The 72089-nt window shown below is 47.2% G+C and overlaps 1 long non-coding RNA gene across 1 annotated transcript; it reads left to right on the forward strand.

The window, feature by feature from the left end:
• The first annotated feature begins 3568 nt into the window (after positions 1-3568).
• Positions 3569-44279, forward strand: LOC119373799 (uncharacterized). The gene is made up of 4 exons (XR_007414325.1): positions 3569-3711; positions 15103-15147; positions 22249-22287; positions 44111-44279. It is a non-coding gene; the product is annotated as an uncharacterized LOC119373799 (long non-coding RNA).
• The last annotated feature ends 27810 nt before the right edge of the window (positions 44280-72089 follow it).

Here is a 72089-nt window from a genome sequence, read left to right on the forward strand (position 1 = left end):
ACATGCGCGGGCTGCCACGCCAGCAGACGCTACACAGAGCAAACGTGAAACTCCCGAAACTCAGCCCGTCGGAGAGCGTGTTTCGCGTCTTTTCTAGCCTGGACATTTTCGCTGATTTTATTGGAACATCAAGAACATGTTGCTCATGCAAGCCCGCAATGTATACAGTACGTGCTGAGTGGGCTGCGGAAGCAACCTCGTCAGATACGTACGCTGTTACATTTGTAAAAAAAACGTTCTCGCTGTAATACGCGTGAATCCTAATTGCCGTGCAGCTCGCGAAAGAGTGAAACGATGTTTTGTTGCGCCATATTACAAGCCATATTACACCATATTTCAGCATTCATCGCGTAATAATTAGAGTACGCTTTACGGGTACAGCTTTGTGGAACGTAATTTTTGTTTCATGAGCGTTCTTACAATAATGCGTCTTGCTCACAAAAGCGTGCTATCAGAGAGTATAACCTGCAGTATCGTTCAGCGTTTTTTTTGGAAGCTACCTGCGCGATTTTATTCTTGTAACGATGGTGCTTTACAAGCGAAACTGTGCTACTCTTAGTTAAGCCGGTTAGCTACGCCTGCGACGTAAAGGACACTGGCGCGAGTACTGTTTACTTACGTGCCAATACATGTATTATGTGGAGCTGGATGCCTCGTGTCCAAATAAATTTGGGGACGTCAAACACTGCATTGAAAGCACGAAATTCTGACCAGCTGTTGAGGAGCACCGTGCCATTTATTACCTTTTGAAGAGGAAATCTCGAAGGCGTGGATGCCATCAAATCACTAAAGCTTAATACTACGTTGAAAGTGGCAAAGCATGCTGATTGCTTGTGCTTGAAAGCACTACCTTGCACTAGACTTTCGTCAAAAGAAACGCTCAAAGGTATGAAGTGCACCCCCACACAAAGCTCGCGCCTGCCTTCAACCCAGCTGCGTGTCACGCAAATTAGGTTCGTAAAATGAAATAGGTGGGCATCACACTGCAGAATACACGCAGTTAGTGTACTTACTCGCGCATTTTCACTCGGCTCCTAGTTTTTTTGCTTGAATCACAGTTATCCACTCGCGGCGAAGCTGAGAACACCACACCGGCACTATTTCCGTGGCGCGTCGTAATCGTCGCAGACAACGCTAATATCCTCTTGTTGCGCAGCTTGTTTTGGCATCCAAAGACGACGCAGTAGTGCCCAGACGAGCTCTTACACGCTGAAGTGGCGTGAACGGGCACTTTTCCGCACTTTAAAGCCTCAGAACTGCAGCTTGCCCTGTTTACTTGGTGCAGTCCGCACGCGTCTCGGCAGCCCGGTCAGCCCGGCGTTTGGGTGCGAGAGTATCCGCTCGGCTCGCCAGAAGCCTGGGTGCGAGACAGGCGTGCTCTGGTGTATAGCCGGTCTCACTTGCCGTGCGCGATGTTTGTCGTTCAGCGCTGTGTGCGTCCCCTTCCTGTGTGTCCTGTGGTTTTGCGCTGTTTTTTCTGATCATGTACAACCAACAAGCCCAGCTCTCCGCACTTTCGGAATTCATTTCTAGTACAACGGGCCCTTTTGTGTGTTCGCCTACGAATCCGTGTGCCATCGTGAGCGCTATAGCCGGTCTCACTTGCCGTGCGCGATGTTTGTCGTTCAGCGCTGTGTGCGTCCCCTTCCTGTGTGTCCTGTGGATTTGCGCTGTTTTTTCTAATCACGTACAACCAACAAGCCCAGCTCTCCGCACTTTTGGAATTCATTTCTAGTACAACGGGCCCTTTTGTGTGCTCGCCTACGAATCCGTGTGCCATCGTGAGCGCTATAGCCGGTCTCACTTGCCGTGCGCGATGTTTGTCGTTCAGCGCTGCGTGCGTCCCCTTCCTGTGTGTCCTGTGGTTTTGCGCTGTTTTTTCTAATCAGGTACAACCAACAAGCCCAGCTCTCCGCACTTTCGGAATTCATTTCTAGTACAACGGGCCCTTTTGTGTGTTTGCCTACGAATCCGTGTGCCATCGTGAGCGCTATAGCCGGTCTCACTTGCCGTGCGCGATGTTTGTCGTTCAGCGCTGTGTGCGTCCCCTTCCTGTGTGTCCTGTGGATTTGCGCTGTTTTTTCTAATCATGTACAACCAACAAGCCCAGCTCTCCGCACTTTTGGAATTCATTTCTAGTACATTGGGCTCTTTTGTGTGTTCGCCTACGAATCCGTGTGCCATCGTGAGCGCTATAGCCGGTCTCACTTGCCGTGCGCGATGTTTGTCGTTCAGCGATGTGTGCGTCCCCTTCCTGTGTGTCCTGTGGATTTGCGCTGTTTTTTCTAATCATGTACAACCAACAAGCCCAGCTCTCCGCACTTTTGGAATTCATTTCTAGTACAACGGGTCCTTTTGTGTGTTCGCCTACGAATCCGTGTGCCACCGTGAGCGCTATAGCCGGTCTCACTTGCCGTGCGCGATGTTTGTCGTTCAGCGCTGTGTGCGTCCCCTTCCTGTGTGTCCTGTTTTTTCTGATCATGTACAACCAACAAGCCCAGCTCTCCGCACTTTTGGAATTCATTTCTAGTACAACGGGCCCTTTTGTGTGTTCGCCTACGAATCCGTGTGCCATCTTGAGCGCTATAGCCGGTCTCACTTGCCGGGCGCGATGTTTGTCGTTCAGCGCTGTGTTCGTCCCCTTCCTGTGTGTCATGTGGTTCTGCGCTGTTTTTTCCACTCCCCTCCTTCTATCCGTCCTCCTCACCCTCGCTTGCCTTTCCCACCGCATTGATATACTGTGCTGTAAAAGGCTTTGCTCTGATCTGCTAGCCTGTCTGGATAGCCAGGTAGTCAAGACGCTCGCCTTCGGGTCGTGGGTACGCAGGTTCGAATGCCGCCTCGCCAAGAATTTCTATATTTCCCTCTCTTTCTCTCTATTTCGTTCTCTTTCTCTATGTGCTCGTTATCTCAACCGTCAGAGGCATTCCATCCCGCACCGGCGAAATCGGCGTGCGTGTTTTGGGAGCAAAGCAGCAGATGAAAAAGAGCAGAGACGGTAAGAATGCGACGAAGATAGCGCGTGCCGATTCATGATGATGTGAGTTTCTGTTCACACTACCCGGTCAAACGAAAAGCCTGACGAGCTGAGCTCCTAATAAACAACTTCACTTCTGCTCTTGACTCGATTGGTCTTGTACGGATCACTGGTGCTGGTTGTTGTTGGTTGATGTTGATCGCGGATGTTGGTTGATGTTAGTTGATGTTGAACAATGCGGTTCAACAACAAGCAAAACATAATTTGAATGCCTTCGCTCTTGCAGTGCATTCCGCGAGGCATATTCGTCAGCCCTCGGAATATTAAGTGGTGTATGACAGTGCATGTGACACATCCACCGCAGTGTGACGACTAAAGCTAGTTTATATGCCGGCGTTTCGATCAAACATAACGGACGTGCATACACAATGAGACTTCGCTATTTCTCCATCCGTCACAGCCTCACCTTGAGATAATTACACTATGTGCTGATGTATCAAAGGACATGAAAAAAAAAGCCTCTGATCGGAATGTTACATTTTTAGAAGAGTATCTACGAATTGAGGCGCTAATAAGCCGCGGTGCCTCTGCTGCTGCCCATGTTCTGTAGGAGCACTTCTGCGTAGTAATGACATTTGCTCCGACACTGCTGATGATCTTGCTGCCCGTTATCTTTCCATTTCGACCAGCAGCATATGCATCAAAAGACATTGAAGAAAGAAGATATCATTTAGGTATGAACACTTTTCTGTTCTCTTACGATGGAAATTTTATTCGCATCGAAACTCGGCGAGCGATGTCGCAACAGATGCTCTGCCGGTACGTACGTTGCGGAAGTGGCGAAGGTCCGGAGGTCACTCACGTCACTACAGCAGATCTGATGTGACGTCACTACAACTTTCTTTGCCCCTCCTATAGATCTACGTCAGTGTTGGCGCGCTAGCGATCGGTCTCGATCGGGAGAATGGGCATTTAGGTACACTTTGGAAGCGAATAAAATATATTGCCACGCCCGCTTCTTCTTTTATTTTGATGTGTTCGAGTTTGACCAGCAAGGACGGTTATCAACGCTCGACGCTGGCCCCGAAGCAGTGTTCGAGAAGCTTCACGATTTTGGTAGATCGTTTTGTTAAGATTGCGCGCCGCACGCGAATGTTCCAGCTTTCTCGAGAGATAACGCCGCCATCAGCGATATTGCTGGAAAGTTCCATAGCGCCTGTATAAAAGCCGACGCGCTTGACCACTTGTCAGTTGATCGACGGACGACGCCCTGTTCGCCGCTATCATTGTACAGCGTGTATTGCTGTAGTTCTAGTTCTCATTTTCCGGCCACAAGTTCGGCCAAATAAACAGTTTCATCCTGCAAACGCCGACTGCTGTCTTCGTTGACGTCACGACCACGTGACATCTGGTGGAGGTGCTGCTTCTTCCATGATCCGGACGCCCCCGCGAAGCGCTGACCCAAGCCCAAGCCGCGACGAGGACGACGGCAAGGAGAACCCGGATCGTCGAACAAGCCGCAGGCAGAAGGGACTGCCGCCAGAGCACGGGCTCCTTCCCGAAAAAGACAGACAGCCGCAGATCCCAAGATCGACCGCAGCGACGATGACCGACCCCGTGCGGCCTGCGCCGATCCTTCTTCGGCATCCCAAGGAGCCGCCAACCTTCCGCGGGTCGTCGTTTGAAGACCCGGAGACCTGGCTTGAAACATACGACCGTGTCGCCGCCTTTAACAACTGGACCAATGAAGACAAGCTGCGTCACGTGTACTTTTACCTCGAAGACGCGGCCACAACCTGGTTTGAGAATCGGGAGTCCTCAATGCAGACCTGGGATCTTTTCCGCAGCGCATTCCTGCACACGTTCACAAGCGTCGTCCGCAGAGAAAGAGCCGCTTCTTTGCTGGAGACCCGGGTGCAGCTGCCAAACGAAAACGTCACCATCTTCACGGAAGAGATGACTCGACTTTTCCGTCAGGCCGACGCTGCGATGGCGGAAGACAAAAAAGTTCGCCTGCTCATGCGGGGTGTCAAACAAGAACTTTTCGCGGGACTTGTCCGCAACCCGCCCACGACGGTCGCCGAATTCCTCACCGAGGCTACGACTACTGAGAAGACACTGGACATGCGGACGAAACAATACAACCGCTCGACGCTGTCTGCAACCAATTCCGAAGTGCACTCAGTAGCCACCGACGACTTGCGCGAAACCATCCGAGCGATCGTGCGGGAGGAGTTGCGCAAGCTGTTACCTTCGCCGCAGCCTCAAGTGAATTCGATCACAGACATTGTCCGCGAGGAAATCAAAGAGTCACTGGGTGTTCCTCAGCCGGCACCGCCGCAGCTTCAAGCAATGAGCTATGCTGCTGCAGCCCGACGCAACGCCCCCCCTCCTCGCCCACGTCAAGACGTCGCGCCGCCCCAGCAGTTCCGCCGCCAGGCACCACCGCCGCCACCACCGACGTCATACCGCCCGCCAGCCGGTTAGCGATACACACCGAGGAAGACCGACGTTTGGCGCGCCCCCGACCATCGTCCACTCTGCTACCACTGCGGAGAAGCCGGCCACACCTACCGCCGCTGCCATTATCGACAGATGGGATTGCGTGGGTTCGCCGTCGACGCGCCACGTCCACAGCAGAGGGAACGACCACGTGACATCGCCGACTACCTGGCAGGAACGCAGCGGACCTCCCGAGGACCTTCCCGATCGCCGTCGCCAGGCCGCTACGCCTCTCCCCAACGCCGACCATACACTGGCCCAACCCGGGGCCGGTCACCTAGCCCGCATCCGGAAAACTAAGGGCAGCAACCGATGGAGGTGCGGTTGCTGTACGACGAAATACCGAAGACCCTCCGCCGCCGACGCCACCGCCACGACGAAGGCTTCAGGACACGACGCGAACCCCTGACGACGAAACCTCGCGGACCGAAGTAGACCTGACGACGCAACGTGGAAGCAGCGGAACAAACCGACGTAGCCGTGACCCGACGCCACGACCTAACTGCAACGCAAGACGACGAACTAGCGACCTCGACGTTCTTATCGACGGCCACAGCGTCACAGCCCTCGTCGACACCGGAGCCGACTATTCTGTCATCAGTGGACCGTTCGCCACGAAGCTGAAGAAAGTTAGGACAGCCTGGGAAGGCCCCGAAATCCGGACAGCTGGAGGTCACCTCGTAACCCCGGAGGGAATCTGCACAGCGAGACTCACCATTAACGACCGGATTTATCCCGCGAACTTCGTAATCCTGCCGCGTTGCTCGAGAGATGTCATCCTTGGTATGGACTTCTTAGGCCTTCATGGTGCAATCATTGACCTGAGGTCTAAGTCAATAACACTGGCCACGGAAAAGGCACTACCGCCGCACACTCCGCCAAGAAAGCACGCCTTGAATGTGCTGGAAGACCAGGTCACCATTCCCCCTCGCTCCAGCGTCATCATTTCCGTCGGCACTCAAAAATCAGCGGACCTGCAAGGCGTTGTTGAAGGCGACCAGCACCACTTGATGAACCGCAAGATTTGCATCGCAAGAGGAGTAGCAGAGCTGCGGGCTGGGAAAGCAACAGTTATGCTCACGAATTTCAGCAACGAGTACAAGCACGTGAGCAAAGGCACGACGGTCGCCTACATCGAAGAAATCGTAGAAGACAGCAATGCTTTCGGCCTCACCGATTCTCCCGAGCCTACTCCGACGAATAAAGCGCCGCAACCAGCTTTCGACATCAATCCCAGCCTTCAGAAGCACAAACAAGAACAGCTCAAAACCCTGCTCTTGCAATACAAGGACTGCTTTTCGTCGTCGTCAAGAATTCGGCAGACTCCCGTGGCAAAATATCGCATCATAACAGAGGAAAGCGCCAGACCACTCCGTCAGAGCCCGTACAGAGTTTCGACGCGAGAACGCGAGGCCGTGAAGAAACAGGTCGACGAAATTCTACGCGACGACATCATTCAGCCGTCGAAGAGTCCGTGGGCATCCCCGGTGGTGCTAGTGAAGAAGAAGGATGGGACTCTACGTTTTTGCGTCGATTATCGTCGCCTGAACAAAGTCACGAAGAAGGACGTGTATCCCCTTCCCCGGATAGACGACACCCTGGATCGATTACACAACGCAAAGTACTTTTCGTCGATGGACCTCAAGACCGGTTACTGGCAAATAGAAGTCGACAAGAGAGACCGAGAAAAAACTGCTTTCATAACACCAGACGGCCTGTTCGAGTTCAAGGTCATGCCCTTTGGTCTTTGCTCGGCACCTGCGACTTTTCAACGGGTTATGGATACAGTACTGGCCGGCTTAAAGTGGCAGACGTGTCTCGTGTACTTGGACGACGTCGTTGTGTTTTCCTCAAACTTCGACGAACACCTTCGGCGCCTTGAAGTTGTACTTCAAGCAATCAAGACCTCCGGACTCACCTTGAAGCCTGAAAAGTGCCGCTTCGCATACGAGGAGCTCTTGTTCTTGGGTCACGTGATCAGCAAGGATGGTGTTCGCCCGGACCCGCGGAAAACAGCTGCCATCGCTGACTTCCCGACGCCCACCGACAAGAAGGCCGTACGCCGTTTTCTCGGCTTGTGCGCCTATTACAGACGTTTCGTCAAGGAATTTTCACGGATCGCCGAGCCACTGACGCAACTAACGAAGGCCGACGTCGAATTCAGGTGGGAAAGGTCGCAGGTTCAAGCATTTCAAGAACTGAAACGACGCCTGCAGACGCCTCCCATACTTGCGCATTTCGACGAATACGCCGATACGGAAATCCACACCGACGCAAGCAGCGTAGGACTCGGCGCCGTCCTTGTGCAAAAGACCGACGGATTCGAAAGGGTCATCAGTTATGCTAGCCGGTCGCTATCAAAGGCAGAAATCAACTACTCCACAACAGAAAAGGAGTGCCTGGCCATCATCTGGACAACATCGAAGTTTCGCCCCTACCTCTACGGCCGGCCCTTCAAAGTTGTGAGCGACCACCACGCCTTGTGTTGGCTAGCTAACTTGAAGGACCCTTCAGGTCGCCTCGCACGGTGGAGCCTACGACTTCAAGAATTTGACATAACCGTCGTTTACAAGTCCGGAAGAAAACACTCCGACGCTGACTGCCTGTCCCGCGCCCCTGTCGACCCACCGCCGCAGGACGACATGGAGGATGACTGCTTCTTGGGAACCATAAGTGCCGAAGACTTCGCCGAACGACAGCGAGCGGACCCAGAACTCAGAGGCCTTGTGGAATACCTCGAGGGCAGGACCACCGTCGTTCTCAAGGTATTCACGCGAGGACTGACGTCGTTTTTCTTGCGCAACGGTGTTCTCCTTAAGAAGAACTTTTCGTCGCTTCGAGCCGATTCCCTTCTCGTAGTGCCCTCGACATTGCGACCAGAGGTCCTCCAGGCTCTGCATGACGACCCGACGTCTGGACACCTGGGTGTTTCTCGGACGCTCGCAAGAATACAGGAAAAGTACTACTGGCCGCGCCTTGTCGCCGACGTAACTCGCTACGTCAAGACCTGCCGGGACTGTCAGCGACGCAAGACACCGCCGACTAGGCCAGCCGGACTTCTGCAGCCTATCGAGCCACCTCGACGGCCGTTCCAGCAAATTGGGATGGACTTACTGGGGCCGTTCCCGACGTCCAATACCGGAAACAAATGGATCGTGTTAGCTACCGACTACCTCACCCGTTACGCCGAGACAAGGGCCCTACCCAGAGGCAGTGCCGCCGAGGTAGCGAAGTTCTTCGTTGAGAACATCCTCCTGCGTCATGGCGCCCCAGGGGTCCTCATCACCGACAGAGGTACGGCGTTTACGGCTGACCTAACTCAGGCAATACTGAGATACAGCCAAACAAGCCACCGCCGGACCACAGCGTACCACCCACAGACCAATGGCCTCACCGAGCGGCTAAACAAGACCATCGCCGACATGCTGGCCATGTATGTCGACGTTGACCACAAGACGTGGGATGCCATCCTTCCGTATGTGACCTTCGCATACAACACGGCCATGCAAGAAACGACGCAAATGACGCCGTACACGCTGGTCTACGGAAGGAGCCCGGCAACGACGCTCGACGCAATGCTACCAACCGCCACCGACGAAGACGACCTCGACGTTGCCACCTATTTGCAACGCGCCGAAGAAGCTCGACAGCTCGCCCGCCTGCGCATCAAGAACCAGCAGAGGGTCGACAGCCGTCACTATAATCTTCGACGACGCCACATGGAGTACCAACCCGGTGACCGTGTGTGGGTCTGGACGCCGATACGCCGACGTGGGCTCAGTGAAAAACTTCTTCGGCGATACTTCGGGCCATACAAGGTGCTTCGACGTCACGGCGCTCTTGACTACGAGGTCGTCCCGGACGGAATTACGAACTCCCAGCGACGCCGCGCACGACCTGAAGTCGTCCATGTCGTGCGCCTTAAGCCGTTTTTTTGCGCGTTAGCGAACCTGGGGACTCTACTTTTTCCTTTGTTATTGTAATTTATTTGTGTATGCACTTGTTTTTTTCCTTTCCATGTTGCAAGCATCGGGACGATGTTTTTTCAGAGGGGGGCAATGCCACGCCCGCTTCTTCTTTTATTTTGATGTGTTCGAGTTTGACCAGCAAGGACGGTTATCAACGCTCGACGCTGGCCCCGAAGCAGTGTTCGAGAAGCTTCACGATTTTGGTAGATCGTTTTGTTAAGATTGCGCGCCGCACGCGAATGTTCCAGCTTTCTCGAGAGATAACGCCGCCATCAGCGATATTGCTGGAAAGTTCCATAGCGCCTGTATAAAAGCCGACGCGCTTGACCGCTTGTCAGTTGATCGACGGACGACGCCCTGTTCGCCGCTATCATTGTACAGCGTGTATTGCTGTAGTTCTAGTTCTCATTTTCCGGCCACAAGTTCGGCCAAATAAACAGTTTCATCCTGCAAACGCCGACTGCTGTCTTCGTTGACGTCACGACCACGTGACAATATTCTAAGCGTTTGCTGTGTCCGACCCCTCGTGTGGAGTGCCCTTGCATGCAGAGGAAACCCACAACAGGCTTGTTACAGCCTCGAAGTTTGCGAAGTCTTCGTACTGAGTCGGCAAAAAAGGCTGTAAGATACATCAGGATACGATTGTGAGTGTGTGAGGTGAGCTGACAACTACGCACTATTTTTGCCAGATGGACATAAAGACATGTGACGTCCTTTTAAAACATACATGCTATCTGAGAAAGGGCTATCCAATGTCTCAATTTGTGGTGACACCCAAACAGTCATAATCAAACACTGTTTCACATTTCTTCCTACATAAATTTCTAGAAATTCGCTAAAATTCGTGAGAAATTACCATACGAGTCGATAGTTATGCTTCGCTCAGGAAATATTTTCTGTAATAGTTAGTAGTCAATAGTTATATGAATGAACATTCTCCGAAATTTGCAAAGTACGTTGTCAAAGTGTATTTTCCTTGCGCGAACGAAGTAGTTCTTATGCGTAAATAGCCGCTAATAGGCCTGTCACACGGGCGCCTTCAACATTCTTTGAACGAAGGGTCCTTTGACCAAAGCAGGAGGTGCGCTCTCATGAGGGCGTGACACATAGTAGAATGCAGCTTACAGCCGAAGTAGTACGCGGTTCTTTTTCAAATTTTACTAAATCGCCCTGCTCCAATAGAGTAGATATTTTGTTTATTTCGAACTCATAATACTCGCATTTTGTTCATTGAAAGCCGAGTTTCACCATATTTTACAACACATGAACTCTGACCTTCGCGCTCTTATCCAAATGATCGATGATATCCGCGCCGCAAATGTCGCCCAGCCCTTGAAATGCGCACAGGAACGGCAGCAAATCGACGCATTCTCCCGATTTGTCATTGGATGATGCATGTGGAGGTATTGTTACCACTCGCTCGAGTCATCTCTGTCAAGTGTCTTTCTGAGAGCTGGAACGAGCCAGCGGTGACACGTTGTTCGCATGGCACCGCTTCGCAAACATTTGTTATGTGCCGTTTCATGGCTGTCTAGCAAGAATAAGTGAAGTGATGGAATGTTCTCTTCGATACAAAAAGCGACAGCGGAAATTTCCGATTTCTGATAATACATCCGGAGTTCCCTAACTAAACTTTATTTTGGGAATAAGAGAAGAGGTTGCGCTGATGCGGCGGCCCCCATAAAGAGAGAGCCCATACTTGCTGCCGACGGTCGAGGCCAACGCGTCGTCGCGTTTGTAAATGGGAACAACAGCGCGAAGGGAGACAAAGCGCGAGCGAATGGAGACACAGGACCACCCCTTGTGCTTCGTTCCTTCCGCACTGTTTTCGCGATTTGCAAATGTGTGGCCAACTAGCCCAACGAACCACAGTTCGCGATTGCGACACTCTTTTACTTTAAATATGCATGCTCATCAACGAAGAGCTATACTCTGCTTCCCTGCTGTCTGGAGGCTTCGCGTTCTTCACCTTCGTGCCCCCTTCAACAACACTGGCATGCAGTTCGCTAACCGTTGCTTTACTGTCCCTATCTGCAACATCTGAGCCCTTTGTCTTCTGCTCAGTCCTTAAAAGACTGATCTCATTTCCTCAACTAGCGTGCTCCCTGCCCTTTTGCTCAGTGGAGACAGAATTCTGAAAACTAGGCACATTGACATCTCCCAAAGAAACCTCTATAGGCCTTCTCTCATCCGGTCCAATGCACCTTTTGGCTTGTTTGGCTTGTGCCAATCGAAGTTGAAGCTTGAGGTCCCGCTTCTCTCGAGCACAAGCTTCTAACACTGCGGCGTGTTTTGCCTCTAGGTCGGCGCGTCTTGCGGCATGACTTGGCTCGAGATCGGCTTCACGCTCCCCTCTCTTATTCTCCCACTCTTTTCGAACACGTTCCTTGTCGTCCTCAATAAACTTTAGAGCTTGCTTCTCATTGAGCTTTCTCTCCCGAATGACTCTTAATACCTTCTCCCAATCCATCCTTGCAACCCCCGACGACACGTGACTGGGCCAAACGCTGGAAAAATCCTCGCACAGGCTCGCCACTTATGTCACGCATCTCGGGAGCGCTTGCAATGCGGAGTGGAGTTGGGAGAGAGAGAAAGATTTGGGAGACACCGTGTTGGCAAGGCAAACACACCTTATGTCACACACCACGGCAAACAAAATTCACACACTCGAAATCTACAACAAAAAGTAACAAGTGTGAAAATAATAAGTTAGTGTGCAATCACTAACATCACAAGGTATTATAGCTCTGCCTAGCTCCTCCTCACTCGAAAGTCTGGCCACTATGGCCTCTCAGCCAGTCGTGATACCAATGGAACGTTCTTACGGTTCCTGGTGTCCGCTGACACGGTTTGTTTCCAAAGTCGACGCCCAGTCCCATCGTCGAAGCTCCTGTCGACGGCTCAGGGCCACCGTCGTTGATCAGACGCCTCGCTGATCATCTTCATCGCCGATGCTTCGTTCTCAGTCGAGAACACCGGTCTTTTCTAGTTAGGCCTAAATGTCGGCCTTTCCTCAGTGCCACGGGATCCAACTACCTACGTGGCTCTGTGATTGTCGGTGGGTTGCCATCTTCTTGTCAAGCTGGGGCAGTGCCGCATGTGCCTCGAGAGCTGCTGCGATGAGGCTGCCGTAAGCCCGGGAAGCCTCGCTCGGTAGACACCAAGGTCGACGTCCAACTCCCGAACCTCTCGCAACGCTGCCTCTAGAACTGGGCCCTGCTGCTCCCTTCACGGGCGCGACGCTGGCTTGCACAACCTTGCTCTTCCACAACTCCACCAAACAATGACTGCTTGTTCTCCTGGAGTCTCTCACCTCAGTTCGGGTCGCGTGGCACGCGCCTTTCCCCGGCCAATGGCGTGCGCGGACGTGGCGGGCATGCAAACCATCGGGTATTTTTTTTCATTTTCCGCTCGCCATCGACGCATTCCGCCGACCGGCACGCGCCCAGTGCCCCTTTACTCATGACACTCAGCTACCGGGATGATACTCGCGAATCACGTCGAGCATTTCACCGCGCTGATTGTGCGAGAATGCCCGACAACTTCGATGGCCAGTACTCACGTGCAACGTCGCTGGCTAGCACATTTTTTCGTGAGTTTCCTATAGCATGTGCACTTATTGGCACTAGAGCCTCGAGAAGCACCGAAACAGCTCCATCTGTTGAGTCGTCTAAGGATGTGAGTAGCGAGTTCTGGTGCAAAAATTATCGTAATGACTGCAGCATTTCGAGTGTATATGACAGTTAACGTGCCTGAAGACAGAGAGGGCCCGGTTTTTTTTTTCGATAAAGCAAAAAAAAAAACGGCCTAGGCCTTAAATAAAAATATCGCATAATAGAGATGCTGGAGTTAAGCATTATCCCTAATGCTGCGCATTGTCCTCATGAACATGTTGGCTAGGTGATGCTAAAAGCATACAGTTGGCGAGTACGAAACGGCTACGCACTTTCAACCACGTAAACAATAGATGTAAAGCGAGAGATGGTACATATTACCTTAAATGTCATAAATACTTTGAATAATACAGCAGAAACCTTTCCACATGCTGTTACAATAAAAGATCGTGACAGATGATCGGTTATATAGACGGCTCGGGTTAAAGTTTTGGTTTATACTGCTAAAAAAAAAAACTGAAGAAAGATCCAGAATGATGCATTTTTGGTGCTCTACATACGCACCTTACAAGTAAGCCTCAATAGTATTTAATGTTTACATGTTCATCATTTTTATAACACCCCGTTTCCAAGGACAACACGCACTTGTACAGCATTTGAAATCTACAGCGTGCCTGGATAGCCCTGTGGCTAGGACGCTAGCATTCGGATCGTGCGTACGCGGATTCGAAAGCCACGTCGCCAAAATATTTTTCGTTAGCAATTTCTCTCTTTCGCTTTTTTCTCTATTCTGTATTTGTTCCATCGCTCAACAGAGTTATTTTTACATGAATTTCTTTCTTTGTCTCTCCTTCTGTGTACTCACTCTCTTGCCCATCAAACTTATTGCATCCCACGCCGGGCAAATGGGCGTGAGTGCTCCGGGAGCGAAGAAGACAATGAAGAAGAGGACGAACACAGCGCGTGCCGATTTATGATGACGATAACTTTTGTGCACAGCCGGCGGCCTTTCTCAGAGTACAAACAGGTCTGCCGGTAGCATTTCATTAGTTCATTTCATGGTAGTTAGTCATTTCTATAATACTACCGTGCCAAAGTGTTTTCGTCAGGGCTTAACATTTTTTTCCAAAGGCGACATATTTGTAGTATTTCTCATAGTATTTTTAGCAAAACAGCCGTTCTGGATAGATTGTCTCTAGCCCACATGACTAGTTATCACCAAACTACTCTCAATTAGCCCAACTAGCCAAACACCAAAATACTATCAACTAGCCTATTGGGCTAGTTAGGCTAGTTGTTAGTATGTAGGGACATATGTAATGTTGTACACCTTGCTTTCGCTCGGGCTACAGTTAGAGTTGGTACGTTCTAACAAGAAAAAAATAGAAAATGTACGCACGAAATGAACATTGTTTCTGGGAAGTTCGTTTTGAGTTCTGGGGACGTTGATACGGCACGCGAAGCCATGCTTGAAATAAGCAGGAATATAGATAGTACGAGTCGTGCACCTGGAAACCCCAAGGACATTACTTCCCTTGGTTGTGTGGTAGATTTCGGTTGCCATTTCAGTTGCCATAAACGTCTTTAAGCTTACGTATCCAAGGAGGCAACGCAAGCATTATTAATTAAAACATCAAAGGAGATATGTCATGTTGATGTAAAGGTGCAGTTAGCATTATTTGTTTTGCGCTAAAGACAAAATATTGGTTGTTGATATGCGTGCGTATATAAATAGATTTCAGCATCACTTCATGGATAATTGCTGTCGAAGCAAAGCTGGTATAAGCAATTATTATTGCTGGTGTTTGAATTTGAACTACAATAATCAAGGTGCGTATTGTACTCGCCAGTTTAACGCCACGTTAAACTCCTTCACTTGTATAATGCATTTTGTTGTATAATATATAAATATTCTGGCTTATATGCAGGCAACTTGCTTCAGCTTGCTCGCAGATAACGCAGAACAAGATCTACAAAATTATGGCTTCTACTCAGGCAGCCATTTTCAGCTTGCTGTTCATTGTTTCGATTTTCCTAACAGGATCAAATGGTTTGAACGATGTGGAGTCTCGAAGAGATACCTTAGGTAGTTATGTTTACTCGTTTTTTATCGCTCTAGGGTTAAACGTTTTAGTGTTTGCGGGCACTGATGTATAGGCTTAGTATGAGCCACAGTGATATCAATTGTTTGTGAGACATTTTGTGCGGAATCTGGTCATCAGCATAACCTACAAGGGTGGCACTCAAGAATAGCGCAGAGTTTTGCGTAGTTTCTATTGTTCAGTGTAAATAAGAAAAATTATGACAGAATAGCAATTTTTAGTGTCTGAGCTAGATATTGTTCAAAACACGTGTGCGATGCCAGGTTTAAAATGTTTGTATGCTAAACTGAGGATTCTGAAATTTTCTGGCCTTGGGGAACCTCTACGGCTTTTCCACAGTACCGCAGAACCCCTATCATTTAGAGCACATCTCTTAGGCATCCGTTCCCACGTTGAGCGTCGTCTTCGTTGGCCTCGGCGTAACAGATAGACATGTAAAATAAAATCAGAAAAAAAATCCGGGTCCGAATGAGATTTGAACCGGATTCTCGCGTGGCGGTCGAGTATTCTAACACAGAGCGACGCTGGTGCTTGAAACTCATTTGCAAAAAGACCCTATACAAGGTTCATGTCAGATAAAGAATCGCGTTAACCTAGGTAATATAGTGTGGCAAAGAGTGAAACAAGAAATGGGCCTCACACAATACTATTTGAGCAACGTGTGTGTAGTTAAAAGCATCTCGATACAACGCGCTGAGAGGCTTGATAACGCCTCTGGACGTGCTCAACCACCGCAATAACACTGCCAGCGTTGGCCTGTTCTCTTATTTTTAATATCGAAGGCCATCACCGTTGATGTTGAACTTCCGATATTACAAAGACTTGCGATTCCCCCCACACCGCTCCGCGAGTCGCCTAAAGCGCCCGACAACTATGCAGTGCATGCTTCAGGCACCCCGCAGCGTGAACGATGTGGTCACGCAAACGAGGCGCCGGACCTACTGAGGCCTGTTCTTTTTGCACAACAAAAATGCAGGTATGTCGGCAGTACAGCTAAACAGCCTTAGACCAATCGTAAACCTAAGACAAAATGCCCGTGTAGCCAACAGCCGGCACGACGCGACGCCTCTTATTCGTATCAAAGCGCTCGCTGCAAGTTTTGATTACCAAAGCGACATACAACATGGGAAAATCACCGTGAATGAGAACTGAGCCACGTGATTGCCGACGCACCATGAGCCACGAATAAAGCTCCGAGGTACCGTTAATGTCTTTTAAACTGTTTGAACGCTCACGAGCATGAATTACGACCGCTCCGCGAATTCTGTCAGCACGGGTCACCACAAGTTTGATGGCGCGCACTAGACGACGAGTATTCAGTTACCACATGGGTCTCTCGTTACCCTCACACATCCGATCTGCGGTGACTTCGCTAAATGCGAAAATGTATCCGAATTTACTTATCTAAATAATTAAGTTATTATATATTGAGGTAAACCACCAGCGGGTCGCATTCATTCTGGCCGCTCGTGGAACTCCAAGATGTCTCTTAAGGAACCACTGGTTTTCGTTGAAAACCAGTTTAAGTAAACATGCCTTAAGCAATCTTAAATTGCAAAAGTTTAGATAGCTGGGCCGGTTGGTATGGATCCATGGAAGTAAGCAGCGCGAAAATCAAGACGACGCACACAGGAAGGAATGACACGAACAAGCGCCGACTTTCAACTAAGCTTTATTTTCATAAACTTCATTTTATCCCAAGATCCGAAATTTCCTTATCATGTAATGTCACCGACGCTTGACTGGCACATGCTTGCGTCAGTTTGGAAATGTGTGCGGCCTAAGCAAGTTCACGTGCTTTTTGGCTTCTGTGTAAATACAAAATAGATGTAGAACCGAAAACAGGAGTGCATTCGCACTAGTGGCAATGCAGTGGTAAATGTGAACTTGCCGGGCATTTCAACGAATTCCACTGCTCCCGTAATGCCACAGAAAGACACCGCCTTCTCTGCCCACACATATGCACGGTTACATGCCAACGAACTGAAGAAACAACGATGGCGCAGGAAGATACGTAGCTATCGACATGCTTTACAGTGCAACCCAACCTTGTTTCAACCTCTTGATACTTTACGCGGCGGTCCACTTTGGCGCCCAGTCTGCTCAACTTGTTTTGCGCCGATATTAAAACGTGCACATTAGAATGGTAGGCCACTCTCTTGAGTCGGTGAGTGAAAGCATGAATGCATGGTAGTAAAGCAAATTGTTTGCGTGTTTTGTAGTTGGCTTCTGTTGATTAGTGCTGCCTTTTTATTTTTAAGTAGCTTCTCGCAAGGAGCTGGGTTTCCGCAAGAGATGCTCTCTGCTACTCTTAGTTAGGCCCTCGTTAAATTCTGGCTATATCCAGGAAACTAGACGAAAAATGTCGGGTTTGCTGCGTATATATAGCACTTTAAGCGGGACCTGAATAATACTGTACTTAAGAGAAGCTAATTAAAGAGTTGGTAACCAGCCCCATGTAGAAAAATTGTAATGAAGAGAAATATGCCCACTTCTGCCATGTGAACATGCGGCCGCAATAATTTTACGAGTACGTGCTATAAAAAGGAAGTTAAAGAGGTTAGAACATCCGTTTCAGCTGGTTTCAAATTTTCGCGCGGCCTCTTCACCCTTCTCCGCCACAGGGAAGGGAAGGCGTAGCCTGTCATCCTGACTCCGCCCACTTCGGCAACGTGACACGACATCAGCAATTGACGTCATCGGCGAGCTCGATGAGTCACAATGCATTTCCGCTCGCTGTGGCTCCTGGTTGTCTATTGTGTACATTGTCGCACGTGCTCCGTAACTTGACGGGCAGTTTTCGGCTCTTCGGTATTTTTAAACCTTTCTGATAGTTCACAATGCAGCGGCAATGCGTGCTTGCTTTCCAAGATGACTAGTGGGCGCGAAAGAAAAGCGTCGAGAACCCCACTTACCGCGCGTGCATTGGGAAAACCAAGCAAGCGCGACCCAACTGCGCTATTCCCCCTCTCCCTGCTCGATTTTCAGCCGACATCTGAAGAACGCTTCCTCCAGGTGTTACTCATGTCGAAGGCGAAATGCGTGCAGGTGCTACGCAGTGAAGGAATATATGCGCGACAACCCGACAACTGCGTGGCCGAAACCGCATCACCGCAGGGCCAATAAGCAAGATGCAGTTTCGTAGTGGTGGGCGGACACAGAAACCGACGTCAACTTTGTGAGACGTGGTTTAGACCAATCGACGAGCTCAGTGGTACGTCAAGTTGCCGATGGACAAGTTTGCGTCACTGGGCGTACTAGGGGGATTGGTCAGGCGAAGGAAAGAGGCGCGGGAAGTGTTTTTTCTCTAAACAGAGGGTCTGGGCGGCGCGCAGCGCTGTAATATTCGGAAAATGTGATTGCCGTGGTCTACTTTACTAATTGATGAGCTTGCTTTGTTGGTGTAAAAAAAGCCAGAGTCTGTTTACTGGACTATTAAGAAAATAAATAAAGGCAGCATAATGAACCTAAGCCCGCTAAAGAAACGCACAAGAAATTGCTGTTCTACTAAGCATCAGCGACCAAGGCTGGCAGGAGAATCCTTGACGAGATTGGAATGGCCCCTACAAATATGGATAACGAGGAACAACACTGATTCTGGAAACGAGGGCGACCTACATAGTGGGGCCCTTCCCCCGAAACGTACATTCACAGTGCAACGAGGGTAGACGTAAAAGCAGTGCACTAGCCATCTTGAGGAGAGTTTTAAAGATTACATGGACTCCGCCATCTTTGTGAATGCACCGGGGTGGGCGCCTCGGTAAGGGCGGCCATGCCGGTTGTCACGCAGCAAACTGCGGTAGCGTGTTTGACCCAGAGCATTCCCACAGTTACACCCAATCGAGGGAGGCAATCAGAGCTCCCGAATCGGGCAACCTCGCTCGAGAGTATCCCTCTATTCAAGAAGAGATGCCTAGTCCCAATTCACATGTTATCACTTGGTTCGCCGCACACATGGGGCAGAGCGTCTTCGTAGGCTTCCAAAGCCTCAACAAGTTAGCCCACGATGGTGCGCGAGAACTCACGCGCCGGGACGGTGTGGAGCCTTCGGAGGGACAGGAAGGAACTCCGCAGAACGATACACTTCTCACATTTAATGAAATCACCTAACATTACCAACCAGACGGGAGAGTCTACCCTATTCCTCACCCGAAGCTCAGCAGAGTTCAGCCAGCTACTCTGATAATGTCGCAGACAGGGTCTTCCCCGTCGCGGGGCTTCCTCAGTAAGCTATAATCGGACGTCCACCGTGTCTGCCCTGACTGCAGTGAATCAATTCGTTGCATGGCTTACGTGCTCTGGACTAACAACCTTCTCTCCATTGAAGCCGAATGGCAGGAGGCAGTCAGAAGCACGGCACTGTGAAAACATGCTCACGCTATCCAGAAGGCCCAGGAAAGGGCAGACTGTGACGGAGTTCTGTCCTCTACGTGGGCGCGGCCACCGGTTACAATGACCTCCCATTAGGGGGTCCTGTCTGTAACTTCCCAGGATTAAAAAAAAGTTCGCTGTCTGTCTGTCTACCATACATCCATGGTTTCACTCATGACTCAAGACGCTGGCATACCACTATGATGTAGACGTTTTAATCTCGGTGTGAAACAAGTTGAGGAGACCGAGCGTCAAGGTGGACCGCCACGTAAAGAATAATGAGTTTGATTTAAGGTTGGCTTGCACTGTAAAGCATGTCCATAGCTACGTATCTAGCTGCGCCAGCGTTGTTTATTCAATTTCTTTGTCATGTAACCGCGTATATGAGGGGAAGATAAGGCGGTGCCTTAATGTGCGATTAAGGGAGCATTACAGTTCATTGAAAGGCCGGCAAGTTCACGTTTATCGCTGACTTACCGCCACTGTGGTTGTACCCCTCTTTTCGGTTCTACATGCATTTCGTAGAAAGAGAGATGCAAAAAATCAGCTGAATTTCTTGATGCCGCACACATCTCCAAACTGACGCAAGCATGTGTCAGCCAGGCGTCGGTGACACTACCTGATAAGGAAATTTCGTATCTTGGGATAACATGAAGTTTGTGCCATCGGTGTGCTTCGGTTTTTGAGCGAAAAACGACCTGAATTTTTTTTCTTTGCGCATGTACCGCTCGGCTCGGGGATGCATGCATTTAAGTTTTACTTCTCGTTAAAAAAGCTTAGCTAAATGTCAGCGCTTGTTCTTGTCATTCCTTCCTGTGTGCGTCGTGTTGCTTTTCGCTCTGCTTACTTTCATGAAACAATCTTGAAGATGTTACTAACAGCGCAAAAAAGGACGAAGGACCAGGAAGAAACACAGACAAGCGCTGACTTACAACTGAAGTTTATTTCCGAAACGAGACAGAATATAAGGAAGCGGCACGTGGACAAAAAAGATTGCAAAGCACTTATTTGCAAAAAACACAAAACAGTGTTATCAGCCCACATCACTTGCGGTGGTCATGCGCACGGGACATGTATCGAACTTCTTTTTCCATCAAGGCAATGGACGGGACACTCACGCACTTATTGCCAAGTTTCGCCATTTCTGCAGCCTCAATTATTTCCCGCGTTAATTGAGAAGCAGATCGCCCCACCACACAGCACCTCTCGAATAGGGGTTTACACTCAACAGAGTCACACGTGCTGCAATGAAGGGCTAAGTGTCCACTGTTCATTTGCCGAACATTGTTGCTATGTTCGCGCAACCGGTCGTTCACACATCGGCCAGTTTGACCAACACTGCTTTCCGCACGTTAGCGGGATGCTATAGATCACGCCCTCTACACATTCCGTGTAACGGTTCCGATGCTTCACCTGGCAACCAGGTTCCTTCTTTTCTAGAGAAGTGGTTTTTGCAGCCAACCTGGAAAGCGTCTGGGGGGCACTAAATGCCACGCGAACATTAACGCGTTTGGCTATCTTTTTTAGACCGTGGGAAACACCGTGGACATAAGGCATAACGGCCGTCTTCATTTTGGTACAGTAAGGAGTACCAGATCCCCGCTCACCGAGGTTATGGTGAGACTTGATACTTTTTAGTATAGTCTCAGCCACCGAAACGACCACATGCCTTGAATAACCCGCATGACCACCGCAAGTGATGTGGGCTGATAACACTGTTTTGTGTTTTTTTGCAAATAAGTGCTTTGCAATCTTTTTTGTCCATGTGCCGTTTCCTTATATTCTGTCTCGTTTCGGAAATAAACTTCAGTTGTAAGTCAGCGCTTGTCTGTGTTTCTTCCTAGTCCTTCGTCCTTTTTTGCGCTGTTAGTAACATTACGGATCACCAACTTGCCCAACGAATCGCTCTCTTAAATCTTGAAGAGTGGGGATGCCCCTACAGCGAATTAGTTGTCAAGAGAGGTTAACTTTCAATGTGAGCTTTTCCTGAGCATTTGATTAACGTTTGTAGGGTCGCGTCAGCCAAATTTCTTATTCCAATGTCACGGGTTCTCTCATTTCTTACCCGCTACAATATTACTTCCTAAATGTTTTTTTTTTTGTTTTTGTGGGTTTCAATTATATCGTAGCGATCTTCGTAAGCGCCACTAATGGTTTATGTAGAAAGCGCTAATAACGGCCTTCTTAACAGAACAGTTTAGGAAAATTATTTTAAAGTTTAGGGGAAACATGGAAGCTAAAATATCAACAACGTGAATTCACGTTGATTTGACCTGCGCCCATTTTGTCTACACCATGAACTTGGTAACATGAAGAACGTGAAAGAAATTCCCGGCGCACAACGTAAAGCTATAAAAGTCCATTATCTTGGCTAGGTGTTTCTTCCCGGAGTTTCTCTTTGCTTGCTACTTTCAACACATACCGGCAACTAACCCATAAGTGTGTGCTTGACTCGTTTGAAGGATAGACTTCTTTGTTATACGTTCTAATGTGAGAGGTCCCAAAACATCTGTGAAGCATAACCTTGTCAACCTACGCCCGTTTAAGCGCTTCGACAGCTGAAGCTATTCGTTCACAGTACCCAAAAAACATGAGACACATACCTATCAGTTGCACATAGGCACATGTGTGTGGACAGAATGCACATACCTGTCAGTTTTCGCTGTACATCTGGTACCTAAGAGCAATGAATGTTTCACTCATTATTTTTCCAGGTTGCAACAAGCGAATGGATCGTTGCCGATACTCGGAAAGTAAGAGTTTTCTCATCATTATACGCACTGCGTTTTTGGTAGTCCATATTTGTAGCTAAGCAGCCACAGTGACCTCAGTGTAGTGTGTCTATTAGTCTACAAGTAGCAGCGTAGCACGCCATCCTCCAAGACTTTTCCCGGTTTGAAGCGCCCCTGCGGGTTGCCACGCAATGTGCAGCGCACCAATATGCACAACATATGGACCCCTGCAGGCCCGCCGCATTTCTGCCGCGCCCGTCACCTCACACCGAACAACATGCGCGTAGCCAAAGCAGAGCTGCGCAGAAGCCACGTCCCGCGAATGAACCACCCGCCGCACCGACGGGTCATGGGCTTCACAATTTTACCTGCTCCCGAGGAAGACCAAAGGTTGGCGACCCTATGGAGGTTACAGTGCGCTCAACGCCCGTACCATCCCGGGCAAGTACCCCGTCCACCACATATAGGACTTCACCCATCGCGTTGACGGCTGTCATCTCTTCCGCGTGCTCGGGTGCTATGAAGGATGGCCCGACTTTGGCGGGCTAACCACCTTTTGAACGAGCTAACAGCACGCAAATATCAAATCTATTCCTCAGCGCGCTGCGTTCGTTTGGTTACGACGGAATGCCGCGTCACGTCAAGGGCGGTCAACAATGTTGGGCCGTGTCTTCAAACCAGATGCATATTCATTTGTTTGTCGTTCCATTGAGTGCAGAAGTGCACCCATGCTAGCAAAGTGTCACAAAGTTTTAATAACGATATTTTAAATGCGAAGCATTTTTAGCGAACCTTAGAGCACTTTGAGCGTTCCTGTTTATCTATCTATCTATCTATCTATCTATCTATCTATCTATCTATCTATCTATCTATCTATCTATCTATCTATCTATCTATCTATCTATCTATCTATCTATCTATCTATCTATCTATCTATCTATCTATCTATCTATCTATCTAGCCGCCTACGTCTGGGTTCGCTCGTGATCACCTCTTCAGCTTTGTGTAGACCATAATTAGTATGGGAGGGTAAGAGTCTTTGCCGAATATGTCTGGCTGGTCATGACATGAATAACGTGAAAATCTTCTCGCATACGTCGCCAAGCCCTTTCCTCCACACACGTGTGGCACATACCCGTATACCACGGGCCGCGGTATGCAGGTATGCGCCACAGGTGATTGACAGTCTATATCTGCCCACGGACGGTGAGAACACACATTAGTTATTTAAATGCGAGAGCGTAAAAAATGAGACCGGTAGCGTTGACCCGACGAATGCAAAGAATAAATATCAGGGTCCCAGCACGAATCGAACCCAAGGATTTCGCGTGGCAATCAAGTGTTCTACCATAGAGCCAAGCCAGGTTTCGTAACTGCTTTGCAAAATGACCCTTCGCAGGCGTAATGTTGGTGAGACGTCAGTTGTGGTTGCACTGCTGGCTATCTAATTTTATAAACATTGCATACGGACTCTTATCATGCAGGCGTCAGGCCGGCTTAACGTCAATTGTAGTTAAGCGCCTTTCACTGAACTTGCTCTGCGGAGCATTATCCAAGGCAGATCCTTGCAAGCACAAGCGCTACATATCAGCTTACCGCTTCTGGTGTTGGTAGTACCTATGTTGCTGTTGGCATCGTTACATATCTGTAAACAAGCGATTATATAAAACCTATGCGGATGTTCAGTATGTATGTGCGTAAACATTTGCACGTATCTTTATCGTTATTTCGTAAGGTTTCGCTCATAAAAAAGCACCACAAGCAGCGTCCCTCCAGCGAAGGGTTCACAGCTCGAACACACATCCGCAAGAGAGACGATAAGGACACACAAGCGCTGCGCTCAGTGTCTACCGCTTTTGTGTCCGTGTCTTCGCTTTAGTGGGTTCTCTCTAGCTGTTACCCCTTTGCTTTACATTGAACCAGCTCGCCCAAACAGAAGTCTTGATGAATTCCCTCCGCATGTTTCCCTCTGCATGCTTCGCATAACCTCGATGCCCATGGTACATGGGATCTGCTGATTTTTTTAGAAGTACGGGCTGTTTAAATTACTTTTCAAGCGTTTGATGTCTGCACTAAGTGTCATTTAGAATAATCAGCACCGTGGCTGGAGCTAATCGCTGGGGCCACCTGTGTAATGATCAAGATTGGCCTGTACATTCTAACGCGTTGCTCAGCCGGCGTGCGCCATCTTCGTCCGCTTATTAATCGTCTGCTCGCTTTCCGAGCACGCGCGCCCAGCTCATTAGCTAGTTGGCTGGGAGGTAGACCTAGGTAATTGAGTCAGGACATGCTATGACCAAGCGAATTAAGCAAAGTCATGCTAAGGCCAAGCTAATTAGGCCACTTATTACTAAGAACATGCAAATGAAGCTGTGTAAAGCTAAGAACAAGCAAATTGTGATCATGCTAATTAGCACGAGAATAATTAGTGTGCACTAACTAAACCCAAGCTAATTAGGACCTTACTCACTAAGGTAGTCCTCATTAGGATTGTGCTGATTTGGGTTATGACAGTACGATGTAAATAAAACCTTACTAATTAAATAGGTGTAATTAATGCCGATGTAATAAAGACATTAACAATTAAGATATAACTATTGAATGGCACGTTCACTAAGACCTAGCTAATAATACCACCAAAATTGAGACCAAATTGACGTGATCACTCCGAACAGACCGAATCGACTGAGCAGACGAGCCACATTAAAAGCTAGAAAAAGCTAAGTGATCGGAATCTGCTCCGATTGCTCCAGCCTTGCACAAGTAGTGTGAGCTGACCAATTTATTTTATATGCAAAGGAGCTGCTGCTAGCGTCCACAGCATGAAACGCTTGACAGGCACACCTGTGCCAAGACAGTTGCGAGTGGCACTTGGGCCTTTCAGAATGAACGAGCTTGTACCCCAGATCACGCGTCAATGAGTTTGATTGATAGACGCCCACGGCAAAGATCGGGTCCGCCCACCACGTTTACTCTTACCGAGGACCAGTGCTCACGCCACAATGCCAGCTAGGGGCACGATTCATCTATGAGCCTATTCGCACAGACTATGCACACACGCACGAAGAACTAAAGCTTATATCATCACGTGGCTACGACGTCTCGCATTCAATTTCACTGTGCTCACGACGTACCACTCACGCCTAAAGTCACTGGAAAGGGAAAAGTACCGCGTTCGTTTTCTCTTCGCCGCAGTGCCCTTTTGGCGGCTTCGCCACATAATGGTCCAGCTCGCTCGCCTCGCTAGTGTCTCCCGGCCGCCGGGGCTCGACGCTTTGAAGGGCGATTGTTTCTATAGCTTTAGAAAAGCGTGCAGGTACATTAAAACATCCCGTATGGTTTTCATACTTCATCACAAGCCTGTCGAGGCATCGAAGAAGGCCTGGGTGCTGCGCTTTTAGGTGCAGCTGCCGTCGGAAAACGGGCAAAGCCGTCTTTGCTATTCCCAGCGGGAAAAAGGATGGCAAGCGACGGGCTGTGTGGCTGCACAAAATACGGCGCGAAAAATTTGTTCCCACGACTGATACCCGCCTTAGTGAGGCAAGCGTTTCATTGAGAATTCGCAAATGTTGTTTAGGGAAATGTTTGTCTTCGCTGTCTTAGTGCACCTTGTTTCGCGTGGTTGCGGCAAAAGGTTCATGCACAATAACATTGCCGGGCAGCTTTCAATTATGTATGGCGTAAAATTGACACCTTTGGTGTCATTGACACCAAATTGACACAATAACGTTGAGTGCGCCGTGAAAACTGACTGCTAGATTAGTACTGCGTGAAGTGACTGTTTGACAAACATAAATATTGTTGGTTACCATGAAACTAATGGCACGCGTGTCATGTAAGGCATGATTTACATGCCATGCTCACGGTGCACCCGCGGCTCGCTCGCTGGCTTGATATGCACCGAGATTGGTAGCGCGTGACGTGACTGTGTAATTGTGCCTTTTGTGTCGATCCGGCAGATCCCACGCATTGTGCGATTCAATCTAATGCGAAGCAGCCAGCAAAGAGCTTCCGATATCGCCGTGTTCGTCCTTGAGGCAGATGACGTCATTCATGTCATGACATCTATTTCACTATATATCTCATGTTTGTCATGCGTGCTTGCACGTAGCCTCTAGCTGGTATATCCAACGCATGACCTGTAATTTATGTTCGTCACACACCCACGTCATGCCTTACCAAATTTGGTATACATCCAGTTAACAAAACGGCCGGAAGCGCACAAAGACAGTGTAATGTAAACCATGCCGCACATGCCATGCATGTCATGATTCTCACGTTACCACGTGAGAATCATGATTCATGTTCATCATACAGTCACCTCGCGTTATTCCAATTTGGGTGTATATCAAGCTAGCAAACCGGCCGCGAGCGCACCATGAGCGTGCCAACTTAGTGATCCTGTATATGACATGCGAGTCATGATTTTCATGTTACCACCTGTCACTAACGTTCGTCATACAGCAATATCTCGTCATAATAATTTTCGTATATAATTATTTCATTAAGCGACCGCGAGCGCCCCGAGACCATGCCATGTAAATCATGTTTTCCATGGTATGCCTGCCATATGATTTGCACGTTATGACCGGTAACTTATGTTCGTCATACACACTTGTCACGCCGTATCAATTCTGGTGTGTACCAAGCTAGCGAAACGGCCGCGAGCGTGGCATGTAAATCATGCCGTACATGGCATACTTGTCATTATTTTCATGTGACCACCTGTAGTTTATATTCGTCATACAGTCATGTTATGCCATAACAAATTTGGTATACATCCCATTAACGAAACGGCCAGGAGAACAAATAGTCGTGGGCGGCTAGATAGATAGATAGATAGATAGATAGATAGATAGATAGATAGATAGATAGATAGATAGATAGATAGATAGATAGATAGATAGATAGATAGATAGATAGATAGATAGATAGATGAAAGGGCAGGTACGCCTAGTACTTTCCTTTTTTATTGACTTCACGAATGCCTTCGATAGTTTACATCATAAAATACTTCTTGCCAAACTTTAAAACTATGGGATTCGAGCACGTGCCGCTGGACTCGTGAACTTGTATTTGGCGCATCGACGTCAATACGTTAAAGTTAATGGGCACTCATCAGAAACGCTAGGTATTACCTCAGGTGTGCCGCAGGGAAGCTAGCTGGGGCCTTTTCTGTTTAATTTATATATTAACGACATCCACAATATTCATGATGACTCATTTTATGTTATATATTTGCGGATGACACCAGTGTATTTTTCAGCGGTAAAAATCCTGACGAACTGATAAGAAAAGCTAACGAAATGCTTACCACACTGGAAGGCTGGTCGAAACTAAACGCGCTAGAAATTAATGCAGCCAAAACGAAAGCGCTCATTTTCCGCCTGAAGGGTAAAGCTGTATCATTTCGTGAATCTTTGACTTATAGCTCAAAAAACATAGAAATCGTAGCAGCCTTTAAAACCCTTGGTGTTTGGTTTACGGAAAAGTTGCTGTGGTATATGCATGGCAACCACGTTTGTTTACCTGTCTCGCGTTTCGCTGGTCTCTTATACCGCAATAACTGCTTTCTTCCAACTAATATCAAATTGTTGCTTTTCAAATCGTTGTTTATGTCTCAAGTGAATTATTGCCAACTTGTATGGGGCACTGGCACGCACAAAACCTTAAAGGAGCTCTACGTCCTACAAAAGAAAGCTTTACACATCATTTATAACTTAGCCAGAGATCACCCTTCTGCACAGCTCTTCCGACCTGCCGATATCCTAACGGTTTTACAGCGAAAGATGTTATGAGATCATTTCACCTGCCGTTTTTGGCGCCGTAGTTGTCCGCCGCCGCCGCTGCCGCCGCCGCCGCCGCCGCCGGTGTCCGTAACCAGTATCGCTCGAAATAAGAAAAAAAAAAATAGGATGGAACGAGGTTCGAACCTGGGCCCTCTGCGTGGGAGCACAGTATTCAACCTGTGAGCCATACCGGTGCTTGAAACTGCTTTGCAAAAAGGTCATATACAGGCTTCATGACGGGAAGGAACCGCATTAGCATATGCAATATAGCGTGGTAGAAGAGTAAAATAAGCACCAAGCGTCGCACAACGCGAATTCTGTAACCAGGCGTCACACAATGCGACTTGCGCAACGAGTAGGTTGTGAAATGCTTCCAACCCATTACAAAGGGATCTGCCATAATTCTTCGTCGTCATCAGGCACAGCATCAACAAAGTGCGCATAATGCCTTACATGCGTTTAGCAGGTGCCACGGCTCTGTGTAAAATGACGAAAAATGGCACAGTGCCTGCTGCCCTACTTCGCAAAAATTACAACTATTCAGAGCGTAGTGGGTTCCTCGCAAGTGCACTTGTGTTGGTTTCCAAGGAAGCCCATAAGCGCATGATCCATTTCCTCGAGGTCTCAGTAAAACTCTTTGCCCCCCCCCCGTCTCTCTCCCACGTCAACGTATGTTATACGTTGACGTATAACGTTATGACGTTATGACGGGAGAGGGAAATAGCGAGCGGGCGTCACCCAATGCAAATTACATAACTGGTGGGCCGTTTAAAGCTTCCAACCCATCACAAAGGGCTGAGCCATAATTCTTCATCGTCATCAGTCATCGCGTCAACAAAGTGCACATAATGCCTTACAGACGTGTAGCTGGTGCTTCGCTTCTCCGCAGAATGACGCATAACGGCGTAGTAGGTGCTTCCCAACTTCACAAAAATTGTGATTTATGGCGTAGTGGGTATCTTTCTAGTGTACTTGTATTGTAGCCCCAAGAGAGCTTACAACGCCGCTCTTCCAGCTTTCGCTGTGAATGTGGTGCGGTTTCAGCGCAGGCCTGGCGTTTTTTTTAATACGTATACATTACGCCTTGTTCCTAGATATAAATATGAAATAAAGAACAATATTCCAACGCTTGCAGATTTGGCAGAGTTAGCTTAATACTCTTCTTCGTATCCCTTACGGCTCATGAGAAAGTACGAAACAAGAACACCACGCACAAATTACGGGACCCAGATGCTAAGAGTAATTTTGCCCTCTGTGTTAAATCTTTTATCGCAAAATGATTTTGATATTTCTTGTTGCAGGCCTGCGCTTCATGCTTTTTTCGTGAGCTGATACCTAAAATGTCAGCTTTGAACTTATCTTTGATGTATGTTATTTATTGCGTGCACCTGATGCGTTCTTTTTTGTGACTATGTGCGTGAATAATCTATGCTCCCTGCGTGTTTATACTTAGGTACGCCAGTTTTTTGTACACCGTCACTGCATGCTGAACTGTAATCGGCTGGGAAGCCTAGTCAAGCTCACAAGAGCTTTTTTCTTCCCATGCCCTCTGCTTCCTGAAGTGGAAAATAAAACGATTGATTGATAGATAGATAGACACTACGTTGAAACTCGCGGAAGATCGCTAAAGAATGCTTCGCATTTAATAAATGGCGACAGCCGAGCGCGTAAATGCCGCGTAGTTCACATTTCTTTATCGCGTTAGTACGCGTGCGTGCACGTGTAAGAAACTGAAAACTGCCGCCATTTCTTTCCTAATCAGGTAAAGAACAACGGCATGATTCATTCGGGGCTGCGAAAGCACACGCAATGCGTAAAACATGCGTTACTCCGCGTGAAATCAACACCGCGCCGCCGCAGCTTCGGCCGCGCTGGTACAAATATGGCGGCGGGCAGGACGGTCGCGGTACTTTTCCCGTTCCAGTGATTTTACTCACGCCATGAAGCAAGCACCCTTGTGGCATTTGCGGCGAGAAAGGTGATTGTTTACTTGTTTGTGGAGACATTGTTTCTTGCGATTCGTTAAGGCAGAAAAAGTTTCAGTCGTGCAATGTAAGTTGCAGTAACCTGTATATTTATTTACCTGTAACATTCGAGGGAAGCGAAACGAGCTGCACGAGAGTGCTGCGTGTGTACCCTTGCTGTACTCGAGATTGGAAAATTCCATGCTGCAGGTGGAACGAAAAAACTTGCCCAAAAGAGCGCAAATGCCCACGAACTCGCCTGTAGGAGGCGTGATATTCAATTTGCAAAATATAATCACACTGATGTTTCTGTACTAATAAATGCTGAATGAATGACGGCGCTCACGGGTTCGCACGCGGCGTTCCTTTGAAAACCGCTGCGAATGCCGCACATGGATTTGCTACGCCATGATCGTACTTTTAGCTGTTTTTATCAACGTGGTCATCGCGCTTCGCCCTGTCTTCCTACCATGACCACCGCAGTGCGAGCTCGGAGCAAACTCGTGTTCCCGAGAAGTGCGGGCCATCCTGCTTGGCTCCGCTGGACTTCGTGAAGGCCTACACAAAGATGCCAGTCAGTCCAGATGACGTCATGAAAAGCGCAGTCATTACCCCGTTCGGCTTGTTCCGGTTTATCTTCATGAGTTTTGGCCCTAGGAACGATGGACAAACCTTCCAACGCTTTTTGGACGAATTCGTCCATGACCTCGACTTCTGCTTCGTCTATCTTGGCGACATAGTCGTTTTTTTCCGTAATGCCGAAGAACATCACAGCCTCATTTATCTACTGTTCCAACGCCGTGATGACCACCTTCAACTCATCAATGTCCAAAAGAGCACGCTCGGCGCTTTCATTGTCAATTTCCTCAGTCACGAAATTCCATCATACTGAACTGGACCCTTACCACAGCACATCTCAGTCTTTCAAGGTTACACTCAACCTACCACCGCTAAAGACCTTTTCCGCTTTCTCGGCTTGCTCAATTTTTAAACGAGTTCCTTGCCGCGCGTAGCCGACTAACATGAGTTCTCGGCTGGTCTAGGAGAAAACCAATGCATCACACGGACACCTACTTTTGGAGCAACCATTCCAAGAATGCAAAGCTGCTGTCTGCACCGACACGACTCTCTCTTTTTTCGGGGCAGACGCTCCTTTGTGCCAACACCTTAGGACCCAAGAGCGTTGCCGTTGCCCATATTTTTCTTTCATCTAATCGGCTTTCCCACTAAATTTGCGCTTTCGGTTATATTAAAACCCCTTTTCATTTATGTTTATTGGCTTTATACCTGGTATGCTTCGGCAGGTACAGGTTTTTCCCATGCCTTTATTTTTGCTTTTTATTTTTATCGCAACAATGGGAATGAATTTTACTGGGGCAGACGCTCCTTTGTGGCTCTTCACGGACGCATCTAGCCTCGCCCTTGACGCCACCGTTATGCAACGACTGGACAACACCTGGTATCCTTTGGCTTTCTTATCCAAGAATGTCTCAGCTTTGATAACTGTTTATTTTATTACAAGGTACCCCTGTCACTCAGCTAGATATACATGATCATCTGCATATCCTATGAACCGGTTACCAATGGCGGACAAGTTTTTTTCGCCTGCCCACCTAACCTGCTAAAACGGCTGCTTGGGCGAGTTGGTTCATGATCAAGATAGATTTACCAGCGCAAAAAAGACAGGACATTTAGGAAGGACACACACATAGCGCTGCACTCACAACTGATTTATTACTTCGAACGCAGGGCCTTTTTGTAGGCACGCGTCGAAGCAACAGAAAGATAACATCGAGAAAAGAAACGGTGGGAACCACGTGACACTGCTTGCCGAAAAGACAATCTACCAACGGTAACTGCGCAGTCGAAAAATTGTTACGCTACAAAGTACGCCCCCGATATGAAAGAAGTGACACTATAATTGATCTTAAAACCAACCGGCAAGCCAGAAAAGCCATTTCTTATATTTCATTTTAGTTTTTAATGTTTTATACTTTTTATTATCTTTCTTGTGTGGCTGCCTTGGCTTTTCTGGCTTGCCGGTTGGTTTTAAGATCAATTATAGTGTCACTTCTTTCATATCGGGGGCGTACTTTGTAGCGTAACAATTTTTCGACTGCGCGGTTACCGTCGGTAGATTGTCTTTTCGGCAAGCAGTGTCACGTGGTTCCCACCGTTTCTTTTCTCGATGTTATCTTTCTGTTGCTTCGACGCGTGCCTACAAAAAGGCCCTGCGTTCGAAGTAATAAATCAGTTGTGAGTGCAGCGCTATGTGTGTGTGTCCTTCCTAAATGTCCTGTCTTTTTTGCGCTGGTAAATCTATCTTGATCACCTAACCTGCCCTTGCCTTTGCACAAAAACTTTCAACCATGTTTCAACATTTGCTCAATTTGCGTCAAAATATATTTTTCTTATTTGCCACCATCGTTCGTCAAGAGCACGATCTCTACTGCGAGCTATAAGGTACTGAGGTATTTTCCTTTAGTCCTAATTTCTATTTTTCTCAAGATAGATATTTTAAAAATTACACGCTTGTAGTGAACAACACCACAAACGTTGTAACTTGTTGGCTCATAACTTTCCGCATAGGTAAGGGATCCAAATGATACAGTAGTTTGGAGAAAAGGACAAGTTTTACGGTGATAAAGAAATTATGAGCAAAAAAATTGGGGGACCCTTAAGCTTCGCCTTTAAGAGTTGAACGCGATAGCGAAATCCGGCCCCTAGTGCGCACTTCAACCACTAAGTGCATACTTATTAATGTGTATTGTTACACACACGCGCACACAGACACACACGCACGCGCGCGCACGTATGGTACAGGTTTTTTTATCTAAAGCAAGAGTCTCACGGCCTCCAAGATACACGCCGCGCGCCCGCCACCTCGGAGGCCATGAAGAGTCGAGACATATTTCTCACAATGCCTCACAGATGGCAGCACATTACCTAGCGTTTGCCGTTTGCTTGATCAAGCCGGCGTTGGCTTGATATGTTTTCCGCTAGATGGACGTAGTTGTCCATTTTTAGAGCTGTTTGAAAGTTCGTGTGTGTTTTTAGCGGCGATGGCTGCACTATCCCGGCCTTTTCCGGCGTAGTTTGATGGCCTCGCGAATGCACCTAAAAATCGCCGAATGGGCTCGTTTTCGTCGTGACACCTGCCGAACAAAATGCGTTGAAGACTCTCCTTTTACTACATGGCATTTATATAGTGTTTTTCTTCCGAAGCAGCTGCAAGTACTATCGTGGCTTTGTGGTAGGACGCCTGCTTGCCACGCGAGCGGCCCGGGTTCGATCCTCAATGAGGCCGAATATTTTATTCTTTATTTTATTTGCTTCTTTCTCGATTTTTCAGTCACGGACGATTTTTCGCTCACAACCAACGGTGACGACGCCGACACCACAATTTCTGCGACACGAGCTCTCTAACGCTCTCGCGTTAATATTTCGCTGAACTCATGAATTCTAAAGTTGCACTCTTCTTGTGAAGTCTCGTTGTTGAACCTACAACTACTGCGATATTGCTTATAGGTTCAATATAAACATTGTAGTCTTTAGCGGCTCTGAATAATCTCTGTTGTTTCACCCATAGCAGTCTACACTCTCTTACTGATTTTTAGGTGTCATTGTGGACCGAAAGCCATCGCGCTTCTCACTTGAAAACGATACACGCAGCTATTTTCCACGAATTGAGATTAATCACAGAAAAAAGAAACATGGGGACCATCAGTGGGCTCTATGCTACAGCATAACTAAGCACTTGTTAAGTCGATTAATGTGCTGAAATATTGACAGTGACCATAGATTGTCACGCCGCCAAGCGGATGTCAGGAGAACCCCCACGAAGAGGGTCAGCGGTCTACAATCTGGCAGCTTGGGCAACCGTTCCCTAGTTCGTCTGTGCTAGTCCGATTGTTGACGCGTGGGCAGATTAGGAACGCTACGACTTTGCATGCTTCCTGGGTCAGTGAAAAAACCGGGTCCTCCGTGACACGAGAAATCTGATTCGTTATTGCGAGACGTGACGTGGCAAGTAACTCTTTCAATGACAGCGTACAGATATCAGCTTCGCAAGGTTTTCTGTAGCCACGTGGGCTAGTTAAATGTTGCCGTCTGACCTGTTTAGTTGAAGCCACCCTTTTTTACTTGCTTATGGGTACCGTGCATACGTTAGGAGCCGCCGCAGTCGCGCGCTGCTTCCAGCGCCAAAGCACCCACGGCAGCAGATCTGGCGGGATAAGGGGGCAGTCAACGCAGGCGGCGGCAAGCCACTGCGCCGTGTTTTGGTGCTTCGCTTGAGGCGTTTCCTTTCCCGTTTGCTTACAAAAGACGTCAAATTGTTAGCAGCTGACCGACAACGTAGCGTTAGCGCGGATGCTTCTTTTCGCCAAACCTCGTGTATCCTCAGGCGAACGCGGCAACATTAAATACATGAGCTGGCGGAAGACAACGGAGGTGACGAGCCCGTTGAGCAAAACTGCCCACGTGTAACGCGGGCCGTCTCACTCACCAAACAATCACAGCTTATCACCTTCGGGCTAATGCGGCAGCGAACTCAGCAGCTTCAAACTGGCGATACCAGCAATCGCACTGTCACGGCCGCTGAATGAAAAAACGCGTTCCATCGAACGGCCATGGCGCTGCATTCGCTGCGCCGACTTAATCAGTGCAGCCGAGTTCGTCGTCGTGGCTCGTGTTTTGCTGCCATGGCACTGCAAAGCGTGCCAATTATTATTACCTTTGGATTCAGGTAGCTACGTAATATAGTTTCTTCCGAGGAGCTAACCTGAAGAAGGGCAGGGACCTCCTCGAAGCGGGGCACGTTCACGGCGTCGTGGGAGAGGTGTTGCTCGGCAGATCAAGAATCACGGGCAAATGCAACCCCGCAAAAAAATACCCCATTTCTTTACAAAACTTTTGTCGTCGAACGAGTGCGATCCACCGTTCACGCCGATTTCGTTGATATTCTCTAAATAGAAACCGGTAAAACGCGTGCCCGGAGAATTCCTGCAGATGTTATTGCACCCAACAACGCAGCAATTATTCCTGGAGTTCGGCATCCTACTAAGAGCGGAACTGGCACAAAACGAACTGCCCGCGAAAATACCTCGCGCCGTCGTAGCGGGGGCGTGGAGTGAGCAGGGGCGCAATCGCGGAGTGATGTTGTATGCTATATTATTCTTATCGTCCACCACCTGCGGCTGACTGACCACGTTGATAACGCGGACGGATCATCGGTCTGCTCACTGACCAAGCGCGAAAAGCACGAAAAGTATAGTCATCGTAAAAGGCATAGTTCCTCGACTTCACCACATTGCGAGCGCGTCAGAGCATCCCGCCAAATCTGCGCTTGTTGCCGCTAGGGAAGCCTTCGCTCGGGCAGCGGAGTTACATCTGCACGGAGCCTATAGCATTCTTCAGGGTTTTTGTAATGCACGAATTCCATAACATTGTACGCGGAAAGTCGCACGGGCTCGCGATGTGCTCTTCTATAACTAGGTAACCTAAAATTGGCGATATTTCAAAATCGAGCGATTTATCCTTTGTCACAAAAGCGCCGGTATGTATCGTAGGAGCGAGCTTTAGGTCACTCGAAAACGCGTCCGCTCCATGGCTGCTGTGAAGGGAATGCTCTAAACGCCGTCCTTCACCTGTGTGTTGCTTTTATAGCCAGCGCTGCGCCGCTTCGTTTGGTACGTTTGTTGGTAGGTGGCACCAAAGTGCAAGCGGTTTTCTTTTTCAAAGGTTTGAGAGCAAGATGTTCTGCAAACACAACCAGTCACGTTTCTCTAACTGTAAGCATGGTGATGCGGCGTTGTCGTGGTGTTTGTGCGGAGGGAATACTTCTGATTGCTTTCAGCAGTGATGTTGAAAGAAACCATCTCGATGACGAGGATTTTTCGATGGACGTAGAACTCTGGGAAAGCACCGAGAGTGATAGCGACAATGAACGAACTGGTGCTAACTGACGAGAAGCGAGTTCCCCAGCGTGTTAATAAGTCATTCGGATTGTCTTTATTCTAAAATAATCTCGAGCGAGATCAGTATAAAAGCATAGTTTTACTTGTACAATGCATGTAGCGCGACTTGTGGACATTATGGAGCGCAGCATGCCGCCAACATGCTCGAGCTTGATCAGCGGAAGCGAAACGGTTAGATCGATGATACGTACAGTTACGGCCATGATTTACGCCTCTGCTAACTTCGCCCGCACTTCACCGGTACCTTCCGAACGCCATTGTCGTTGGACGAATTTTCGCAACGTCAAATTGTTCGACGTTGCGAAAAGCATACGTGTACGTTCTTTTCGATATTCATGCTTGCATCGTGCTGATCGAGCCAGCAACATCCGAGAGAAGTGAATAGCGCACGGCAAAAGTATGAGCATGGCTGTGACACAAGCGCTACTCGATGGGATGTTAAAAATTATTGTGATCTCGCATCCATTTCAGTGCAGCTGATGCCCTCATCCGGCGGAAGTGGCACGGGCCGTACGTCCTGTGCTAACAAATGGGTTGACCCTCATGCGGGCCCCCGCAGGGGCGTCTGGGCAAGCAGGCGTTTGGTGTGGAGCGACACCACGGACCCGAGCTAAGGGGGGTCTCGACCCCTCCCACGCCTAGCCGTGCGTAGCATTGCCGTGTCCGGGGAAAAGGGGTTCCTGGGGGTTGATCCGACGCCGGGTGATTGGACCTTTAAGGCCCCCCGGCAAAACCAGCACAACCCTTTGGCCCTGGCTTCACGTAGACGGCACCCCTGGGCTGACCCACCCAGGGGAAATCGGCAGTCGCCTTTTCCTGTCTCTCTCTACCCTCATCTTCGTCTTTTCCTCACACTTTTCATCTGTCCTGTCCTATCCTATCTTCTGTTTACTTCAAATTTTTCATGGCGGCAAGGGTTAACCTTGTGTGGATGACCAGTCTTGGCTCGCCATATGTGGTTATAGCGGTGGTGTACAGCTGGCGCTCGCAGACTTGTCCTCGCACATTTCCTGTCTCTTCCCCTTGTTGGGCTAGGTGGTGGGTGGTTGGCACCACCGCCGAAACATAACGCGAATGCTATAATAAGCACATCATTTTCGAAATCCGATCGTACCCTGAAATGGGTACGGACCGAAGCACCTCTCCAACTCTTTACAAAGAAACATGAACACTTTCCGAAGTACCACGTTATTCACAGTGAGCAGTCAGACGAAAAAGCGAGAACTATCTCAACCTTTTTGGTGGCAAGAAGCTTAACTGAAAAACTGGGACCAGGTTACAAGGCATCTAAGATGGCTAGTGGCGATCTGCTTCTTGAGCTCAAAGACAGAAAGCAGTATGAAAACCTCTCTCAGCTCACATCATTTGGAAGTATCCCTGTCACAGTCACGCCACATAGGTCCATGAACACCGTTCGTGTGTCGTCTCAGATGAGGATCTGTTCAACATCTCCGAAACTCAAATCCTTGACGGATGGAAACAACAACACGTCGTCAATGTACAAAGAATTAAAATAAGAAGGGAAAACCAAGAGAAGGCAACCAAACACCTAATACTAACATTCGGATCGAGCGAGCTACCAGAAACCATAGAAACAGGCTACGCAAAACTGAGAGTCCGTCCATACGTTCCAAACCCACGAAGATGTTTTAACTGTCAAAGGTACGGCCATAGCTCTCTAACATGCAAAGGACAACCCACTTGTGCCAGGTGTGCCTCTAAGGACCACATGTCAGACAAATGTGAGGCTGTAGCTCACTGTGTGAACTGCGGTGATGACCACCCAGTGTACTCACGGTCCTGTACTGTGTGGAAGAAAGAAAAAGACATTATTTCATTGAAAGTGAGAGAAAACATTTCTTTTAGGGAAGCCAGAAAGAGATGCTCACCATTCCATGGCACAACTTATGCCGATGCGGAGCGTCAGGGGTCAGCGTCTCACCGGCCTCCACCACTTGCCCTGCCCGCGCTGGGCGGGCGATCGGCTGTGGCACCAGCCCCCAAGGCGGCAGTAGCTCAGGCTACTCCGCCAACGCGCGAACAGAGCCCGCTGACTCGAGGGTCATCGTGTCTCAAGGCCTCGTCTCACCAGGCGAGGCCCGAAAACCGAACTGCCAGCTCGCGGATGCGGGCATCCAGTGCCTCGCAATAGGCAATGGACACGACGTTGGCACCTCAGGTGCCTAAAGAACGGCGCGGTTCTTCCGACCGTGTCAAGAAAACAAAACAGCTCATCAGGGGGCCGGACGGCGCTCCTGCCTCCTGAAAGAGAAAACAATGCACGTGAACACTCACCACTTTCTTACAGCACACACAGCACCATTTCATATTTAATATGGAGCCACATATAATACAATGGAACATAAGAGGCCTTCTTAAAAACCTCGATAATATACAGGAACTTATCCACAACCTTAGTCCAAAAGTTCTGTGTTGACAGGAGACACACTTAAAATCTAAGCACACTAATTTTCTCTGCCCTTACGCCATTTTCCGAATGGATCGCGATGAAGCTGCGGCTCATCAGGTGGCGTAGCCATTACAGTAGACAGAAGTGTAGCATGTGCAGAACTAGAGCTTCAAACAACCCTTGAGGCAGTTGCCATGCGAGCCGTTCTTTTAATTAAACTAATTACCGTTTGTTCACTCTATATACCTCGCTTCGTCATTTGTGTATTTTCCGCGCTCCCAGTTCGCTGAACGAGGAAAATGAATTACCAACTGGCCCACCTTTCGATCCTCCTGCTCTATATACCACCACACTTTCAGCTCCATAAACGGGACCTAGAATTATTAATCGGTGAGCTACCAGAGCCCTATTCGACGACCGAGGACGTGTTATTGAACAACTTCTTTTCGCCTCTAAATTAGGTCTCTTGAACACGAATGAGCCCACGTATTTTAGCCTCGCAAAGAAATCATACTCCGCCATAGATCTTAGCATTTCATCGCCCTCGCTTTTAACCTATTTTATATGGAATGTTTTTAAAAACCTTTACGGAAGTGACCATTTCCCGGTCATCCTGAGTGCACCAATTGAAAACGAACCTATTCCGCAGGCGCCTCGGTGGAAGGCTGACTCAGCCGACTGGGAACATTACCAAACCCTGACGCACATGTCATGGGCCGACATGTCTGCTCTAAGCATAGAAGACACCGTAAAGTACTTTACATCTTTTTTAGTTCATGCCGCTTCCAAGTGTGTTCCTGAAGCGAGCGGTGCAGCATCAAAACGCCGGGTTCCTTGGTGGAGCAATGAATGCAGAAAAGCGCGAAGAAAGCAAAACAAAGCATGGGGTATGCTACACGAATCTCCAACAGCAGAAAACCTCGAAATCTCGAAATCACAGGGAAGGAGAACGCGCCGACAAGCACGGCGAGAGAGTTGGGCAAAATTTATAACAAGTATCAACTCTTACACAGACGAGGGGAAAGTATGGAACAAGCTAAAAAGAGTTAAAGGCCAACAAACATGCTCACTGCCCCTGGTAAACACCCCAAAGAGAAAGCTTGGAAGACCAAGCTAATTTTCTGGGCGCACGCTTCCAACACATATCCAGTTCATCACACTACTCTCATACATTCCAAAGGTACAAAGCACAAATGGAACAACAAAACTTAGAACGAAAATGTACAAAAAACGAAGAATATAATCAACCATTCTGCTCAGCAGAACTTCTGGCATAACTAAACAGCTGCACTAAGTCTGCTCCTGGTTCCGATCGAGTCATATATGAGATGCTGAAACACCTGCCCTCCGAAACACAGGAAACCCTGTTTTCCTTATGATGCCCTCTACTTGGAAGGAGGCCATAGTCATTCCAATCCTGAAGCAGGGAAAGGATCCATCCTGTGTTTCCAGCTACCGACCTATAGCATTAACAAGTTGCCTATGCAAAGCGTTTGAGAAAATGAATAACTGCCGCTTAACACATTTCATAGAATCAAAGAAGCTGCTTGATCCATATCAGTGCGGCTTCCGAGAAGGTCGATTCACCACTGACCACCTCGTACATATTGAGTCGCAAATTCGCGAGGCTTTTGTCGACAGACAATTCTTCCTCTCAGTATTCCTCGACATGGAAAAGGCATATGACACGACATGGCCCTTTGGAATACTGAGAGACCTCTCACCCTTAGGCATACGTGGCCGGATGTTAAATATAATCGAACGTTATTTGTCGAACCGCACATTCCGTGTTCGTGTGGGCAATGCGCTGTCACGAGCGTTCGTGCAGGAAACGGGCGTATCACAAGGTGGTGTGCTTAGCTGTACGCTTCTTATTATAAAAATGAACTCGTTTCATCTTTCCATCCCACGAACCATGTCTTATTGTACATATGTGGACAATATCCAGATAGCATTCAGATCATGTAATTTAGCGATTTGTGAGCGCCAGGTCCAGCTTGAGCTGAACAATGTTTCAAAATAGGCAGATGAGAACGGATTCCGGTTAAATCCACAAAAGAGCACCTGTGTTCTCTTCTGTAGAAATAGAGGCCTCCACCCGAATCCCGAAATTGGCCTCCATGGTCAACGGCTACCTGTAGAGGCGGAGCATAAATTTCTAGGATTAATACTCGACTACAAGCTCACATTTATACCACACATCAAGTATATAAAAAACAAATGTATAAAAACAATGAATATCCTAAAACTACTGTCACGCACTGCGTGGGGTAGTGACAGGAAGTGCCTGATGAATCTATACAGAAGCCTCATCCGCACGCGCCTCGATTACGGGGCCGTTGTTTATCACTCCGCGACACCAAGCGCATTGAATATGCTTGATCCTGTCCACCACCTGGGCATTCGCCTTTCGACGGGTGCTTTTCGGACAAGCCCGGTAGAAAGCCTGTATGTGGAATCGAATAAGCGGTCGCTCCACTTGCAGAGATCCTACCTGACTTTCGCATATTTTCTCAAGGTGAACGCGAACAACGAACACCCCTCACACTCCACTATCAATGATCTGTCCAGTTGTGCCATCTTTAAAAATCGTCCGGCGGTGAGACATCCCTACTCACTTCGTGTGAGGGGCCTGGCTGAGGAAATTGATGTGCCACTTCTTGAACACCGTCTGATGGCTCCCGCTGTGCATCTCCCGCCGGGGCAGTGACTGCGATACATCCTTCGAGGAAGTTACAAAGCACGCGCCTATCGCACATATCCGTACATACTTCCTCGAACTGCAGCGTAAGTACACTTGTCCGGAATTTTTCACCGATGTTTCGAAGTCTCACAGTGGTGTGTCCTATGCAGCGGTCGGCCCATCGTTTTCGGATGCCGGCGCTCTGCACCCGAATACAAGTATCTTTACAGCTGAGGCTTATGCGATATGTGTGGCTGTTAAACACATTAAACATTTACAACTACAAAATGCAGTTATATACACGGTCTCCCTAAGCGTCGTAAAGGCTTTGAAAACATTGAAAAGACATAAAAATCATGTCCTTGTCTCACTTTCACTGTTATGCACTGTCTATGCACTCGGACAGCATATCGTGGTGTGCTGGGTGCCAGGGCACCGCGAGATTCAAGGAAACGTGCTGGCAGACCAATTAGCTGCAACCGCCCACGACAAGATACATCTATAGGCAACGCTCATGGCTTACTGGCAACGCTCATGGGACAGTGAAACACAAAATAAATTGCACTTGGTGAAGCCATACCTAGGACACTGGTCACCCATATCAAAAACGCGTCGTACACACGCACACCTTCTCTTCGGTGGCGACCCACCGAGGTGCGATAGATGTGGTGGGCAACTAATAGTGCTGCGCATACTCGTACAATGCTCAGGACTGCAGTCTTACAGGAAAAAACACTTTGCATTAATATACCAACAACGCGTACCACTTCGTGCATCAGTGCTAATAGGAAATGAACCTCTTTTCAAACATGGAGCTCTATTAGAATGCCTAATAGATGTAAGAACTTTTAACGTTATATGCCCAGGGACTCCGCAGCACGGCCTCTCAGCAGAGGTTGCTGCTGCGGTATGTATAATTGAGAGAGCACTGACCTCCCAGCCCTTGGAGTCAAAGGTATCAACGAGGTAGCAGTGCTAATGCCACACTTTGTCACTTTATTACCATGATCGCCTATCACTCATCTTAATCACGCATGTTTCACGTCACTTTCATGATTTTAATAATTACATATTTTTACGCACCTTTAGTGCGCAGAATTTTAGGCCCTTATCCAGCCACTAAACACCATCACTGATCATATCGTCTGTCCCATGACTTGGCGCTCTTTAGCCATCATTGGCCCTTGCGCCATTAAATACCATATATCATCATCCTCATGCGGGCGCCATCTTGAATCGCACAGCGCACCACCTTCATGGGCATTGCGAATAGCTCTCTCGTGCTTTCTATAACTTCCAAGACAAGTCTCCGATTACTTCAGCGCATACAAGTACAGGCACTACGCGTTTGCCTCGGCTTACCGCGAGGAACCTCAACGGCCAGAGCAGTTATATTGGCTCGAGAACATGTACGTCATAACCACGTAATGTTAACACATACGTAATAACCGACGTTCTGAGCTCGCACATTCGACTTATTTCATAAATTATGTCGAGCCATCTTCCGTACTCGCCACAGGCGTCGTTCGCCAACGTCATGAACTCTCACCGTGCGTGAGTTCCTACCATCGGGTTGGACAGCCTCGGCACGTTCCCCATCAGCCTTGTGGTGGTTACGTCAACCATTGTTGCGCCTTTACGTCACAGGAAGAAGAAACAGAAATAACTTTGTTCCATGATCTTCAAAAAGCTCTTCATTGCTTCCACATTTTCTATGCTGAAAAAACCTCTACACGTATGTCTATACCACTCAGACTAGTTCCACCGGCTGCGCCTTCACCGCATCGAGAGATGTCCATCTCAAAAGATATATCACGTGAGAACGTTGACTGGCTTGGAGCTTCTTTCCTTCTGAGGTCCGTCGAATAAATCAACAACGGGTTACTCGATGACTAGTATTCTGCGGCTCACAGGAAGCTACAACGCCTTTCGCCAACACTTATTTGCGGATCCTATTAACACCTTTTGTCGGAAATACGAGAATTGATGCAGTTTGCAATTCAAAGAATGGACGCAACATCGTGTTTCAGTGTTCATCTCGCCTATGAAGCTTCCAGAGAAGCACATGTTGAACAAAACCTTGTTTCTATGCCTGTATAAAGGATTGATTTGACGCAGCGCTAAAATAAAGTCACATCGTGACACTACAGAAGGGCCATCAGAGTTGTGGAAGAAACTATTAGCACCTCTTTTCTTACTGCCTGTCCAACGCAATGGGGAGGCTTCACCTCGTCTTCAAGAACGATCTCCACGACTGCGGCACTTACCTGGTCTTACTCACGAGGAACATTCAGTGCTGTATCGTCTGCGCCTGCGCGTAGCATTCCTCAACGCATACTCATTTAAAGTCGAGGCATCCGACACCGCCGAGTGCAACGACTGCGCCGTCGAAGAAACTTTTAGCACCATAGGGTTACCCTGTCTTACGCAAATGAGAGCCTTCCCCTCCATACTACTCTACAACGCCTGGACGGAAACGCTTCTACCATCAAGATGTTCGGACAAGGGGACAACTCATCACAATTCCCCAACGTCGCAAAAGCGCTGTTGCAGTTTCCTAAGGATGCCGAACTGATTCGCCGTCTGTGATATCAAACGCGGGAATGCTACATCAGCGGCGGCAGTGACTTTTTCTCCTCGTCTCTAACTTTCCTTCGCCTTCCTCAGTGCTGCACAGTCTACCGTGATCAGCCCGAGTTAACCTACCTGTCTTTAATTTATCATTCTCATCTTCCTCCTAAACACGAGGAAGATGGAACTGGAGGAAGATTCTCATCTTCCTCCTAAACACCTTGCTCTTATACTGAAAACATGGCAAAAAGGCAATTCTGCGCAAAAATATGTATTGTAGTTGTGAAATGCCGTAACGTAACAATGCAATTAGTACAGCGCACGGGTATCGCGAAAAAACATTTTTGTCGTAATAATTATTTCTGTTTGTGCATGTCTATCGAAAAATACACATTCTTCAGACAGTTCTGTTGATGTGTCCTATTGTAACTGTATTTTCGTCTGTACAGGCTGCGTCTGCCACTATTTATCAGCATTCGGACGATGGTACCAAGGTTGGTATCACTACGACCCCAGGCATCGACAGTGTTTTCGAGGCGGAGAAGCAAACAACTGCAACGGGTTTGAAACCCTCAGCAAATGCACTCGGAGATGCATATTGAGATGGCCCTCGTGACGAGTTTTTGCACATACCGTATGATATATCTCAGTGAGGAGGAAAGCGAAAAAGACGGCGCCTGCTACATTGCTTTTATGGTGCAATGTCCGAGATCTCACTAATAAAAGTTTTTAAAGACGATAGTCTTTCTTGGGGAACTTAAACGCCGAAATTTTGGTCTGTCTTTCTGCCTGTCCTTCTGTCTGTCTTTCTGTTTGTCGGCACGTCCCTCGATTCAGCCACTCGGCCAAAGTTGAACCACTTGCCCAAGGGCCAGCCATCGTGAACGGCTGACTAGGTTCATACTTGTGTACATTGTTGATCAAAAAGCAAACATTACGCATATCTGAGGCGCAACATCAGTAGGTAAGTATTAGACGGTGTGTTCCTTTAACAGAAAATACATAGATACACAATTTTAAAGACCTTGATGGAATGCGTTTAACGTTGAGACTTAAAAGATTGCCACAGCTGAAGCGATCAGCGGTCCAAGCCGAGCAAGCGCGAGCGCCAACAACAACCGTCTTCGTATTCTTCTTTCGCAGGTGTTCTTCTCTGCGCCCTACCATGTTACAAATCACTTCCCCGCGGAAAAGGAGCCATGCTGGCGACCTAAGGAACAGGTACAACTGGTGGGTCATAATGCGGCTTCAGTCGATCGACGTGAACAGTCTCGCGGCCGCGACGACGGCGGCCCGTAGATGATTGAACAGGCTCATACATATAGTTAACTGGGATGCTTGACGTAGGACACGGTAGGGGCCTTCGTACTTAAGCAGTAGCTTTGTGGAAAGGCCAGGAGCGGAGGAGGGAACGCGAAGCCACACCAACGTTTCAGGCGAATACGACTGAGGAGGCACGTTTTCGTCGTGACGGTCCTCCTGGCCCTACTCGCCCTACAATGTTACACCCCTAGTTTCTTAAGGTGAGCTGAAAATGCGACTGCGCTGAAACTTGTCTTCCTCCGTGCCCTCTGCACAAGCTCATGTTGTGTTTCGGTTTCGGTTCAGTATTGCATTGTACGAATGACAGGGGGCGCCGCTCTGGCATTCCTGTTTTACCCGGGGCCCGTATTCTCAAACGATTGCAAAAGGCGATAGTATCGCGTTTGGTGACGTAGAATTTGATGCGTTCAATAAGTAAAAAAAAAGACTTGCCTGTGACGTCATTGTTGCAACTGGCCGTTGGTAGTACGAATGTCTCACAACACGGGAGTGAGCGCACCGTACGAGCGCAGAGCAACCCGAGTACGGCGTTTTCGAGCGTGTGCTGCTGCTTCTACGCAGTGGCCAGGCTTGGCCGGCTTGGCTGTGGCTACTTGAAGTGTAAGACGTGTTGAAAGTGCTTTCAACGTTTTTTTGTTCGATTATTTAATGCACAGTATAATAGTTAAAGAATGCAACTTTGCGTGAAACGTATTTTCGTTGAGAGTTTAACACGGCGTGCTCGGAGAGTTCAGCTGTAGCGTGCAGCCGCAGCGACATCGTCTCAATATCTCAACATGTTGCCGGCTCGCGATAAGCCCACGCGAGCAACGCACGGTTCATGCTCCTGGGACGTTCAAACCACGAACAAACACGCGCTGGCAAAGAACGAGTGCTGATAACACCCCAAGGTAATGCTCGATGAAAGCTTCAGCGTAAAAAATGCTGCGTATATCCACCGAGGCTTGAATACTAGAAGCTACCGCCTACGTCACTGAAATGCTAGACTTCACCACGAACCGACGGTTAACGGTGCCTTCGCTTATTGCAAGTATGTTGAGAGCACCGTCGAGCACCATGACGCAAAATTGACGTCGGCGGAACTATCAGATGGCGCCCTAACTTTTCCGGTTTGCTCAATAGCCAATCAGCGCGCACCAAAGGCGATACTTTTGCGATTGTTGCCTTTTGGGAATACGGGCCCAGGCGACGTGTAAAGTTTGTGGAGAGTACTCGTTGAGTGCGGACGTTTCTTCTCCTTCGGCGCATCGCGCCAAACAGTGTGTTCGGGCTGGCCGGCGTCCCCACCGGTCGCGTTGGTCACCGCCGGTCTTCGCCTGCCGCTGCGCCGGGACTACCAGCCCGCAACACAGCACTCATGTTTCCCGACGTATTGCCAGATGGCCCATATCTCACGCAGCGCCTCTTCTATCGTCTTTAGACGACATTTGCAGCGAAGCACGCAGATACGCGGCCAAGTTTTTTTGTATGAAACCACGCGAACGGCCTGGGTTCGATCCTCAGTGGGATCGAATAATTTATTCTTTATTTTATTTGCTTCTTTCTCGATTTTTCGGTCACTGCCGATTTTTCGCTCACAACCAACGGTGCCGACGCCGACACCGGAATTTCTGCTACACGAGCTCTCTAACGCTATCGCGTTAATCAAGATATAGCAGGCGTTATATGTACCGCCTTAAGCTTACTGCAGTAATAGTGATATAGGTGTGAAGAAATTAAAGTGGACAAAAAGACAACTTCCCACCGGCAGGGACAGAACCTACAACCTTCGGATAACTCGTCTGATGCTCTACGCATTGGGTACGGTGGTGGTTGTGATGTGGTCCACTTTATCGGGTATTTCTGTACATGCAAACTTGCGAGTACTTGTCAGTGCCGCTTGTAGCATAACGGCAAGAGTAGAACACCATGTACAGTCGTCAGTACGACATTTCATTAGAATAAGTGCGCATCTTGTTTAGATGTATCAATGGACAAGAAGAAAAAATCACAGCATATCCACGGAGTGAATGATGATGAGTGGGCGAAGCTGCGGAGGTTCATCGGTAAACCGTGAATCTTCCGTGAATTCTGCCCAGTACATCGTCACCGACGTGAGATGGGGCGCGTTTATACTAAAGGTTCGATGAGTTATGACGACTTGCAGCACACTTTAATTTTACATGTACGCTGTGAATTTTCATTGTTTAGAAAACCATTGCTTTAGAAAAATCTGGCGTCTTTCGTTAAGCAGCTGGCGTCTTTTCGTTTTGCTTTAGAAACATCTGGCGTTCTTTCGTTATGCTTTTACAAAACATCTGGCGTCTTTCGTTGGTTTATTTCATCAATCAACGGCGTTTTGAGCAAAATTTTTATTGTTTAATCACGCACAGGAGAAATCTCACCAGGCACTACGTTGGAGGTAAACAATGGCTGCTAATGGGAATGAGAGACAGAAGAAGTCGGCTTTTAGCTAACACTTACACTTCTACTTCTACTAACGTTTCCTACTGGAACATGCCAATGGCTGCTAATGGGGAATGAGAGACAGAAGAATTCGGCTTGTAGTTAACGCGCACGCTGCGAATTTTTTATTGTTCAACAACGCACAGGAAAAATCTCCCACCGGCACCACCTTGGAGGTCAAAGCGTAAGACTTGTTACGGACTACGACTACTACTACTACTACGACGACGACGACTACGAGGGACGAACGGGCTCCTAAAAAACAGCCTGTGATCGCTATCATCATCGACAGAGAGTGGGACAAGACAGGGGTTAATGCCCTCTTCTCCCCGCCTCGCCCGGACTATTATTAAAGTTTATTCACCCACTCACTGCGATCGCCACGTTACCTTTTTTACTAGAGCATCTGCGAATCCAGGTGCTAATAAGGTGTGGTGCCTAAGCTTGCACAGATGTTTTATAGGTGACCTTCTCCGTAGTAATGACATCTCCTCCGACACTTCTCATGAGGTTGCTGCCCGTTATCATGCCTTTTCTACAAGGAGCATCTTCATCTAAAGACTTTGAAGAAATGAGGGATCTTTGAGTTATGAAACTTTTTTCGTTCTCTTACGGTGAAAAGTTATTATGATCCTTTTGACGATTTGGACGCCCTTTTCGGCGAGACCGTTATCCTGCGGGAATCTCGGGCTTGAGGTCACGTGCTTGAAGTCGTATCTGTCTGCGAACAGGGTAAATTCATGGGATGAAAAATGCGGACCGTTGTCGGTACATACTTCCATTGGAATTCCGTATCATGCAAAAATTGCGCTCAGTTTACTTATGACAGTTCCTGCTGTTGTGTCGGATAGCTGCTCGACTTCTGGAATGTTTGAGAACGCATCGAACACATATATGTAGGAGTCCCCGCCGTAAATGAAAAGGTTAACACCCACACGATACCAGGCATGCCCTGGGATCTGTCTAAGTACCATCGGATCGCTGGGCTGCTTATATGCGTATTTTTGACAAACAGCACATGCTTTGACCATATTTTCGATTTCTCCACTCAGTCCTGGCCAGAAAACCAAGCGACGGGCTTGGTGCAGGCATAAATAAGCCTGCACTTATTTATGCCTAACTTTCCTTCGTGAATAGGAGCGAGCATTTCAGCTCGCATGGTCTTCGGGATAACAACCTTAGGGCCCTTCATCACAATGCCTTGAACTTCGGACAACTCAGGCGAAATTCGTTACATCGCGCCAGTAATTTCTTCGCCATTCCTGAGGCAGCGCAACACAATTTGCAAGTCTGCATCAGCGGCTGTCGCTTCTGCTAGTCTGCATAACATTTTCTTGCTCACCAATTCTGACACCGCGCCCACTGCATGTACGTCGACGTCATCTGTGAAGTCATTCATGCTGGGGGGAGAGCCTGGCGATGACCTGGATAGCACATCTGCCAAGAGCAGTTGTTTCCCTGGGACAAAGTGGAGAACATAATCGTATCTTAATAAGCGCAAGAAAAAGCGCTGTAGTCTTGGCGGCATGTCTGCAATGGCTTTAGAAGAGATAGATACTAGTGATCTGTGATCGGTTTCAGTCATGAATTTGCGACCGTAGACAAAGTGAAAGAATTTTTCACACCCAAAGGTTATCGCCATTGTCTCTTTTACTATTTAGGCGTATCTTTGTTTCGCCTCCGTCATTGTTCGTGAAGCATAGGCAACCGGCCGCCAACTGTCTCCATACCGCTGAAGCAGGGCCGAGCCGACCCCATTCCTTGACGCGTCAGAAGAAATCTTGATTTCCCGGGTCGGATCAAATATGGCTAAAAGAGGCGGAGTGCTCAGTATACGGCAGACAGCTTTCCACTCGTTAGAGTGGTTTTCAGATCACTCAAAGATCGTATCCTTCTTCATTAGGCTTCGAAGTAGCGTTGTTCTTTCTGCCAAGTGAGGTATGTATTTGCCGAAGTATTTAATTACCCCGAGCATTCTGTGCACGCCTGCTTTGTCGGTTGGCTCAGGCATTTCGCTTAATGGCGATGTCATTGCAGGGTTAGGACCTATTCTCTTTTCGCTAATCAGGTCACCCAAGAAGTCAATTTGAGTAACCCCGAATGTACATTTTGCCTTATTGAACGTTAGGTCGGCCTTCTTTCGATACGTTGCTGCTTGCCCAAACTACAGTTCTGACACCATATTCCGGGGCGCAGTGACGACACGCGGCATGGAAGCAACAAGAACGAGAAGTGTTTTATTCATGGTCGATTGCAGGTATATATAGCTTTGGTTGACTGACAGATAACAGAGACGTGTTACGCTAAACATTACTCAAAAGGGGTTAATCCGGGAGCGCATGCGCAGCTTGACGATACAGGGTTCCGAGTGCGAAGAGAATGAAGAAGAGGACAAACAGTGCGTGCCGGTTCACGATTATGATAATCTTTCTACACCACTTGTGAACATTCTGTGAGAATAAAAAAGCTCTGCCGTTAACGTTTCGACAGCCCGTTTCATGGCAATTAGTCATTTCTATAAAACTTCAGCGGCACCAAAGTATTGTCGTCAGGACTTAGACTTTACTTGTGAAGGCGACAGATACTGTTGTAGAATTTTTGTTAAAAACGTTCAATGACGATTACGACACTGTCTATGCTGATTCTGAGCGCCGCTTGGAGTTGGGGCAATGCCAACTGTGTTTGAAGTTTTGGCTATCCGCAATTTTAGCATAGTAACATTTGCAACATATTACCACAACTAGAGTGCGACGCTGAGGGGTCACTCCACGCGCCGCAGTTTAAATGCAAAAGAAATATCTAAGAGCGTCTGATTCTCCATTGTCGACACTTGTAGCGCTTTGGTCAAGGGCAAAGACGTCATAAATTTGACAGTTGATAGTTCACGCTTGTCCTGTGCACGCCTGTGCGTTCGCTTCGGCCGTCCTTCTTTTATTGCGATAGCAATTATATGGCCAGTCTCGGCTGATTTTTGCCGTCGCCGCCGTCATGCACTGTATATAAATATATATATATATATATATATATATGTGTGTGTGTGTGTGTGTGTGTGTGTGTGTGTGTGTGTGTGTGTGTGTGTGTGTGTGTGTGTGTGTGTCGCTATGAATGGGAGACGTCCAGCGGCACAGACGCCAAACTTTTATTCCACTCACGCGCACTTCTTCTTCGTCCGCTTCTACCAGCTATCCCTGCATGCCTGCTTACGTCACAGGATTCCCCCTCCCCCCGAAAGAATGAGCGAGTTACGAACAACAAAGCATGAACAAGCAGTCTTAGAAGCAAAAAAATGTCGAAATGCACAGTAGTTCCATGTCACAATGAAGTTCCGTTAACTCGCACAAAAGACTTCACAGAAGAGGGCAGCAGTCCGGTGATGTGTAGGAAAGCTCTGGTGGGCGAGGCTAGCTGTTGCGTCCAGGAAAGCTCAAGCATGCTTTGAACATAGAGAGGGACGATGACTGGGTTCGAGGAAATGTCACAACTGAGTAATAATGGAACTTGAAGCATCGGAAGCTCGGCTGTGGTGGATGTCCCATTGCTTGTCCTGACTGGCACACCGGCAGTGCTTTCAGTTTCCGCGCTCGTTGACGGAGGTGAATCGGATGATGCCCGCGTCCTTGCGAGGGACAAGGGGTGATTACTTGTCTTTCTCGGTGTCTTCTGAGATGTGGGTGGTGTAATCGCAGGCGCAGTCTTGATGTCTTGTGCAGAACGCGTCTCTGACGACGGTCCTTGGTATGTCGTTGCTTGTCGTTCTTGGTATGACACTCCAATTTCTTGCTATTGCATATATTGCTTCGCCCTTTCGGTGAAACTGTGACATTTTTCACCTATTGTTGTATTGTGCTTGTAGAAGTCTTTTAACTAGCATATACGAGCAGCCGATGCAAGCATTCTGACTAAAAATATCAAATAAAATATGTTGTATTGATATAAAGATAGTGAGTATTCGTTTTGTTCTAACGAATAACTAGAAAATATTTCTTAGTAGTATGTGTGCGTAGATAAAGATATTTCTGCATTTCTTCATCTGGCATAGGTAAGGAAGCCTCGGTGGCATGAGCAAATAATTTTGCTGGTGTTCGATGTTGACTTACAATATTCGAAGTGGCTGTTGCACTCGCTTGTTTTATCCCAAGTAACGCAGAACGTTGCCACGATGTTGCCTAAATGCGTCCAGATGTCAGTGGGTAACGTTGTGTGAATGCGCTTAAAGGGCCCCTAAACCACCCAGAGGTCGAAATTTAGTTGTGGCGTCGCAGTTGTGCAGTAGACTACAGCGAACACGGGCGGAGTTGCACGCGCTTTCTCGTTTCGATCTTTCCTTCGCTAGGCTGCGTTCGTCGGCTCGTCTATACACCTCAAGGAGGTTTTAAAAAAATTCTGGAGTAGAAGCTCTCGCAACACTTTGCCAGCAAAAGTGAAGCCAGCTTTTGCCCACCAAAGTGCTCGGAAACATGCTCTTTTCTTGTTGTGCCTACTTAGAGATCAAATGGCTTTCATCTGTTAGCGCAAGTACTACGTTAATTATAAAATAAGAGATAATTGTTGCCGACAAAAGTAACCTGTCGAGTGGAGTATTGGCGATTGATCTCTAATGAAACTTGCCATGACTTTGAGGCTTACTAAAGAAAACTGGTAACACAAAGACACACTTTGGAGCAGTATCTGACCCGATAATTTATAGTGCCCCTACTAAGATGGCGGGCGCAGCCGCCATCTTTTGCTGGGCACGGCTTCACTCTTGCGCGATAACCGCCACTCCAGCAATTTTTTTAACCATCTCGATCCACCTCTCCGAGTGCCCTTCCTCAGCGTCCGAGATGGAAACACAAGAAGCGCGCGCATCTGGTAGCTGAAAACAGGCTCTTGTTTGCCCACTGACAGCGCCTCTTGCTCGCGACGTCACCTAATCAAACAGGTGACATCATGGCGGCTTTGAGCAAAGGCACGGAGAGGAGCAGGCGAGCGTCTGTTGGTGGTTTAGTGGCCCTTCTGACCACCACGACACGTTAAAAATAACGTTACAGCAACGTTCAAGATGACATTCCAGACATTGTGGCAATGTTTGTACAATGTTTAAACAACATGATCTAAACGTGCATGTGTGCTAATTCGACTTTCAGGCAACATATACAAGAAACATACAGTTAGTGTTAGTGTGTGTATGTTGTTACTACCAGGCACGCTGACCTATTGTGGAAGCCACTGTGCGCAGCTCTCGGCCTGGAAAGCTGTCTGTCAGGGTGGGGAAACAACTGCATAATAAATGCTACTAAGGAACTAAATCATTGGGGTGTAGGTGCGTTCATTGATCAAACACATCTATACGTACATAAATAAAACCTGTGAGAACAGCCAAGCTATAAAAATGTTAAAACACAGCTGCAGATGTCTGCAAGACTCAGCGGCACACTGATTTCGTCTCATAAAGCTTGAAATGTTCCTCAAGCACAACCTGCACCTATAGATTACACCATAAAAAATGTACAGTTTTGCTCTATCTAAACAATATTAAGTGCATTAAGTTTTGTGGGTACAATTTTTTATGTGGTGGAGGTTGCAGGCTACACTGAAGAAATCATGAGAATATGTAGTGTCGCAGCCGAGGCAGCAGAGAACATGCACATGTCTGAATGCAAAAACGAAGAAAAAGTAGAAACAGTTGTAGATCCACATTACTTACCTTTTATTTATTTTTTATTCTCGCAAAGCCTGAGACATTACAGAGGGTAGTGGTATAAAAATACAGTAATATATATGAACAGCCAATTGGTAGACATCCTATACCCCACTCATTTTGTTATGATGATGCATGTGTTGTACTTGATGGATATATATTTCCATACGTCTCTTGATCAACACATACATACATTCATGTACAAATATTGTTAGAACAGGTAAGCTATAAGTTTAAATTGTCAGACCAGACTAGGAACACACTGCTTTCCTGTCACAAAGCTTGCAGTGTACGTGATATGCATCCCGCAGTTCCATTACAGCATAACAAAATTTCTAGTTTTGCTCTGTGGAAACAATAAGTGAACATGTGTGTGCATACCTTTATATGGAGAATTGCAGGCTACATTAAAGCAACCATGATCACGTGCCGCAGCTTAGGCAGCATAGACCGTGCTCACGTGTCTGAATGCAAGAAAAAGGGGAAAAATGAAGAAATTTACTCACAATTATTTATTTCTTATTTTTGTGTGGCTGCCAAAGAATCAAACATAAATTGAAGTGGTACAAAAACATTTTAAACATGCGTAATTATTATGAGCAAGACATGTTGCGACATAGTTTCTTTCGTATAATGTCAGCTCCTCTGTCATTAAAAACAGACAGCTAGAAAATGGAAATAATTCCTGTTTATACAATCCTAGCAAACGTTTGGCTGAAAAAGTTTTTATGTATATTAACAATATCAGTGCAAAGTAACATAAGAAACAAAAGGCTGACAAAAATACCCTGCTAAATACATAGAAGGACATGGTATGGCAGACGGTCATTACCCCTCTCATTTTCTAACCACGATGCACGCGTTGTATGCAATGAATGATTGCCACTAGTGATTGTGTTATTGCCCCAAGCCACAATTTCATGAACAGAGGCCGTATACCAGTGCTAAAAAACTGGCACATCCCATTCAGGTACAGCTTGTCTTGACGGAGCCTAAACGGTTCAGAACAAGAGCTTGCTTTTGCCAAAATAGAAAACCTTCCGCTGATATGCGTGTTAGGAAAACAGGTTCCACATCGAAGGAAGCTTTTCAGTATATTTAAAGCAACTGAGCTTTATGATTATTTGCTACATTCATTCAGTGCAAAGCGGCCCATTTGATGTGCCCCTTGATTAGATCAGAAAATAGGCCTTTAAATTCAAGGTAAAACCTGACACTATTTTCTGTTCACTTTGTTACGAAGTTTTTTTTCTGTACATTGGATCATGACTGATTAAACTGCCATGACATGATTGGAGGTCAAATAGATGTGGAGGTGAAACATTACGTGCGAACATGCAATGACTGTCAGCGGCGCAAAGTACCGCCGGCCAAAGCCGCTGGGCTATTACATCCCGTTCCAGTACCGGAAACTCCGTTCGCTCAAATTGGCATCGACCTTTTGGGCCGATTTCCAACATCGGACAGCGGCATCAAATGGGTTATAGTGGCGACGGACTCCCTCACCCGATACGCCGAGACCAAGGCGATTCCGAGCGGCAGTGCAGCTGAAGCGGCCCGGTTCTTTATTGAGAACATCATGCTGAGACATGATGCTCCCGCGGTCGGGATAACAGACAAATGTACCGCGTTTACAGCCGAGCTGTTGCGTACTGTGCTTACGCTCAGTGGTACAGCGCATAGGAAGACGTCAGCTTATCACCCACAAACAAATTGACTTACTGAACGACTGAACAAGACTATCGCCGACATGCTTTGCATGTACGTCGACGTAGAAAACAAGAATTGGGACAGAATTTCGCCATACGTCACATTCACGTATAGTACGGCACGCCAGGAAACAAAGAAAATGGCACCGTTTGCACTATTTCATGGTAGAGAAGTAACTACGATGCTTGATGCTATGCTGCCTCATGACTGTGATTCAGAGACGGACGCCGCAGATTTCACTGAGTGCGCCGAGGAAGGAAGACAGCTTGGCCGCATCAGAATAACTAGCCAGCAAGAACTTGACGTCCAACGGTACAATCTCCGCCATCGATTCGTCCCCTTTAAACCCGGGGAAAGTCTGGGTTTGGTTCCCTGTACCGCGGCGAGGGCTCTCGGAGAAAGTCTGCGCCAATACTTCGGATCCTACAAGGTTCTGCGCCGCCTTAGCGGCGACACGTACGAAGTCGTCGCTGACGGCTCTTGTTCAAAGCGCCGCCAGCATCTGCCTGAGACAGTGCACGTCGTACGCATGAAGCCTTACTTTTCTGAGTGATGTGACCGCCCACTCGCTAACTGCGCATCTACTGCTACTTCGTGAGCGTCCAGACGATGCTTGCTCTGGAGGGAGGGTAATGCCGCGTCCATATTTGTGTCCATACGCTGGCGACGACAAGGAAGACAACCGGTGCGCTCGAGAGGCGCAGCGTGAAAGGCTGAGAAAGAAGACGTTCTTGGCGGCTGTACGCCTACAGCGCTATATTCGTGTACGACACGCCGTACGCCTTTCTGAATAAAGCCCGTGTGTTTTATAACCCGCGACACTATTGGGAAGGTAAAGCCAATTCAACTAGGCAGGAAGGAAAGATTACAAAAGGGTCCGGATGGCTACCCTATGCCGGGGGAAAGAGAAGGGGAATGGAAAGATGGGGAGACAGAGTGAGAGGGGAGCGAGAAGAAAAAGGAAAGATACGATCAATAAATGCGCTGACAGATATGTGGCGGAGGCACTGTACAATAGTGACAAGCGTTCACAACGGCCAGTAGTCCTTAAAAGCACAAAAGTGCTTTAACTGCCTTTTGGACCGACGAGTGATGGGGATGGTGCTCCAGCAGCATGCCTATCGTCGCACCGCATTAGAAAGAGTTCGTCTTTCAGAAGCAAATAGAGGGCAGCGGCATAGCAGATGATCGATGCCTTCCTCAGTACGGCAGACCTCGCATGCGGCGCTGTCGGTCACTCCAATTAATGTTGTGTACGCCTTCGTGAAGGCAACTCCCAACCAAAGCCGACATAGAAGCGAAGCTTCACGTCGACGAAGTCCGGATGGAGATCGGTGTTCCAGCGTGGGGTTTATTTGGTGGAGTCTCGTACGTCTTATAGTTGGCATGTTACACTCCGCCAAACAGAGACTACGTGCCAGGTGACGAAGCTGCCTTGCAGCGTTTGTCCTAAAAAGAGGAATCGGAACGGTGGTCACTTCTTGATACGGATGTCCGAGCAGCATTGTCTGAGGAAACGCTCGGTGTGGAATCTCACAATAGGCTCTAATGACGACTAACTGAAATTATCCGCTCAGTTTTATTACCGATAGCGTGCAGCTGATGTACTCCTCTGAACCTCTTTGGTGGTAGTATCGATCGATGCTACATACATCATCGCAAGTTTGACATCGCGTTGGAGGGAATGGGACGCAGCATAACAACATAACAAAAATTGTTGACCAAACAGCGCACCGCTTTCGACTTCACCGGCCATTTACGTAGGAGTTTGGTTTTTAACCAACCAAAAGGATTTGCATGCATAATTTTTCGCTATTGACACCCAATAGTCTTTTTTATTACTGCGGCTCCAAGAATATTGGACGACTGCGACTGTCAATATGGTACACTGCGCAAAAGAGAAACAACACACGAAACGCAAAGCAGCGAAATAAATTAAAATATACCAGCAATCATCAAGCAGCTTTACATGGCCGTGAACAAGCTCAAAGCCAGCCACGGCACCCAAATATCCCACCGCAGTTGCACGTTCTAAGCAGATATTCAAATGTTTCAACGCACTTGCGGTGGGGACATTCGGTGGTATTCATCCTGCGGTCCGCGACAGTCCGGGAAAAACAAGTAACAACATCACAAGGTATCGAAAATTTCATACTGCTGTTTTCTTTTCAGCTACGCCAGGAGGCTATGGCAGGAAAACAAAACGAGTGTAATTCTGATTAAAGTAGCGGTTTCTTTATCACAGTAAAGCGAAAGGAAGTTCATGATTATGTGAAACTTTTGTGGCACTAAATGTGTAGTAAAAATAACTGAGACAGACCACCTGGAGAAATCTGACCACTAAGCTTTCTTCTCAAACACGACTGCGACAAACCATAACCCGTATGTTTTTTTTTTGCACTAATATACGGGCTAGTTACCAAGATACATGCAATGCCTTAGTAATCCACGTGCCTTATTTTATCGCATTTACCTGGTTTGTGTTACGAAACGATAAATATATGCGGAATGAACGTCTAGTGACTCAGCAACTGGCGCCCCCATGCGATCCTAACGCAGCGGTTAGTAGATCCCCTCCCGGTGTTTGAAACCGGAATGCGCAGCGGTTGATTTTTTCGCCCAATGTAGCAGTTTCTAGAGATTGTGTTTCCGGGGCTTACCGGGGTATCTGCTTACGTTTTCTTGTTGCATCTACAGAATAAAAAATGCTCCTTAAAAACTAAAACAATTTCTCACCTGTATTGTGTGTTCATTGCTCAAACTCGTGCTGAGTGAAAGCAGGGCTGGGCAGTATCGCTATACAAGAGTATCGCGATAGTATTTCAGATATACTTTTGAGTATCTGTATTTTTGTATCGAGATACATTTGAAAAATGTATTTGTATCTCAGTAGTGAAATACATTTACGATGTATCGCCTGTATCGCGATACTATGCAGGACACGGGTATCTCGGTACATTGTTTTTACGTGTCGGAAATGAGTTGAGGCGTGTTTCCAATGGGGGAATGATGTTCTTTTTTCTTTTTTGTGCCAAGACAAGCAAAGGCTCGCCGCCGGTCGCCGACAGATAGGGCGGCGATGGTTTCCCCTCAAGCACAGAATTGTCCATGTGGTAAAGCGCGCGACGCCACAGACGGCAGAATCGCGGGGGCAGTGTTGTCGGCCACTGCCGACGAAAGTCGCTGTCTCTCAAGGTCAGTGCAGCACGCCTAATTTTTTTCGGGTGGCAAGCCATTACTTCGCGACCCACCGCGCGGATACCGCCTTGGAACAGGCTTTGCAATGCTTCGCGTGCGTTCAGTTTTCAAAGCGGCGGCACTTCCAAAAGCAGTTCCCGTAGTCGCGGCGGAAGTGACTAGAAGATGGCTATCTTTGACGCGTTTTTGAGCCATCTCTCCAATGTCAGGGTGCGTTCCTAATTGATTACATGCGTGAAACGGTCTTTTGTGGTAGCAGGCAAAGACTGGAAGTATAGTGAGCTGCTACATGTAATCAAAAAAGAAATGGAAAAAGAGAAAAAAAACTATTTGTTGGAAAGAAAAGAGAAAGCTAAAAAGTTGGTGGAAGAAAGAAATCCGGGAGGCTATCGAGAAGCAACGTGAGGCATCACGGGAGCACAGATAGGCAACAAAGGAGAAGCGGCCACAGCGCGAAGTCACCCAAATATGGGAAATATATTTAGAGCAAAAATCCATTGTGCAGAAATTAGTCGAGGCAAAAATTAAAGGAGAAAGTGAACGCTGGATGACAGAGATTCGCGAAAAGATGAATGCCGCGCCTAGGATATTTTGAAGCCACCTAAAAGAGCTGGGTAGGAAGTCTGTCACAATGCAACAACATATGGTAGATGAAGGAGGAAATCAATTGGAAGGGTAGGATGCGCTAGGTTACATCCGAAAGATGAAAGCCGATTCGTTTAAAAAGGTCGCCCAGGGGATTCCCTTGGTGAGTAAAAGTACACAAAGGAGTGCAACCGACGAAGATGTAGTAGTAGAGAATTTCAGTTCGAAGAAGGCCGGAGGAAAAATTCCTAAGCGCATTACTCCAGGCTTAGATGGGGTTTCCGTCAGCCTCATTAACGAACTCGGACATAATGCTAAAGAAGCACTGCTGAAAGCCGTAGAAAAGTGCTTACAGGAGAGGGAAATACCAGACAGTTGGCGAAAAAGTAGAATGAACTTAATCTCTAAAGGCAGGAGAGAAAATGATAACATTTGCTCGTTTAGACTGCTAACCATTACATCGGTGCTATACAGGTTGGCGATGCAGGCAGTAGAATTAAAAATAGAAGCGTGGGTAGAACAAAATGATATTTTGGGAGAACTTCAGAATGGATTTCGAATCTACAGGCGGTTACACGATAACCTGTTTGTTCTTACCCAGTGTATAGAAATATCGAAAATAGAAAACAGGCCCTTATACGTAGCTTATCTAGATATTACCGGGGCGTATGACAACGTTAATCAAGAAATTTTGTGGGAGATATTGAAAGAAGTGGGCATAGGTGACAACTGTATACAGCTTTTGAGGGAAACATACCAAGAAAATACAGTTTGTATAGAATGGGAAGGAATAAGTAGCAAGGACAGCGTTGAAATTAGCAAGGGGCTGAGACAGGGATGTCCTTGTCCTCGTTGTTATTCATGCTGTACATGGTGAGAATAGAAAAAGCGCTAGAAGGTAGCAACATTGGATTTAATTTGTCACACAAACAGGTCAGCACGATCGTTGAGCAGAAGCTTCCAGGTCTATTTTATGCGGATGATATTGTATTATTTACGGACAGTAAAGATGATATACCGCGACTGCCAGATATATGCGGAAGGGAACGTGAAGCTCTAGGACTACGATTCAGTGCAACAAAATGGGGATTGATAGTATTCAATGATCACCAAGACCATGCTGTCTTAATACAGTGCCAAAAATTACCGAGGGTAAGCGAGTACAAGCACCTCGGAGTATAGGTAAATGAGGGGGATAGATATATGGAGGTACAAGAGGAAGCATCGGTAGCAAAGGGAAAGAGGGATGCTGCAATTATGAAGCACAGAGCTTTATGGGGATACAATAGGTACGAGGTGCTTCGAGGGCTGTGGGAGGGTGTGATGGTCCCGGGGCTTACATTTTGGAACTCAGTGGTGTGTATGAAGTAAGAGGTACAATCAGGAATGGATGTGAATCAAAGGACGGTGGGTCGCCTCGCGTTGGGCGCTTACGGGAAGTCGACGAATGAGACTGTAAAGGGTGATATGGGATGGACAGGCTTTGAAGTGAGGGAAGTTCAGAGCAAAATGACAATCGAAGAGAGGCTGAGGAAAATGAAGAAGAGTAGAGGGGCAGAGAAGGTTTTCAGGTATTTGTATACAAAAAGCGTTGACAAGCAGTGGAGAAAAAGAACTAGGAGGCTCACCAGTAAATATACGGCTAGCAGTGCGGGCGATATGGCAACAAGGAGCATTAGGCGGAAGGCCAGAGAGGCGGAGAGGACTTATTGGATGGCAGCGATGGAAAACAAGCCGGCTCTGAGTAACTACCGAAAGGGAAAAAACGAAATAAGTAGGGAAAGGTTTTATGATAATTCAAGGGGAAGCGCTTTACTGTTTGAAGCAAGGTCGGGCTGCCTTAGAACGCGTAGTTATAAAGCGAGATTCAGTAACGAAGAACAATGTACATGCTGCGGGGGAACTAAGGAAACGATGGAATATGTACTGATTGAGTGTGGTGATATTCACCCAGGTATACGTGTGGGCACGAGTCTACATGAAGCCTCGGGTGTTAGGGACAACAATGGAAAGCTGAACACGTCCGCGATAGAAATAAATACGGTTAGAGTATTGGTGGCAGAAAATTATAGATAAAGAACAAAAATAAATAATGGGAGAAAAATAAGGCCATTCTGCCTTAAGAGGCAGAGAGATGGACCGTGAATTTATATTTGTTTGGTATAATAACACAATTTAATCAATGTAGATAAGGTATTAGGCTAACATGAAACAAGGACGTTTTTTTTTCTTCGAGCCTGGTGGCAGACATGTCACCGCCCCGTTTTAAATTGGACGCTCATAGCATCCATCCATCCATCCAGAGTTGCTGTTTAAAGATGACATATGGCGCTTGTATAATGCGAATGGCGCATGTCATTGGATGCCTGCGATCGTAAAAGGCGCACGCTCTTGGCGCTCTTTCTCTTTCGCTCGGAGTCACCGGATGGAGGCAGACACGGCGCTCGCTGTTGGCACCCTTTCTTTTTCGCTCGGGAGCGGACATTTTCTCTGCCTTTCACCAATCACAAAGCGGTAATAATCAATGGACCACGTAAACCAACAGTTTAATAAAAGTTTGATGTTTAATATATGCACGGTGTTTCACACTCTGTATGATGTACTGGGCGAATTTCACGAAAGAGTTTCACGGTTTAGCGATGATTCCCTCCGGAGCTTCGCCCCACTCATCATCATTCGCCCCGTGGATATGCTATGGTTTTTTTAGCACCCATTGTATTTTTTCGTCGTGGCGCGTTTTCGCATCAACATCACTGGCTCTCCTAAGAAGCTCCAACATAGAAACCTGAGGCGTATTCCTCAAATTAATTTCTGAATTTATACGTGAGAGAACCACAATTAGACTGCTAGGACAGTGAGTGAGAGCTTGATATTAAAACAATATGAAATCCAGCACTCTTGCCATGACGTTGTGGTGGTATTGTCGCTTGTGCAAAATGTGTATCGCCGGGCCTCCCCGAAGAATCAACAGTTGAATAGACGACGTACGAGCTTAGGTTCGTCTTCGAGAGGTGATTGTCCGGTTGGTCGCACCCGTGCTGATCGCTTCTCCATGCAAATATTAGGTATGTGGTTTGTTATTCGCAGTGACAGTTGTGGGTTTACTTTGTTTCCATGTGAAGTAGTGTCATTCTCTTATTCTCTTTTCTTATGCACAGCCGGAATCGGCAAGCGAAACTCTCTGCAAAGGCGTTTCAGGCGCTTTTTCATTCGCACTACTGGTGTGCGTGCAGCCTCTGAAAAACAGCATATTGGTCTGTAGTTCTTGCTTGACTGCACTGCTGTGTTTTTTATAATAGAGCGTGTACTGAGAGGATACTCAAAATTTATTCCGCAAGCCCTCAATTATGTGCCCCTCATGATCATCTGATAGCTTCGGCTCTTAAAATGCATTAACTGAAACAGGTCTATGCGACTCGTGGTCCGCAAATCGACTAAAAATTGTGGTTCCCCGAATGCATTGCCCTCTCCGCCAGCGAACTTAGTAGGTGCTAGAAGCTTAGCGGAACTTTGTAGCTACCTAGCCACCGAACTCACTAGGTAGGCAAACCAATGCCAGAGCTTCGATGAATTGCGCCGTCAACATTCCATCGCTCGCCAAAATATGCCACTAGCAGACTCGATCTCGGGCGTCGGAATTGTCAACGGCAGTATACGCCAGACGGAATATTTTTTTAGAGAAGAAGTGGCCCGACAGCTCTCTCTAATGCCTCATAGCGACGTGCCTGCCGCGTCTACCTCTGGCCCTGCATCAGGCCATCCGGAACAAGATTTGCGAAGCCCTCTCTACAGTCCCCGCCGCTTACCCGTGCACTTCCGTGACATCGCCACTATCAAGTTCCAGCTATGCTCCGGCCCCTGCATCTTCACCTCTCAGCTAGGCAGTCGCGCGCTCTACACCGCACGCAGGTCGCTTATCGGCACTACCACATCTTGCCTCGCCTCAATTTTAGAGGCCCTCACAACACTTCTTGCGTCCTTCAGATGCATGGCGCACCGCAGACAACCGCGCAGTCCGCTGCTCGTGTGGTATTGCTGGTCATATTGCACGCGTATGCCGCCGCCGTGCTACGCCTGCATACGCCACCTTCGGAACGCCTACCAACGCGCCGCAACACGCCACCACTTCTGCATCTACACAGAGCCGCTCCGACTCGGACCGCCGCTCATACAGTCGTCGCTTCCCATATCCTCGTCACCGGTCGCTATCACTTATGCACGTCTACCACCTCCTGATGAGGGAAACAAATTGGTGCAGTTCCAGATGCAAGAACTGCAGCTTCTTCGCAAATATTGAGGCCTCAATTTTTGCCGCAAAATAATATTGATGTTGATGGCGAGAGAGTCGCCGCACTAGCGCTAATTGATACCCTGGCCGCCGTTTGTGTCATGAACGAGAAGCTTTCTGGAAGAATCAAGAAAGCGACAACCTCTCTCTCTCTCTCTGGCATGAAGCTGTCTACGGCTAGCACGCAACGCATGTATGCCTTGGGTGTGTTTACGGCGCGTTGTCATCCAAGACATTATATTTATTAAATATTTTGTTCTGCCATCATGCTCTTATAACCTCATTCTCTGTTGGGGAATTTCCTTTCACGTCATGAAGCTGTGATCGATTGTTCACGTGCGGAAGTGTATCTTGTCCCAACATGTGAATTTTTATTGCCCGACCGTTCCTCGCCGGTCAATACATCGTCGAGCCCCTCATACAATCTCCAGACTTCCGCCATGTGGATGTGAGACCGCACACGTCAACCGTCTGAAGCCGTATTACGACCCCGCCATTTTACCCACTCTCTGAATCGCCAGGATGGCTACGCTTCACTCCCGGGGATATTTAAAATACAGTCGAAAGCCGCGAAAACGAAATCCCGAGGGAACGAAATTCTCACCGCAACGAAATATTTTCGGAGCACCGGCGAACACCCATAGGAGTCAATACATTTCCTAACTCGCGACTACGAAAGATATGCATACGCAGTCCCTCGTTAACGAAATTTTTGAAACACGAGTGCGCAAATATTCTACTCTCGTAACATTAACCAGATTCGAAAACTGCTGAAAGGCATTCATGCTACACTTAAATTGTGCAAAACTATCACTACAGCGCACTTGAGAAGCAGCCGCCATCATTGTTTACAAAAAACATAAAGCTAGCGACAATGATGATGATGATGATGATGGCTTGCCGAAACACCTGCTCGTTACGCGGACTACGTGTTGCGATTTCATTTCATTTCATATATTTTCCCTCAATCGCCAAAGCTTTACAGAGGGGAGTGGGTTACATGAAATAACAAATTATAAACAAATCAAACAAGTAACATCAAAATAATAACAATTAAAATACATATGAATATACGATGTTAGGCTAATACAACTTAATGCGTATGTAGGTACAATAAGAAATAAATGCGTATGCTTATGCGTATGTAGGTACAGAAGAAATAAAGTAAAAAAAGCATATATACAATACGAACTTCACGCGTCATCAAGTAGGTCATTTTGTATGGTAGAAGAAAACAAGTCATGATTTGAAATGGAAACGATGCTGGAGGGAAGGTGGTTCCAGTCGCTGGACGTGCGTGGGACAAAGGAATGATAGAAATTGTTAGTGCAGCAGCTAATGACGTGTACCTTATGGTGATGATCTAAACGATCTGAGCGATAAGATGGGGTCGCAACGAACTGAGGTTTCAAAACTGGATCAATGAAAATCTTGTGAAAAAGTATGAGACGAGATGCCTTGTGACGTGATTCAAGTGACTGCAAAGAAAGGGTGCGTTTCATTGATGTGACACTGCTAGTGCGATGGTAGTTAAATAGTATGAAGCGTGCTGCGTTATTCTGTACCATTTCAAGCGAGTGAGTTAAGATCATTTGAAAAGGGTCCCAGATGGATCATGAGTATTCGAGTTTTGGACGGACTAATGTTTTAAACAATGTTAGTTTCACGGCTTGAGGGGTGCGACTAAAGTTACGTCGTTGATCCCTAGCATACGGTTGCCATTGTTAATAACGTAGTTAATGTGATGTTCCCAGCTCAAGGCAGATGATATGTCAATCCCTAAGTATTTATACGAAGTAACAGTATCTAGAGTAGTGTTATTTAAGGTGTAGTTAGCAGGAGGTTTGGTAGTACGTGAAATGCGTAAAACTTTACATTTGTTAGTGTTGAGGTCCATGTGCCAAGTTGTGCACCAGCTAGCAATATTAATAATATCAGTTTGCAAGGAGCTAGTGTCGGAGTTATTTGAAATTTCACGGTATACAGCGCAGTCGTCTGCAAAAAGCTGAATCGTGGAAGTTACAACATCGGGCAAATCGTTAATATAAATAAGAAAAAGTAGAGGGCCCAACACAGAGCCCTGGGGCACACCAGAAGTAACCGGAGATGAGGGTGAGCTGTGATTATTGGCAATAACGTACTGTGAGCGCTTAGTTAGAAAAAACTCGATCGAAGTAAGAATGCCGCCATCAATATTAAGGGTCCTAAGCTTGTAGAGTAATAGCTGATGATTAATCTTGTTGAAGGCATTCGAAAAATCTAAAAAAATGCAATCAACCCATGAACCCCGATCTGGAATGGCATGTAAGGAATGGGTAAAACAGAGCAACTGAGTGGAGCCACCTTCGCCTCTTTCCAAGCGCGTGGCACCACACCTTCATCCAAAGACTTGAAATATTTTGCACAAGAAAAGAGATGATGCGTGTTTAGTTTCTTTAAGAAATCTTGCGTCTATATTGTCAACACCAGAAGCAGAGGACACTCGGAGTGATTCAATTAGCTTTAAAATGCCATGAGGTTAAGTGACAATAGCAGACATTGATGGATAACTGCGCATTGACATAGAGACGGGAATAGAAGTAGACGAATTCATGTGTCAGAAGTAGACGTTCAAATGTGTGACACACTTCCCGGAAGACACGGGAATGACTTTTGAGTCAACAAGGAAAATTTCACTGTCGTTAGTATCTGTTACAGTTTTCCAAAACTTTCTCGGGTTATTTACAAGCATTGATGGCAGAGTATAAGATAGAAAGTTAGTTTTAGCATCTGAAACTGCTGATGAATAAGCTTGCGCAGCACTATTGTAGGTACGCCAGCGTTCCTCCGTACCTTGGAGTTTCGCAGCACGAAACAACCGTTTCTTTTGTTAGAAAGTCGCTTTAAATAGGTATTATACCAGGGTGGGCGAGAGATTACAGGTATGAACTTTTGAGGAACAAAGGTTTGAGTAAGTTCGTAGATTTTGTGGACAAACAGATCCAAGTTTTCTTGCAGAGTTCTATTGTCAAGGTCATGCAGGTAATCGACATAAAAGAGAGAGAGCTCGCGCTTGATTGCCTTAAAGTTTGCGGCATTGTAGTTGTAGATCACCTTGCGTTCCTTACTAGGTTATGGCATGCTGTTATGTATTTAAAAATGAAGCTAGCAGTGATCGCTGAGACCAGGAAGTGTATTTAATGAATGAATACTCTCGGGCATTGTCGTAAGAATCAAGTCAAGAATGTGCGATGAAGAACTGGTAACGCGAGTTGGGCTATTGACCATCTGCGTAAAATTAAAGGGGTTGCAGGCATCAAGAAAGCATTGGCCGTTTGAAGAAAATGGTAAGACTTGTGGTAACGATGACGTACAGATTGTGGTAGGGATAGTTGAAGTCGCCTAGAATAGTTATTTAGGCTGATGGGTACGGAATTACAATTGTATTGATGTTATCGTGAAACTCCTCGACAAAGCTAATGTCCGTATCTGGGGGGCGGTAACAAACACCAAAGACAAGCGTCTTGTTATCTACAACCACCCCGCACCATATCGCTTCCAATGTAGACGTCACGTTTATCAGAAAAGACTTGAGACGCTTTGAAATGGCAAGCAAAGTGCCACTACCTTGCCTTCCGTCCCTATCACGGCGATAAATGTTCAACGACTTCCAAATAGTGAAAAGTTCGTTGTCGCAAACATGAGCATTCAACCAAGTCTCGGTTACAGCAATCACGTCAGCTTCACAGGAATCGATAATAGCGTCAAAAGCATCACGCTTTCCCATTATGCTACGAATGTTCGTGTAGAGCATGGAAATAGGACGCGACAATTTCCCACTACCACTTCCCCTTGCTGATTGTTAGGAGGTGGCATTAGAGGTCTGCGCACGTGACAAAGGTATGGTATCAGACGATGAGCGGGTGTAAAAGTCACGGTTGTGATCGGAAGTGGAGTGTGTCCTATTTTTGTTGCGGAATTCGCTACCATTAGTGCGAGAATGAGCGGTGGTTTCGCGAACAACGCCCGCACAAGCATCGTAAGAATAGTTTTTGCGGTTAACAATGAACTTATAACGAAGCTGCAAAACGGGTTTGCCAGGCAAAGATTTGGCAAAATTGTGCAGCATCTTGCGTGCTGTTCGTGTAGCCTGACAGTAATCCTGTGATACTAAGACGTTATGGCTTCTCAACACAGATCGATGTGCGAGCACAAGTTCTTTTGCTCTAAGGCTTGGAAATTTTACTATGACAGTGCGACATTTCTCGCGTATGTATGGGCCACCTAAACGGTGGGCCTTTTCTACTGTATTCCGGTCAAACTCCGCGCCTAGGTTGCTAGAGAGTAAGTTCGTAACTGCCTCTTCGGTAGCTTGCCAGGTCTCATTTTTATCGGGCATACCAAAAAACAGTAAGTTGCACCTTCGGGCTCTGTTCTCGAGGTCGTTCAAACGGGACACCAACACGTCATTTCTTTGAGTGATGCTGCCGATGGCTTCATTCGTGACCTGCAGTTCTCTCTCGATGTCGGCAACCGAATTAGCCCTCATTTCAACTGTCGCAAGCCGCTTTTCAATTTCGCATAACTTGTTCGTCACAAGTTACTGCTTTATTTTCACCTCGTCGATCGCTTTGCCAAGTTAGACTGCACTGAGGCAGACGAATCACAACGTTTACCAATCTTGGAAAGCATTGCCATGACTTCCTTGTGGCGCGCATCATCAGAACCGGTACTGTGCTCACCATGCTCCACTTGCCCAGCAGCCTTTAGGCGGCCCTGGGTTCGCTTCAACGTCGCTGCAACACAAGAGTAGTGAACAAAGGGCGTCCGTACAATCGCGAGACAAGATGTTCAACACTTGTGGGCGTGGAAGCAGCAGTAAGCAACGGTTACTTGTCTTCTTAGCATATAAAGAGAAGGTTTCACCAACCTGTATAACGTGAAAGCGAAGCTCGTAAGCCATTGTCACAGTTGTACTGCCTCCACGCCCACTCAACCAGTGACGTTCGCTGTTTCCGCTTATATTGCTTGATAAGATTGATGTCCCTGACGATGACGATGTCTGGAATGGCTTGGGAGGTACAGATGTGTCGACGCAGGCACTCGGGTCCGTAGAAAAGCCGCAGTCTTCTGGAAACTGTAACTGCTTGGCAATGGTGTCTGCCGGGCTTTCGGAATGAACCATGAGGGGCAGCCAGACCAAGAAGACCTGTATAACGTGAAAGCGAAGCTCGTAAGCCATTGTCACAGTTGTACTGCCTCCACGCCCGCTCAAGTAATTGCTTCGTCCGATTTTGCCGTCTGCGAACAAGCCGCCTCCAACGAAAAAGCGGATGTTCATCACGCCGGATGATAAGGCTGCAATCATCAGAGAGGTGGAAAAGGGCAGGTAAAAAATGGACATCGCCGAAGAATTCGGCGTTGCGTGCAGCTCACTGTCCACGATTCTGCGCTGACCCAGTGGAGCCGAAAGAAGATTCGCCTGCAGGCGCAATTCATGATGGTACTGGTGACCGCGCAGTGCCGCCCTCACTAACCAGTGCATGGGGCAAACTTTGTGCCGTGGCAAACGAGAGGCATGAAATTGCTGCATGGTAAGGCCCGCCAAAGCAAACTCACTAACTTTTCCAAATAAAATGTTTTTTTTGTAAATTCCATGTCTTTTCTGCCTCATTCTCACGTCAACGAAATTCCCGCATGAGCGAAATTTTGTGCTTTCCCCGCCGATGTCGTTATTTCGGGTTTCAACTGTAGAGACGCGGCAACGTGCATGCGCCAGCGGAAGAAGACAAGAACGACCGGTGCTGTGATTGCGCGAGAGCCTCTGCTGCCTGCTGGCCTTGCAGTGTTGTCCGTAATCTCATTCTTCATCAATACACGATTTCATTGCATCAGTAGACCTCGTCGCACTTCTTAGGTTCTAGGTGTGGAGCGATGTACAAGGCAGCGACATGTTCAAGTACTTTGCACGGGACACTCGGCAAAGATATAAGGCGGTAATAAGGCGGATATAAGGCGGTAAGTATTTGCATAACTTTACTAATTTTCTATTAATGTGGTGTTTGAATCATTGATAAGGATTGTTTCCTGTCTGATTTCGTCCAAACACGCGCCACATCTAGTTAGGGTTCGATATGACTGTGTTTGTTGGCGAAAACGAATCTCCTATTATCCCGTCGTTTGATTTTTCTTACACTTATTATCTTATAATTCATGCCAGAAGCAGCGTCCCAATTGTTCATTCATTGCTATATTCGCCTGGGATTCCTCATATTCTGTGTCCAAGTGTATGTTCAATACTGCTACCACAAAGGTTTAATAATGATCATGGACGTCGAGCTGGAGAATCCGCGTGGGTGCATCTACGTAAAATGGAGATATAGCGGCTAAGCACCAATAGACATTGTGCAAGTTCTCATATCTCAGCGCAAAATGAACATTCAACTACTTCTGTGAAGACACGGTTCGCTTTCGTATTACACCGATTCCTTTGACGGAGGGATCAGTCAGGCTTTTTTTTACAACTGCACATGACAAAATAGTTACATTTACGTTTCAAAGACGGTTGACAACGGCTCGCTCTTTTCTCGGAAGATTGCGTCATCAACGAGATCGGCTGCGTCATCGGAAAGAAGGACATGACCTGCAGGTCATTTGAGCGTTCTTGTGCGGCATAGTACCGACTGGCTTCACCACCATGCGTAGCGCTCAGAGCACTCGTAGAGAAGAGAACAAAGAAAAAAAACCCTTAAAGTGCACGGTGAATTCTTCTAACTGCGGTAATAAGTCACGTAATAAAAATGTTCGCGGCAGTTCATTCGCGAAACAGTTATTTCCCATAGTGAAGCCATTCAATGATTGCAATAAAAAGTGTGGAAGTGAACTTTTAAAAGGTATTTTTTAAAAATCATATTTTTCACACAGGAAATCACTTTTATGAACGGTGGAAAACGCATTGTTAGCGGATCACTCAAGTTTTGTTCAGTTCACGGTTTGATAGAGTTTACATGGAAGAAATCATGTAATTGAACGTACACCCAATAGAAAAAGCGGTTTAATTTTGGAGGTAATTATATCGCTCGTTTGCCACATGAGTCAGACCTGATGCTTGAAATAAATGCTACAAGTGCCATCGTAAAGGCGCAATAATTTTACTCTCTGTTACGCACGAGGAGAAACAAACACGAAGGGATCAGCATAATTATGGCGTGACTGATTCTACTTAAAATAAAATGAAATATCGGTATAAATGTTCGAAAATCATCTGATTAATTTGTTTCAGCCCGTTATTATTATGCTTAGTATGTGCGTTGAGGCACCTGTGCATATTTACGTTTAGTACATTGTTGCCACCATGCCGTTATACCGTCATTTCATGCTCAATATCCGCACAAACTCTCGAAGATGTGTTCTAATATTACGGTCCCACATAACTGGTAAGTTGGTAGCGTCCAAAGGCTTCAGGTACACATTTCGACGTATTAAAGCAGTTGCTCTTTGTTAAAATGTTTGCAAACCCCCGAAACACCTCAAGCGTACTTACAAAAACATTGCTATCAGTGATAATATTTTCGGAAGCAGAAATCTACATTTGATATTTATTCTACCTTCGTGTGGTTTAAAACATTTAATTTTAGTACGCTCATATTGAACAAATTTATGCATTCAAGTTAGCGACATCAATAACTACATCAGTGCTAACTTGTTATTGAATGTCACCAAATGCGCAATGGCCAGTACAAACAGTAGCAGGAAAATAACAGAAAAAGATGTGGTGTACAAAAAGATTGTTCTGAATGAAAGCACGAACACGCACATCACGATATGTTTGCATATATGCAGGCTCATATTTTATTGCAGCTCAACCTGCAATAGTCAGCAGTAGTGCAATAAAATATGAGCGTTCTTGCACGTTTCCAAAAAATTTTCTTCAGTTTACTTGTTATTCCTGAAGTTCAGTCTCCGGATTCGACGCTTCGCATAAGCACAAATACCTGAGTGAGAAAATCTAGTGGGCGTACCGCTATGCCTCAGGCTGATTCGCCTGTCCACACAACCTCGTAGCATATGGTGTTTCTATTCGTCAGGCCACGCCTTTATTTTAGAGGACTCTATTTCTATTCTGAAGTGGGAATGATTACCATAAGCAGAGCAGTCCTTCGTATTTCTACGGGGAATGCCTTGCGCTTGAGTTTGCTCGTGTTTAAAAAGGGACCTAATAATACATATTCATCCACATATTCAGGAGCACATTACTGACCAAGAACTCTTGCTCCCTCACCAGTCTGTTGAGTTGGACGTTTGTCATCTGCATATTGACTTAAGGCAAACTTCCAGAACACCATACGTTCGTCTCCAAATGTTTATTTCGTCGTGATTACTATCAGCGTGAGCAAGCTAAATGTAGAGAAAAGACCTGCCTCGTGTTTCTCCAGTTAACCCAATCCTGTGCATCTCCGTTGAACGACGATGGACAGTTTGTGCTTCAAAAGCTGGCCACCGTGTAGACGACTTATCTTTTGACAGTGAGCGTAATAATGCTAATATCATCTTAATTCATAACAAAGGGACGCCATGACTTTAGAAATTGTAGGCCAATAAGCATACAGTCCGCTGTGTATATAAGCTATTTACGAAACTAATAGGCAATAAAATTAGTGCCATCGAACAGTTAAATCAACCATAGGACAAACCAGGATTTATAACAGGTTACTCAACAATAGACGGTAATAATTCAGGCAATCATTAAGGTGATAGTGAAATGGGCGAATGTAGCCAATCACTATATAGAGGCTGCATATAATACGAGAAATTTTTTCATTTAGACCAAATCGCAGCTGTCTTGCATGCACTCAGAAATGAGGTGTAGACGAACCATGTAAAGTATATCTGAAGCAATCTACAGTGGCTCCATGGCCACCAGAGTGCTCCATAAAGATAACGATAAAATTGCAATATAGAAGGTTGCAACGTAGGCAGTAGAAGGTATTCAAGATCCGTAATTATTGCGTTCTGCGAACTATACTAGTAACTCCCCTCTGGCGTTTCTAGAGCCGATGCCATATTCTCCAAATGCATGATCTCCAGCCTGCTTCTTGCCTACCTTTGCATAAAATCGCCCATCAGTACAGTATACTGTGCCTTTACGTTACTCACTGCTGATTCTACGTCTACATTGTCGTCTCTGCTCGAGTCCGCGAGCCGATTTTAATCACGTGTA

Source organism: Rhipicephalus sanguineus, chromosome 11, assembly GCF_013339695.2.
Source record: "Rhipicephalus sanguineus isolate Rsan-2018 chromosome 11, BIME_Rsan_1.4, whole genome shotgun sequence".
Lineage (NCBI taxonomy): Eukaryota > Metazoa > Arthropoda > Arachnida > Ixodida > Ixodidae > Rhipicephalus > Rhipicephalus sanguineus.